Source organism: Musa acuminata, chromosome BXJ1-7, assembly GCF_036884655.1.
Source record: "Musa acuminata AAA Group cultivar baxijiao chromosome BXJ1-7, Cavendish_Baxijiao_AAA, whole genome shotgun sequence".
Lineage (NCBI taxonomy): Eukaryota > Viridiplantae > Streptophyta > Magnoliopsida > Zingiberales > Musaceae > Musa > Musa acuminata.
This window is the reverse complement of record NC_088333.1, coordinates 15498475-15570563: the sequence shown is the minus strand read 5'-3', so window position 1 is coordinate 15570563 and position 72089 is coordinate 15498475.

Here is a 72089-nt window from a genome sequence, read left to right as displayed (position 1 = left end):
GATCTTCCTAATTTCAATGGATTTTAAACTTTAGAACATTGTCGAAAATGATTTTCAAAAGTCTTCTCTTCTAATGAACGGTTGGAATGAGTTAGAAAAGAAGACTTTCATTTTAAATGCCAAGGCTATGAATATCTTATTTTATGCATTAGATAAAAACGAGTTTAATCGAGTGTCGATTTGTGAAATGACTTTTGATATTTGGCACATACTCGAAGTAACTCATGAAGGCACTAGTAGAGTGAATGAGTCAAAAATTAATTTTTTAGTGTACACTTATAAGTTGTTTCGGATGAAACTGAGTGAGACCATTGGAGACATGTACACCCAATTTACGGATGTCGTCAATGGTCTAAAAGGACTTGGTAAAAGTTTCTCGGATTTTGAACTTATTAATACAATTTTAAGATCCCTTCCAAAGAGTTGGGACCCTAAAGTAACGGCCATTCAAGAGGCCAAGAAGAGCTTGAGGACACCCTTCCAAAGAACAGGAAGGATGTGACACTAAGAACCCAAGAAGACCACTTAAAAGAAAACTTAAGTGATAAGGACCTTGATGTAGATTTGACTCATAACAAGAAAATTCAAAAAATTCATAAAAAGGAATAAATTTAAAAATGACACTAAAAATAAATTTGAACCCAAGAAAGATCAAATAATATGCTACGAATGCAAGAAGCTGGGATATTACAAGAGCGAATGTCCCTTAGCCAAGAAGAGGCAACCAAAAAAGAAGGCTCTCATAGCAACATGGGACAACTTAAGTGCATCCGCAGAAGAGGAGCCAACCAACACCGAGCAAGTTGCTCACTATGCGCTAATGGCTATCGAAGATGAGGTAAGTAATTCAATTAATGCAAATTTATCTTTTGATGAATTATTAAGTGCTTTTCATGATTTGTTTGATGAATGTAAATTAATTAGTAAAAAATATAAATTGTTAAAAAAGGAACATGCTTCTCTTGTTAGTAATTTGGATAGATTAAAGGTTGAGCATAATAGTAGTTTAACTCCTTGTACGAAATGTGATGAACTAGAAATACTTAAAAAGGAAAACTTGCTACTCAAAGAAACCTTAGAAAAATTTGAGGTTGGTAGCAAGTCTTTGAACATGATCCTTGCCAATAAGGGTCACGTTTATAGGAGAAGTGGAATCAGATTTGTGAGTAGCTCTCACCAAAATCCAACCACCTTTGTTAAAGGCCCGACCCTGTATGTTTCACCTCACACCAAATGCAATTTTTGTTGCAAACTCGGACATATTACCTATAAATATCCACTAAAAGATGTATTCCATATAGATTGATTTGGGTTCCTAAAAGAACATCAAATGACTCAATACAACATAATAAGATATGTAGATCGATTTTTGAGGCACCCAAGGTCAAATGGGTACATAAAAATCATCATTTTTTATAGAAAAATATACCATCACAAGCTACAAGCAAGAGATGGTACCTTGATAGTGGATGCTCAAGACATATAACTAGAGATCCATCTCAATTCACTAAGCTCACTAGCCTAGACGAAGGATATGTCATCTTTGGAGATAGCAACAAGGGTAAAATCATTGGCAAATGAACCATAGGTAATAAATCCAACCTTTTTATTAAAAATGTGTTATTAGTTGATGGCTTAAAGCATAATATCTTGAGCATTAGTCAATTGTGTGATAAAAGATATATTGTTAAATTTGAATCTAATGCCTGCATTATTGAAAAACCATACAAAAATACATCTATGATTGCACTAAAACAAAATAACATATCCACTATTGACATTAATGATCTTTGTAATGAAATGTATTTTTCGATTTTGAATGATGATGCTTGGCTTTAGCATTGGAGATTAGGTCATACTAGCATGAAACTAATATCTCAAATCTTATCTAAAGAACTTATGAGAGGAATTCCTCATATTAAGTTCATTAAAGACAATGTGTGTGATGCATGTTAACTAGGAAAACAAATAAAAGGTAGTTTCAAACCAAAGAATCAAATAAGTACCTCTAAACCATTGCAATTGATCCATATGGACTTGTTTAAACCAATTACTACATCAAGCATAGGAGATAGCAAATATGCCTTTGTTATTGTTGGCGATTATAGTAGATATACTTGGATTTACTTCTTAGCATAAAAAAATGATTGCTTTAGGTATTTCTCTAAATTTTATAAAATTATTCAAAATAAAAAAGGTTTTATGATTTCGTCAATTCGAAGTGATCACGGTGGTGAGTTTCAAAATCATGATTTTCAAGAATTTTGTGAATCTAATGGATACAATCACAACTTCTCTACTCCAAGAAATCCTCAACAAAATGGAGTAGCAGAAAGAAAGAATAGAAACTTACAAGAAATGGCTAGAACCATGTTAAACGAACATAGCCTACCCAAATATTTTTGGGCTGAAGCCATAAATACGATATTGTATATTATGAATAGAGTTCTAGTAAGACCATTACTTTCCAAAACTCCTTATGAGTTGTGGAGCAACAAAAAGCCCAATGTTTCATACTTTAAAGTTTTTGGGTGTAAATGTTTTATTTTGAATAAAAAATATATCTTAGGAAAGTTTGATGTAAAATCCGATGAGAAAATTTTTCTTGGTTATTCTTCTATTTCAAAGGCTTTTCAAATCTTTAATAAAAGAACTTTAGTTATAAAAGAATCTATTCATATTGTTTTTAATGAAAATTTTGAAGTTAAGAAAAATAATTTTGATGATGATATTAAATTTGATACTTTGAATTTAAATAAATCCCTTTCTCCATCTAGTAACTTGGATGCATCTTCTTCCAAACCTTCTTTACCGAAGGAATGAAAGTATGTAGATGCTCATCCTAAGGAGTTAATTATAGGAGACACATCGAAAGGGTTTCAAACTCATTCTTCTCTTAAAAATTTTTGTGCCAACGTTATTTTTCTCTTCTAAATTGAACCTAAATGTATTGATGAAGCCATAAAAGATGATTCATGAGTCATCGTAATGCAAGAAGAATTGAATCAATTTGAGAGAAATGAAGTGTGGAAGCTTATTCCTAGACCAAATGACCATTTAGTTATTGGTACTAAATGGGTCTTTAGAAACAAGCAAGATGAATTTGGTATCGTGGTTCGAAAAAAGACTAGATTAGTAGCCAAAGGTTATAACCAAGAAGAAGGTATCGATTATGAAGAAACCTTCACTCCTGTGGCACGATTAGAAGCCATAAGGATGCTCCTTGCATATGCTAGTAGTAATAATTTTAAGTTGTTTCAAATGGATGTTAAAAGTGATTTTCTTAATGGCTTTATCTCTGAAGAAGTTTATGTTGAACAGTATCCCGAATTTGAGAATGATAATTTTCCTAATCATGTGTTTGAATTGACTAAAGCTCTCTATGGATTGAAACAAGCCCCAACAGCTTGGTATGAGAGACTTAGCTCATTTTTAATTCATAATAATTTCTTTAAAGGCAAGGTCGATACTACATTGTTTATTAAAAATTTTAAAAATAATTTTCTTATTATTCAAATTTATATTGATGACATTATTTTTGGTTCTACAAATGAATCATTATGTGAATAATTTGCTAAAAACATGAGTCTAGAATTTGAAATGAGCTTAATGGGGGAACTAACCTTCTTTTTAGGCTTATAAATTAAACTACTTAGTAATAATATTTTTTTAGTCAAACAAAATATGCTTTAGACTAGCTAAAAAGATTTAACATGGATAGTTCAAAAGCTATCAATACTCCTATGAGTACCTCCACTAAGTTAGATATTGACAAAAGTGGAGAAAGCTTTAATAAAAAAACTTATAGGGTTATGATAGGTAGTTTGCTTTACCTTATTGCAATTAGACCGGACATCATGTTTAGCGTAGGACTTTGTGCTAAATTTTCATCTAACCCTAAACAATCTCATTTAAAAGCTATTAAAAGGATATTTAGATACCTAAAAGGAACTCCTAAACTAGGATTATGGTATCCTAAATCTAAGAACTTTGAATTGCTTGGTTATGCTGATGCGAATTTTGCTGGATGTAGTTTAGATAAAAAAAGCACATCCTGAATGTGTCAATTTTGAGGACACGCACTTGTTTCTTGATCCTCCAAGAAACAAAACTCGGTTGCATTATCTATAACCGAAGCTGAGTACATAGCTGCAGGTGCATGCTGTGCTCAAGTTATATAGAAGAAAAACACTTTAAAGGATTATGGAATTGACCTGAAAAATATATCTATAAAGTGTGATAACACTAGTGCAATATACTTAGCAAAAAATCCTATTCAACACTCTAGAACTAAACACATTGACATTAGGTATCACTTCATACGAGATCTTATTAATAATTATGATATAATATTAGAGTTTATTGATCCAAAATATCAATTAGCTAATATCTTTACAAAACCCTTAAATGAAGAACAATTTGATTTCATTAGAAGGGAATTAGGGATGTTAAACTGTTCGAATGCATGAATTTGTTAAATTTTCAATTTCGAACTTTCTTGATCACTCACCTGAATCACGATCTTATAGTATGCGCAATGAGCCATATGCATTTTTCCTTACAAGTTTTTATGATGTTTACGTACAAATGATGTATCATGAACTTATGGTATGCATTTTACAATACAAGTTCAATATAATGTTTGAGTATGGTATGCATTTTATATAATGAATCATGAACGTACAATCTTCAATACAAATTTTCTTTTCTTATGATGTGAATTTTACATGATAAGGTTGTGTGGTTTATAACAATAAAAATCTTGCATGATAAGGTTGTGTGGTTACATGCAAATTGGTATTATCCCCCTCCCCTCGACACAACTATGTGAGTAGTGCTCAGTGCCTACTGGTGGTAGCACCGCCCAGATGGCGGTAGCACCGCCCAGCTAGCGGTGCCATTGCTCGCAACTTGCCCCCTTATAAACTCAAGTTAGGGCTGGTGGTAGAACCGACCCCAACACATTCTGCACTCCTCCAAACAGCTCCAAACCTATTGATCTCCCTCTAGCAACTCAAAAATCCCCACTTCCCACTAGATCAAGGATTAATCTCCGACATTCCTTTAAAGATCACTAGAAATGAGAACTACCAAGGTAATCTGTACACCAAACTGATTCTCCTTTGTATTACCTGTTCTTGCTCCTTATTTGCCTTCATTATTGTAGTCTCAGTGGGTTCTAGAAGATCCTTTAGGGATAAAGGGAAGAGAAGATTAGATGAAAATTATGACTCTCTACTTTTCGATTCTAATCAACATACCTTCAAATTTTCAACCATAGAGTCTAGACATGTTCATAAGGGTAAATATGTTGATTTAGATGAATTAAGTGATTTAGAACCTATTCAATAGTTTGCTATTCTAGACATTCTCCCAATTCTTCAAATGAGTGAACCTATCTACCCTCGACTTATTAGGCTATTTTATAACAATTTACATGTAGATGAAGAAGAAAGGGTATCTACCTATCTATTAGGACATCATATATCCATTACGAATAGATCAATTTGCAATATCATAGGAATTCCAGTAAAAGAAAGAGGATGTTATTTTAGAGGACAATGGGATAAAGAAATAGTTGGGACTACTTACGTTGATGCCTTAGGAACAAGTTTTGGTAATCCTAACTTAACTATTCTTCCAAAAAGCTACGAACATTTACTACCCTTAAGCACCCAAATACTTCATCACATCCTGATAAGTATTATTTGTTAGAAATCATTGAAGCCAACTTGTGTTTCTAAATCATTATAATGGAAACACAATAAAACTAACGCGGAAACAAAATAGCGTACCTACAGCTATTGTTGTCAAGAATTTCTGCAGAGGTTTCTTCTTGAACTTTGACACTTCTCAGCTTAGAACTCTCACTTTAGATGGTGTAAGAAAGCCTTTTTGCTTTAAAGAGATGATTGAGCCTAAGGACCAAAATCCTCATATATATAGATGTTCTCCCATCAAGAACATTTATCATCACCAACTCATAACGTTCAAGAATTAATTCAAATTTATAACGTTTAGACCATAATGAAGAACTTTAATGAAATTAAATATTTAATTTAATAATAATAGTTTCATGTATAATGAGTAAAAAACTAAAATAATTTAAACCATAATAAATGAAGAAATTTATGATAATGAATTATGAATCTTAATGAGAACGGTTACATTATTATTAAATATAATATTTAATAATAACAGTTATATTCTCCCACTTGGTCTATACGTTTAGCTTAATAATTTGAATTAATCTTTCTTGAACAACTTTCTTAAGAAATAAATACATGAATCATAGCGATAAGTCCTCTAAGAGCGAGTATTATCATCCATGTATCACGATATATTTAGTTTCTTAATCTTAATGTGGTAATATTACTTAATGAATAAACCTTATGTTTATTCTTGGTCTAGTAACAATATATTTTCTCAAAATAATGTGCACATGAATGAGAAAATATCACAATATATAAGAGTTTTAATATCATTATAAAATGGAACCAAGTCCCATTTTCTCTACATGATCCTTGAATTTCAGAGGTGGCATGCCTTTAGTCAAAGGATCAACAATCATTAATTCAGTGCTAATATGCTCAATGACCACTTTCTTTTCTTTTACACATTCTATTATGGCTAAATACTTAATGTCTATGTGTTTACTTCGACTTCGACTTTTATTATTTTTAGCCATAAAGATAGTAGCTGAATTATCACAGAAAATTCTTAATGGTCTAGAAATAAAATACATGATTTTAAGCCCAAAAATGAAACTCTTAAAAAATACACCATGTAAAGTAGCCTCAAAACAGAAGACAAACTTAACTTCTATGGTAGAAGTAGCAGTCAAGGTCTGCTTGGTGCTTCTCCAAGAAATAGCTCCACCGGTCATCATAAAAATATATTCTGATGTTGATTTATGAGAATCAACACAACTAGCGAAGTCTGAATCCGAAAAACTAATCACATCCAGATTGTCTGTATGTCTATACATAAGCATGTAATATTTGGTTCCTTGTATATACCTCATCACTTTCTTTGTAGCTCTCCAGTGGTCTATACCTGGATTACTCTGATATCGACCTAACATCCCCACAATAAATGCAATATCAGGTCTAGTACATACCTGAGTATATATAAGGCTTCCTACGGTAGAAGCATATGTGATGTTTTTCATTGATTCCCTTTCAAAGTTATTTTTTGGGCATTGGTTCAAATTGAACCTATCACCTTTCATAATGGGAGCAACACTTGGTGAACAATCCTTCATCCAAAATCTTTCTAAAAGTTTATCGATATAGGTTTCTTGTGATAGACCTAAAATGCCTTGAGGTCTATATCTATGGATCTTAATGCCAATGACATAAGCTGTGTTAGGATCAAGAGCACTAAGAGGGGGGGGGTGAATTAGTGCAGCGGAAAACTTTCAACGATTAAAACTGCGTTCGTACGATAAGAGCGATTTCAGTAGAAAAATCGATTCGTAAATCACTTTAACTTATGATCAAGCAAGATGCAGTTAATGCAAGTCTATGAAGGTAGTTTGCAGTTATGATGGAAATTTGAATGTAAGCGTAAACTGAAATATGATGTTCGTACGATAAAACTGATTTACGTCTAAACGCCGATTCGGAAAATACTGAACTTTGAAACACGATCGTAAATGTGCAAAAGGCAGTAAGCTATTGAGGAGGTTTGCAGTAAAGATAATATGCTCAAAGTAAATGCAAATCGAGATTTAGAGTGGTTCGGTCAATCTTGACCTACATCCACTTTTGGCTTCCTCCACCGACGAGGTCACCGACGTCCACTATAGGCCTTCCTTCAATAGGCGAAGGCCAACCACCTTTTTAGAGTTTCATTCCTTTTGATTGGCTTAGGAGACAACCCTTACAGAATTTTCTTTCCTCTCTTGATATATCAGAACTTGGAAGAAAGGAGGAAGGAGAACTTTTAACTCATAGAACACTTTTGAGCTCTAAAAATCACAGAGTAAGATCAGAATTTCGGTGGTTTTTGGTTGCCATTTCATTGCTGAAAGGGTGGGGTATTTATAGGCCCCAACCCAGTTTGAATTCCGAGCTCAAAACTGTTAATTCTTGGAATTTCGGGGTCTGGCGGTTGCATCGCCTAGCAGAGCTCGAAGACTGAGCCTCTAGGCAGTGTCACCTCTTGTCAAGGGCAGTTGCATCGCCTGCCAGAGCTCGGAGACCGAGCTCAAGCGGTGCCACCGCCTGACTGGGGCGGTTGCACCGCCCAGCTAGAGCTCTGAGATCGAGCTCAGGCGGTTGCACCGCCCAACTAGAGCTCGGAGATCGAGCTCAAGCGGTTGCACCTCTGTCAGAGGCGATTGCACCACCCAGCCAGAGCTAGGAGACTGAGCCCTGGGCGATGCCATTGCCGACCCAAGCGGTGCCACCTCTGGCCAAGTAATCTGGGTCCGAATGGACTGATCCATTTGGCCCAATTTGGGTCTGTCAATGGCCCAATTGTCCCAAGATTAAGTTAATGGGATCACCTCCCATTTTTAACTTAATCATCGTGCTAACTATGAATTTCTTAAGACATTTACTGCAACTTGCTCCAGTGCATTAATCGCTTCTTCCGGCGAGCTTCCAGCGAGCTTCCATTGATCATCCAATGAACCCTCGGTGATGCTCCTGCGGACTTGCAGCAAACTCCTGGACTTGCGACGATCCACTTGGCAAGTTCCGACGAGCTTCTATGGCAAGCTCCTAGACTACTCGGATTTGTTTCCGCAGAACCTCCGATGACCATCCGGACTTCCGTCGAACTCTCGAACTCCCAACGTGATCATAGTCTTGACTCCGATGCAACTTCTGCTGCATGTCTTACATCCATCGTAGTTAATCCTGCACATGTAAAATAAAACTTCGATCGAGATAATTATTCCTAAGCAATTAACCAGGTTGTCCGGCATGTCATTGGTCCCTCGATGCTTCGTTCGATTCTTCGGCGCATCGTCCTCTCTTGCGGCCTATTGCCCAATTGGCCAGTTGACTCTGCAACTCCGATATCCTTGGCGTAATACTCGCTCTTCTTGGCCCAATGCCCGAGTCCACGACCCGAAGCCTTCTGTCGATACGTCGACTAATCCACTGGCCCGACGTCGAATCTTTTGACATGTTCCTCCGGCACAACATGATTTTTCCTGCTTTAATTGTTTCATCCTGATCGAAGCATCTTGCATCACTCAAAACACAGATTAAAACATAAACACAATTATCAATTGGTTTTATCATCAAAATACAAGATTCAACAATCTCCCCCTTTTTGATGATGACAACCAATTGATGACGGAGTTGAACTTAACTCTCGGAGTTTAAACAAACTCCCCCTATCAATATGCCATATTGATAGAACCTTGAATTCAAACTGAATTCAAGTTATTGTAATATTCATCATGAATACTTGCAACACATCATCATAAACTTATGCATAGACTTATGCATTAACATGTCATGTCATCAACATACTTCTCCCCCTTTGTCATCAACAAAAAGAAGAAGTACAACTATTCTTTGTGTTTGTAATATAAGTTCAACTCATTGTATGAAAAACATAATATTAAATTTTTATCATCATGCAATCTAGCAATTTTACAACATTTTAGAACTTGCAAGCTAGCAATTTAGAGATGTTCAAGAAAGCAACTCTTGCTTCTTGAAATATGCAAGTTTTACAAGCTAGCAAATTCAAAGATATGCAAGTTGACATATTTGCTTTTCTTGAGATAGGCACAATAGCACTTTTTTGCATTTTCTTGATGTTTCAAGCTAGCAATTCTCGATGATGTTCAAGATAGCAATTTCTTCTCTTTTGAGAAGTGCAATTTTTGTTTTCTTCTTGAATTGTGCACGCTAGTTATCTCCCCCTTGGTCATTGTCAAAAAGAAGGGAAGACCCTTTCTAAAGAAGGAAAGACCCTTTATGTCAATATCTAAATCATGACAAAGGTGAGTAATCATTCTTATTTCAAAATTCCATAATTGAGATAAACCTTGAATTCAAATTAAGGCAATTTTAATCATGATTCATATCATATGCAATACATCACATAAAAAAGTATAAGTATTGCATGAATCATTTTAGCAACAAATCGTAGCATTTCATCACATGGCAAGATATCATCAAGTAAAATTACGATGCAAGTTCTTGATATCTTAACATGATGCAAACATGGTATATGGCAATCATAGCATTTCGATTATCAATTTACCATATATTTCGATACAAGCTTCTTTTGATATCTTAACATAATTCAAATTCAAATATGACACTTATAGTATTAATTTATATATTTCTCATTCAAATATGGCACTCATAGTATCAATTCATATATTTCTCCCCCTTTGTCATCAACAAAAGGAGAAGTAGCTCTAGCTATTTTAAAAGATATGCAAGTTTTTGTAACATGAAGTTAGATTTTCATCACAACATATAAGCACAAAAGCATAGCAAGATTCTTAAGTTCAATCATGACAATTCAACACTTGCTTCTTGTGCAAGATTGCACTTTGCTTTTCTTTGCATGTTCTAACTAGCAAAAGCTTTCTCCCCTTTGTTTTTGTCGAAAAGAAGGGAAGAGTACAAGCTAGCCAGCATTTGCCTTGAGTTAACAATCTTTCTCCCCCTATGTCATTACCGAAAAGAAGGGAGAAATCAATGGCAAAAAAAATTTAATCATTATACAGGCCATATTACAAAATCATGTCATGATATCAAGAAAATTCAAGAAGGACATGATTTATTCAACAAATTCTTTTAATAGAGCAAAAGAATTATACAACCAAGGATCATGATTAAAATATTTCAATATCATAGATCAAGTCATGATTCGTGATTCATCATAAAGCAAGTTAATTTTCAGTTATCACATAAGGCATTTAAAGAATTTTTGAAACATAGGAGAATGATTAATTTAAGCATGCAATGTTTCAATCAAATTCAAGTCATGAATATCAAAAGATATTATTTGTGATTCCAATTTTGCAAGATCAAGATTATGATTTAGATAAAACTCATTCAAATCAAATTGTTAACTTGAAACTCATAATCAAGTCATCAAAATCAATTTCGAGATTCACAAAATATCATGAAATTATTAATCTCGATCAGATGGGAAAAGCATTTTTTAAGTGATTCTTTTTCATCTAAGCATGCTTTAGTCTTTATATGCCAAATCAAGGTAACCATGAAAGTTCAAGACGTAAAGGCAAAATATTATAAAACAACTCATCAAGCAAGATTTTAAACATCCATTTTCAAGCCATATAAAGAGTAAGTCAATGATTCAATTATCTCATGTCATGAATTCCAAGAAATCAATATCATGATTTTGATAAAACTCATTTCAAATTCAAATAATCAAAATCACTTTTATGGTTCACAAAATTCATAACACAGGTAGATTCATGATTTCATTGATAATATATTTTCCTCCCTTTTTTTTTAAGTATTTTATTTTAAGTAATTGATTTCATGTTAGTATGCCTTTTCATTTATATTAAATAAAAACATGCATCAACGTTTAGGATCGAAAAATGAATTTCGTCATAAAACCATCAAGATCAATAGATTCTCAAAAATGAATTGTTATGATCAAGAAAATTCGTAAATGAAATTTAACACTTTCATGTATTCGGACAAGGTTTTGCTATAGATTTTCAAGTTCAATCATGAAGATAAAACATACTCATGATCATGGAAATTTTTGTATCCAAAACACATAATTTCTAACATGTTATTAAGGCATGTAATAGTGTAAAATGATTTAATCATTGAATCAAGAAAGTCCGAAAAATAATCTTAACAAGTTCATGCATTCGGGTATATTTTTGCCATAGTTTTTCAAATACACTCATGAAAATAACACATGCTTATCATCGTGTATTAGCTTAAAATCTCATGCATAAAATTATCAATCAAAATATTTAATATTACATAATTATGCATTTCTTCAAATCAAACATGATTTTATTAAAAATCGAGAAATAATAATGGAAATCAACATAATAAGCATTATTACTTCTTAACCATGATTTTATATTTTCAATCAAAATCATTTTGTTTGTTTATCATAAAATATGTAATATTATCATTTTCAAAATTACTAGCATGATCATGATTTTTATATTTTTATTTTTAAACATGTAATTTTTAAGAAAATTAATTCTAAACTAAACAAGAAAATACATCATGAAAGCATCAAGTAATTTCAAAATAAATTAGGGGGATTTCGATTACCTCATCATTGAAAGCGGTTAAGGCGTACTTTGCCACATCGCCTTTCTTAATTTTCTCCTCGTCTTCGGAGGAGCTCGATTCATCCCACTTTATGTTCTTCTTCTTTGGCCTCTTCCTTCGTTCGAGTTCATTGTTTATTTTAGATTTTTGTTTAATAAACTTATTAAGATTTAGTGTTCGAAGTTCAAGTTCATCATTGTTCTCATCACTTGAGTCATCTCTCAAGTGGTATTCATTTGTCCAGAGTTCCAAATCCTTCCTGTTCTTTGGAAGGTTGTTTTGTTCATCATGTTCATCATGTGTATTGTGCACCATTTCATATGTCATCAATGAACCAATTAGTTCTTCAAGTGGAAAAATATTTAAATCTTTTGTTTCTTGTATTGCGGTTATTTTAGGATCCCACCTTTTTGGAAGGGATCTTAAGATCTTGCTTACGAGATCAAAATTTGAAAAAGATTTACCAAGAACTCTTAGATTATTGACGACATCCGTGAAATGGGTGTACATGTCGCCTATAGTCTCGCTTGGTTGTATTCGAAAAAGCTCAAAATCATGCAATAAAATATTAACTTTCGAGTCTTTGACTCTACTAGTTCCCTCGTGCGTGATTTCAAGTGTTCATCAAATATCAAAAGACGTTTTAAACATCGAAACACGATTAAATTCATTTTTGTCAAGTGCACAAAACAAGGCATTCATAGCCTTTGTGTTTAAAGAATAATACTTCTTCTCCAAATCCGACCATTCATTCATCGGTTTAGAGGGAAGTTGAAAACCGTTTTCAACAATATTCCATAAATCCAAATTCATAGAAATCAAGAAAACTCTCATTCGAGTTTTCCAATAAGTGTAGTCCAATCCGTTAAACAACGGTGGACGAATAACCAAAAAACCCTCTTTAAAGCCATGAAGAGTCATTTCTCTCGGGTGTAAATCCGAAATGAGAAATACTGGGCTCTGATACCAATTGTTGTTGAATCTCGTATTTTGATGATGAAACCACTTGATATGTGTTTATAATTTAAACTACATTTTGAGTGATGCAGGTCTACTCGATCAGGATTAGACAGTTAACGCAGGAGGAATTGACGTTGCGCCGAAAGAGATCACGTCAGGATATTGGATGGCTGAACGCTTCGAAAGTTGGGCATCGGGCCAAGGAGAGCAGAATTGCACCAAGGATATCGGGGTTGCGGAGGTCAACCACCGATTGGGCAACAAGCCGTAAGAGAGGACGATGCGCTGAAGAATCGAATGAAGCGCCAACCAATGACGTGCCGGGCAACAGAATGTCAATTCGCGTTGTAATAATTGTCTAGATCGGAGTAGAGTTTTTGCTTGTGTGTGCAGGATTAATTATGATAACGATGAAGACATAAAGCAAAACAAAGTGTCGGAGTCAAGCACGAAGGATTCGTTGTGAGTTCGAGAGTTCGACGGAAGTCCGAAGGTTCGTCGGGAATGCTACCGGAACTAGCCAAGAATGAGTATGGAGCTTGCCGAAGGGTTTTTCGGAAGCTCACCAGAAGGTTCGTTGGAAGTTCATGGAGTTCACCGAGAAAGATCGGAGCTTACTAAAGAAGCTCATTGGAACTTGCCAAGATCAAATCGTGAAGTCTAGGAGCTTGCCGGGAGTCCGCAGAATGGTTTCCGAGAGTTTATCGGAAGATCGTCGGAAGTTCGCCGGAAGCTCGCCGGAAGAAGTCTTGACTTACGGACTTTGTAATAGCTTAGAAAATATCTTTAAATTCGTAGTTAGCATGTTAATTAGGGTTAGGATTAGGTATTAATCCTATAACCCAAGTAGGGGCCAATTGGGCCCGAGTTCGGACTGGTTTGGGCCATGTTTGGAGCCCAACCAATGAGCTAAATTGGCCTAGGCGGTGGCACCACCTAGGCTGGGCGGTTGCACCGCCCAGCACCCGAGAGCTGGGCGGTGACACCTCCTAGGTTGGGCGGTTGCACCGCCCAGCACCCGAGCGCTAGGCGGTGGCACCGCCAGCATCGGGAACATAAGAGAATTCAAATTTTTGGAGCCCAAATTTGAATCTTCTTGAGGCCTATAAATACCCCTCAAGTCTCAGCTGAGAATACAACTTTTTGTGCAGTAAGTGATTGAGAGAAAAGTCTTAGAAGAGTCTTTGCCTTTCTTGTTTTCAATTTGCTAGTGTTCACCTCCTTCTTTCTTGCTGAAAATCTGTAAGAGAGTGAACCGCTTGTAAAAGTTGTAAGAGGGGTATTTACCCTTCCCTTTCAAGAGATTTGCTAGTGGAAGGTGGGAGCCTCATCGAAGAGGGGCCTCGCATGTGGATGTAGGTCATTTGACCGAACCACTATAAAATCAGCGTAATCTCTGGTTTGCATTTACTTATTGTCATTTATATTACTGCAAACCATTTGCACTTTAATGATATACTACTTTGTCTCCGTCTTACTTATCTCTTCAAGTTAAAACGCAATCGAAATGGTTTCAAACGAAAACATTACTTTTATCGTACGAAGTTTCCGAAAGTGTTTAAATCGTCAAAAGTTTATCACACTTTACCGCTGTACTAATTCACCGCCCCCTCTTAGTGCCACTCTGATCCTAACAATTGGTATCAGAGCCACATTTTTCTACTTTGGTTTAACGCCCAAATAGAAATGGTTCTTTACGGCTTTCAAGAGGGTCACTCTCTCATTTGTCCTCCCTTTTTCAATGGGACGGACTACACTTATTGGAAAACTCGAATGAGAGTTTTCTTTCTTTCTTTGGATTTAAATTTATGGCACATAGACGAAAATGGATTTGAAATGTCTTCTCTTCCAATGAACCATTAGAATGATTTGGAGAAGATGTTTTCTTTAAACGCAAAGGCTATGAATGCCTTATTTTACTCTTTGGACAAAAATGAGTTCAATCGAGTTTCTTTGTGCGAAACGGCTTTCGACATATGGCACATTCTTGAAATCACACACGAAGGCACTTCTAGATTCGAAAATCAACATTTTAATGCATGATTTCGAGTTTTTTCGAATGAAGCCGAGCGAAACCATTGTTGACATGTACACCCATTTTATGGATGTCATCAATGGTTTACAAGCTCTTGGCAAATATTTCTCGAATTTTGAACTTATTAGTAAAGTTTTACGATTACTTTCTAAAGCTTGGGAATCAAAAGTAATGGTAATACAAGAAACAAAAGATTTAAATATTTTTCCACTTAAAGAACTTATCGGCTCATTGATGACATATGAAATGGTGCGCAATGCACATGATGAACACAATGAACACTTGAACCACCTTCCAAAGAATAGGAAGGATTTGGAACTCTGGACAAATGAATACCACTTGAGTGATGACTCAAGTGATGAGGACAATGATGAACTTGAACTTCGAACACCAACTCTTAATAAGTTCATTAAACAAAAATCTAAAATAAACAATGAACTTGAACGGAGGAAGAGGCCAATTTGCATATATTTGAATTTGCTAGCTTATAAAACTTGTATATTGAACATCACCGAGAATTGCTAGCTTGAAACATCAAGAAAATGCAAAAATGTGCTATCGTGCCTATCTCAAGAAAAGCAAATATGCCAATTTGCATATATTTGAATTTGCTAGCTTATAAAACTTGTATATTTCAAGAAGCAAGAGTTGCTTTCTTGAACATCTCTAAATTGCTAGCTTGTAAGTTCTAAAACATTGTAAAATTGCTAGATTGCATGATAATAAAAATTTAATATTATATTTTTCATGCAATGAGTTGAACCCATATAACAAACACTTAATTGTGGTACTTCTCCTTTTTGTTGATGACAAAGGGGGAGAAGTATGTTGATGATATGACATGTGATGCATAAGTTTATATATATGTTCATGATGATGTGTTGCAAGTATTCATGATGAATATTGCAATGAATTGAATTCTGTTTGAATTCAAGGTTCTATCAATATGGCATATTGATAGGGGGAGTTTGTTTAAACTCCGGGAGTTAAGGTTAACTCCGTCATCAAGTGGTTGTCATCATCAAAAAGGGGGAGATTATTGAATCTCGTATTTTGATGATAAAACCACTTGATATGTGTTTATAATTTAAACTACATTTTGAGTGATGCAGGTCTACTCGATCAAGATTAGACAATTAACGCAGGAGGAATTGACGTTGTGCCGGAAGAGATCACGTCAAGATATTGGATGGCTGAACGCTTCGGAAGTCGGGCATCGGGCCAAGGAGAGCGGAATTGCGCCAAGGATATCGAGGTTGCGGAGGTCAACCGCCGATTGGGCAACAAGCCGTAAGAGAGGACGATGCGCTGAAGAATCGAACGAAGCGCCAACCAATGACGTGCCGGGCAACAGAATGTCAATTCGCGTTGTAATAATTGTCTAGATCGGAGTAGAGTTTTTGCTTGTGTGTGTAGGATTAACTATGATAACGACGAAGACATAAAGCAAAACAAAGTGTCAGAGTTAAGCACGAAGGATTCGTTGTGAGTTCGAGAGTTCGACGGAAGTCCAAAGGTTCGTCGGGAATGCTGTCGGAACTAGCCAAGAATGAGTATGGAGCTTGCCGAAGGGTTTTTCGGAAGCTCGCCGGAAGGTTCGCTGGAAGTTCGCGGAGCTCACTGAGAAAGATCGGAGCTTACCGAAGAAGCTCGTTGGAACTCGCCAAGATCAAATTGTGAAGTCTAGGAGCTTGCCGGGAGTCCGCAGAATGGTTTTCAAGAGTTTATCGGAAGACCGTTGGAAGTTCGTCGGAAGCTCGCCGGAAGAAGTCTTGACTTATGGACTTTGTAATAGCTTAGAAAATGTCTTTAAATTCATAGTTAGCACGTTAATTAGGGTTAGGATTAGGTGTTAACCCTATAACCCAAGTAGGGGCCAATTGGGCCCGAGTTCGGACTGGTTTGGGCCAAGTTTGGAGCCCAACCGCCCAGCACCCGAGAGCTAGGTGGTGACACCTCCTGGGCTGGGCGGTTGCACCGCCCAGCACCTGAGCGCTGGGCGGTGGCACCGCCAGCATCGGGAACATAAGAGAATTCAAATTTTTGGAGCCCAAATTTGAATCCTCTTGAGGCCTATAAATACCCCTCAAGTCTCAGCTGAGAATACAACTTTTTGTGCAGCAAGTGATTGAGAGAAAAGTCTTAGAAGAGTCTTTGCCTTTCTTGTTTTCAATTTGCTAGTGTTCACCTCCTTCTTTCTTGCTGAAAATCTGTAAGAGAGTGAACCGCTTGTAAAAGTTGTAAGAGGGGTATTTACCCTTCCCTTTCAAGAGATTTGCTAGTGGAAGGTAGGAGCCTCATCGAAGAGGGGTCTCGCAAGTGGATGTAGGTCATTTGATCGAACCACTGTAAAATCGGCATAATCTCTGGTTTGTATTTACTTATTGTCATTTATATTACTGCAAACCATTTGCACTTTAATGCTATACTGCTTTGTCTCCGTCTTACTTATCTCTTGAAGTTAAAATGCAATCGCAATGGTTTCTAACGAAAACGTTATTTTTATCGTACGAAGTTTCTAGAAGTGTTTAAATCGTCAAAAGTTTATCACACTTTACCGCTGCACTAATTCACCCCTCCCCCCCTCTTAGTGCCACTCCGATCCTAACAATTGTTAGGATCAAGAGCACTAGGGGGGGGGGGGGGTGAATTAGTGCAGCGGAAAACTTTTGACGATTAAAACTACGTTTAAGAGCGATTTCGGTAGAAAAGCCGATTCGTAAATCACTTTAACTTGTGATCAAGCAAGATGTAGTTAAAGCAAGTCTATGAAGGCAATTTGCAGTTATGATGAAAATTAGAATGTAAGCGTAAACTGAAATATGATGTTCGTACGATAAAACTGATTTACGTCTAAACGTCGATTCAGAAAATACTGAACTTTGAAATATGATCGTAAATGCGCAGAAGGAAGTAAGCTATTGAGGAGGTTTGCAGTGAAGATAATATGCTCAAAGTAAATGCAAACTGAGATTTAGAGTGGTTCGGTCAATCTTGACCTACATCCACTTTTGGCTTCCTCCACCAACGAGGTCACTGACGTCTACTAGAGGCCTTCCTTCAATAAGCGAAGGCCAACCATCTTTTTACAGTTTCACTCTTTTTGACGGGCTTAGGAGACAACCCTTACAGATTTTTTTTTCCTCTCTTGACAGATCAGAACTTGGAAGAGAGGAGGAAGGAGAACTTTTAACTCATACAACACTTTTGAGCTCTAAAAATCACAGAGTAAGATCAGGATTTCGATGGTTTTTGGTTGCTATTTCATTGCCGAAAGGGTGGGGTATTTATAGGTCCCAACCCAGTTTGAATTCCGAGCTCAAAACTATCAATTCCCGGAATTCTGAGCCTCTGGGCGGTGTCACCTCTTATCAAGGGCAGTTGCACCGCCTGACTAGGGTGGTTGCACATCTGTCAGAGGCAGTTGCACTGCCTAGCCAAAGCTCGGAGATTGAGCCTTAGGTGGTGCCACCGCCGACCCAAGCGGTGCCACCACTGGCCAAGTAATCTAGTTCCGAATGGGCTAATCCATTCGGCCCAATTTGGGTCTGTCAAGGGCCCAATTGCCCCAAGATTAAGTTAATGGGATCACCTCCCATTTCTAACTTAATTATCATGCTAACTACGAATTTCTTAAGACATTGACTGCAACTTGCTTTGGTGCGTCAATCGCCTCTTCCGGCGAGCTTCCGACAAGCTTCTGTCGATCATCCGATGAACCCTTGGTGATGCTCCTACGGACTTTCGGCAAACTCTTGGACTTGCGATGATCCACTTGGCAAGTTCCGACGAGCTTCTTTGGCAAGCTCCTAGACTTCTCAGATTTGTTCCCATAGAACCTCCGACGATCGTCCGGACTTCCGTCGAACTCTCGAACTCCCAACGTGATCATAGTCTTGACTCCGACGCAACTCGTACTGCATGTCTTACATCTATCATAGTTAATCCTGCACATGTAAAATAAAACTTCAATCGAGACAATTATTCCTAAGCAATTAACCAGGTTGTTCGGCATGTCATTGGTCCCTCGACGCTTCGTCCGATTCTTCGGCGCATCGTCCTCTCTTATGGCCTATTGCCCAATCGGCTAGTTGACTTCGCAACTTCGATATCCTTGGCCCAATACCCGCTCTTCTTGGCCCGATGCCTGAGTCCACGACCCGAAGCCTTTTGTCGATACGTCGACCGATCCATCGGCCCGACGTCCAATCTTCTGACATGTTCCTCCGGCACAACATGATTTTTCCTGCTTTAATTGTCTCATCCTGATCGAAGCATCCTACGTAACTCAAAACACAGATTAAAACATAAACACAATTATCAATTGGTTTTATCATCAAAATACAAGATTCAACAATATGCTTCACCCATATCCTTCATGTCAAAATTTTTAGAAAGGAATTATTTCACCTCATGCAGCAAACCCTTATCGTTAGTTGCAAGCAAAATATCATCTACGTATAAAACAAGGAAACATATTTTACTCCCACTAACCTTCTAGTATATGCATTGATCTATGGGGTTTTCAACAAATCCAAATGAAGAAATCACTTTATAGAATTTAAAATACCATTGATAAGAGGCTTTTTTAAAACCATATATAGACTTCTTAAGCTTGAAAACCAAGTGTTCACCAACACTAGAGGAGAAACCTTCAGGTTGTTTTATATAAACCTCTTCCTCTAGATCTCCATTAAGAAATACCATTTTCATATCCATTTGTTGCAACTCAAGGTCAAAATAAGCAACTAATGCCAAAATAATACGTAGAGAATCTTTCTTACATACAGGAGAAAATCTTTGCAAGAAATGAGCAACCTCTTCCATTTCTTGCTTTGTATCTCTCAATGTTGCCTAATAAATCTTTCTTAGTTTTAAAGACTCATTTGCAACCAATAGCCTTTGCTTCATTAGGCAACTCTACAAGATCCTAGACTCTATTGGTCATCATAGAATTCATCTCTTCTTTTATAGCATCATGCCACAAATTTGATTCTTTGCAACTCATGGCTTGTGAAAATGTTTTAGGATCACTTTTGGCTCTAATATTATAGTCAGATTCTTGTAGGTATACAACATAATCACTAGGGATTGCTGATCTTTTATTTCTAGTAGATCTTCTTAATGATGTACTAATAGTTCATTGAGGAACTTGCGGTTCAACTAGTTGTTCAGGAGCTTGTTGTAATTCCTAAACTGCGTGATCTATTAGAATACTATCAACAACTTATGGAATTTTAATGATTGGTTGTTTAGCACTAGTTTGTACTTGAGGAGTGCTATGAACTATAACCAATCTATCATTTGATATGGAAAGTTGAGATTCTGTATGATCATGTGCGGAAACTATGTTCCTGAAATGATCGCTCCCACTAATCACATCATCCTCAAGAAATTTAGCGTTTCTTGATTCCACAATCCTAGTTGTTTGAGATGGACAATAGAACCTATAACCTTTGAACTTTTCGACATATGCAATGAAATAACCACTAATAGTCCTCGGGTCCAGTTTCTTCTCTTGTGGATTATATATCCTGACTTCAGATGGACATCCCCAAATGCGCATATATCGCAAACTCAGTTTTCAACCTTTTCATAATTCAAATGGTGTCTTTTGAATAGCCTTGGTTGGAACTCGGTTTAATATATACACAGCCGTCTTTAGTGCTTCAGTCCACAAGAACTTAGAAAGATTAGAGTTGCTAAGCATACTTCATACCATGTCTAATAATGTTTGGTTTCTTCTTTCTGCAACATCATTCTGGTCTAGAGAACCAGGCATAATGTATTGGGCAACTATCCCATGTTCTTAAAGAAACTTAGCAAAAGGACCAGGTGCTTGTCCATTTTCAGTATATCTACCATAATATTCTCCACCCCTATCTGATCTCATAATTTTAATTTCTTACCACATTGGTTCTCAACTTCAGCCTTAAAGACTTTGAAGGCATCCAATACTTCATTTTTGTGATGAAGCAAATATATATACAAATATCGTGAGTAATCATCTATAAAGGAGATGAAGTATTTCTGACCATGTATGTCCATGTCTGGACAATATATATTAGTATGAATTATTTCTAATAAGTCTGAACTCCTATTAGCACCCTTTTTGGACTTATTGGTCTGCTTTCCCTTGATACAGTCCACACAAGTCTTAAAATTAGTAAAATCAAGAGTACTAAGTACCCCATCTTTAACTAATCTTTTAATTCTCTCTATGGAGATATGTCCTAATCTCCGATGCCACAATATAGAGGAGTCCTCATTAATATTACACCTCTTAATGCCAGTGTGAACATGCATTGAACTTTGAGTATTATCATTTTATAATAAAATATGGTAAAGACCATCAGACAAAATACCATTCCCAACACAATCAGAATTATATAATAAACGAAATGATGTATCTTTAAAATTAAAGGAATACCCAAATGGTACGAGTTTGGAAATAGAAATTAAGTTTTGTGAGAAACTTGGTATATAAAAGGTCCTTTCCAATTTTAAAACAAAACCACTACTTAAAGTTAAAATGCATGTTTCAATTGCCTCCACATGTGAGCCCATCTTATTTCCTGATAAGATGCTTTGCGACCTTCCCACTGGCTTCCTTAGGTTTTGCATACCCTGTAAAGAGTTTGCAATATAGATTGTTGATCCAGAGTCAATCCACTAGGTGTTAATATTAACATTGACTATATTAGATTCATAACACATAAACTAGGTTAGTTTAACTTTCTTTTCAAGCCATTGTTGGAATTTTATACATTCCTTCTTCATGTGTCCCTTTCTTTTACAAAAAAACACCTTGCTTCTTTCCTGATATCAGCTTGGGGTAGTATTTTACTTTTTCCCTACTGATGAGCTTTCTGATTAGCTTGATGTTTGTCAGTTTTGTTCTTCCCGCGAGTGGTTACTACCAATGCACTCTCACCCAATTCCATCACTAGCCTCTCTTTTTCTTGAACACACATGGTCATTAATTCATTGATTGACCATTTATCCTTATGTGTATTGTATGAAATTTTAAAAGGGCCATATTAAGATAGAAGGGTGTTCATAATATAGTGCACCAGGAAGGATTCTAACATATTAACCTCGAGTTTCTTAAGTTGAGCCGCAATATCTCGCATTTGCATTATATGCTCACGCACACCCTTTATGTTGGTGAGTCTAAGGGATGAAAATTTCATTATAAGGGTACTTGCTAGTGCCTTATCCGAAGTGACGAATTGTTCATCAATAGCTTTTAGCAAGTCTTGGACATTTTCATGCTGGTCAACAGAACCACGTATGCTAGCAGTTATCTTAGTTTTGATAAACATCACGCTGAGCCGATTGGATCGCTCCCATCGCTTATATAACGTGATCTCAGTTGGAGTGTTGGTATTAGTGACTATTGGTGGTTCATCTTTCCTAATAGTATAATCAATATCCATCCACCCTAAATGGAGGAAAACCCTCTCCTTCCATATCTTATAGTTATCACCATTAAGTTCGGGAATATCACATCGAATATCAAAGAAATTAACAGTTTGAGAAACTACATAAAATCAAATATGCTTATGTCAAAATTTGAAACTTAATAATCGTAATTACATGTTTTACCAATATAAATCTCTTGACATAAAAATTGCCTATGGGCTAAATTCTTAATTCAAATAGATTCAAATGGTCTTTATGATAAAACTATCAAATTATATTCCAATTCATAATCCTTGTGGGTAAATTATGAAAATAATCAGATATTTTATCCTGATTAATTATATTAAATATAATAAAAGATCCTATAGGATAACAATTATTATATGAAATATAATCAGTCACAATATGATGTCTAATTACTTATGTGATCCTTATTTTAACTTTATATATAATTTTAATTAATTAAGGATGTTGTGGCTAATTCTTAATTAATTAAAATTATATGGATCACTAGACATTTTAAATATAAAAAATTGACTCATAAGCATAATTTTATATGACTAAATATGCATACGTAATATGAGCATTTTACCTAGTAAAATGTTGAAAATGATATTTCCTCATGATTTTCAACAAAATATATTAAGAAGTTTCCAAGAAGAAACCAAAATCAAATCATTTTCATGACATAAAAATGAAAACTATTTTGGATCAAGGCAGAGGTCAAAAGGCTCTAACACCAAATGTTAGAAATCATTGAAGCCAACTTGTGTTTCTAAATCATTATAATGGAAATACAATAAAACTGACATGGAAACAAAATAGCGTACCTCCAGCCATTGTTATCAAGAATTTCTATGGAGGTTTCTTCTTGAACTTTGACACTTCTAAGCTTAGAACTCTCAATTTAGATGGTGTAGGAAAGTCTTTTTGCTTCAAAGAGATGATTGAGCCTAGGGACCAAAATCCTCATATATATATAGATTTTCTCCCATCAAGAACATTTATCATCACCAACTCATAATGTTCAAGAATTAATTCAAATTTGTAACATTTAGACCATAATGAAGAACTTTAATGATATTAAATATTTAATTTAATAATAACTATTATATATATAATGAATAAAAAATTGAAATAATTTAAACCATAATAAATGAAGAAATTCATGATAATGAATTATGAATCTTAATGAGAACGGTTATATTATTATTAAATATAATATTTAATAATAACGGTTACATCATTCTCCCAAAATAATATCATCGTGATGAAGTAAGCAAAATGAAATTAGGTACCATGTATTGGATTATGAAGGGACATAAGAATTATTTTGGTTACCTAATCCAATAAAACATGATTGAATTATATAAAACGGGACATGATGCTTCTATATGGTGGTTTAATCATAAGACTACTCCATACATATGATATTGCTATTCCACCTGAAGAAGAAGTTATAAAACTAGATATATTTAGTATCATAAATAGAAATTTACTTCGACGAATGAGATGTACATTCAGAAATGGTATATGGACTAGATTGCCTAGAAAGACTGATCCCCTCCAACCTAAACTAGAACTTGAAACACCAATATTTAGGGGTAATCAATCTCCTCCAACTAATCCCTTTGAGGAATCACCTCCAGTAGAGCAAACACCTCCCTAATCTATCGACGACATAGGGACTCGGATGGATCGATTTGAATAACGTCAATATTGACTTGAATAACGCCAAGATCAAATTTTGACTGAGTTGCAACAGATTCATCAACAACTCAATACCCTATTTAGACATTTTGACTAGCAACCACTTGAATAATTAATTATGATTTTTTGCTAATGACAAAGGGGGAGAAATAAATGAAATCCCCTTCTTTTATTCTACTTACTTTGATGTTATAATCCTATGTTGTTTACCTTGATGTTGTGAACATAAAATGCTACTTACTTTGATGATTGCAATTCTGTGCTTTAATTTCCATGTTATCTCTTCAGATGATGAGTATGATGATGTAATATCATGCTTATTTTGATGTTGAAAATTTCTATGATTTTGACTCGAAAATTGATGTCATGCCTTGACATCATTTCTATTGATGAATACATGGTATCATCTTTAGATTTGTCAAAATCATGATGTGCATGATGATAATAAGTCTAAATTATCAATTTGATGCTTGAATTCAAAGGCTTTGAATTCAAGAGTGTCTTTTCTCAATTATGGCATATAGATAGGGGGATTTAAGATTAACCCCATTACCAATTGGTTGTTATCATCAAAGGGGGAGATTATTGAATCTCAGATTTTGATGATAAAATTAATTGGTAAATTATTTGATCTAATCCATGTGTTGAGATAAGTGTGTAGGATTAACTACGATAGCAGTAAGGCGTAAAGTGATGGGCCGGAGTCGAAGTCTCGAACGATATACCGGGAGCTCGCTGAGAGTTCATCGTGAGATCACCGGAAGCATGCTGGAAGACTCATTGAAAGCTCATCGGGCGATCGCCGGAAGCATGCCAGAAGACTACCGAGAGTTGGTCGGGAGTTCGTAGGAAGCTCGCCGGAAGACTTCCCGAGAAAATGGCCGGAGGATCGCCAAGTGAAAAAATTGACATACCGGACCATGCTTGTCTTAATCATAGTTAGAACGATAATTAGAGTTGATTTGAGAGGTAATCCCATCAACACTATTAGGGGCCAATTGGGCTCGGAGCTAGGATGGTTTGGGCCGAATACAAAGCCCAATTAGGTTGCTGGACTCTGACCAGCGGTGGCATCGCTCGGGCCGATGGTGGCACCGCTTGGAAGACCCAGTCTCCTAAGTGGTCTAGGTAGTGGTACTGCCTAGACTAGGTGGTGGTACCGCCCAGACTGGGTGGTGGTATCGCTAGCAGTTAATGCTGCTAGCGGTGTTGAATCTCGAATTTTGATGATAAAATCAATTGATGGGTTAATTGATCTAATCCATATTATTGAGTTAAGTGTGCAGGATTAACTACGATAACCAGAAAACACAAAGCAAGAATACCGGAGTCAAGTTCGATGGACGTTTAAGAGTCAGAAGAATCGTCGGAGATGCTACCGGAACCATCCGAGAAGAAATCGGGAACCTGTCGGAATTCTCGGAAGTTCGCCGAAGAGATCGTCGGAGGTTCATGGATATCACCGAGAAGGCTCAACTACTCGTTAAAGTCATCACAAGATCGGGAGCTTGTTGGGAGTCCGTCGGAAGAAGTTTGTCGGAAAGCTCGCCGGAACAAGACTCGACGTTCGCGATTGAAAACTTGCTTAGGATGTTTTTCTGTTATGTAGTTCACTTGTAATTAGGATTAGGATTAAGAGATAATCTTATATCCTGGTTAGGGGCCAACTGGGCCCAAAATTAGACTTGGTTTGGGCTAAATTTGAAGCCCAACCAGTGAACCGAAGGGTTTGGCGGTGGCACCGCCAGACTGGGCGGTTGCACCACCCAGCACCCGAGAGCCAGGCGGTGGCACCACCTGGGCTTGGCGGTGGTACCGCTTGGCTGGGCGGTGGCACCGCCCGTCTACTATCAGTGTCTAACACTGACAAGCGGTGGCACCGCCAGCATCGGGAACTCAAAGAGAATTCAAATTTTGGAGCCCAAATTTGAATCCTCTTGAGGCCTATAAATACCCCTCAAATCTCAGCTGAGATAACTTTTTGAGCAGCAAGTGTTTGAGAGAAAGGCCTTAGAAAAGTCTTAGCTAGTCTTGTTTTCAATTTGCTAGTGTTCACCTCCTTCTTTCTTGCTGAAAATCTATAAGAGAGTGAACCACTTGTAAAAAGTTGTAAGAGGGGTATTCACCCTTCCATTTCAAGAGATTTGCTAGTGGAAGGTGGGAGCCTTATCGAAGAGGGGCCTCGCAAGTGGATGTAGGTCATTTGACCGAACCACTGTAAAATCGGTGTGATCTCTGGTTTGCATTTACTTATTGTCATTTACATTATTACAAACTATTTGCACTTTAATGCTATACTGCTTTGTCTCCGTCTTACTTATCCCTTCAAATTAAAATGCAATCGAAACGATTTTAAACAAAAACGTTGCTTTTATCGTAGAAGTTTCCGAAAAGTGTTTAAATCATGAAAAGTTTATCGCACTTTACCGCTACACTAATTCACCCCCCCCTCTTAGTGCCGCTCCGATCCTAACAATTGGTATCAGAGCAAATCTCACTCTCATATTTGGTTTAATACCCAAGAGAGATGGCTTACTCCGGCATGCATGAGGGATACTCTATCACACATCCACCTATGTTTAATGGGTCGGATTACACGTATTGGAAGACTCATATGAGGATCTTCCTCATTTCCATGGATTTCGAGCTTTGGACTATTGTCAAAAACGGATTTCAAAAATCTTCTCTTCCGATGAGCGAATGGAATGAATCGGAGAAGAAGGTTTTTACTTTAAACGCAAAGGCTATGAATGCCTTGTTTTGTGCACTAGATAAAAATGAGTTTAATCGTGTTTCAATTTGTGATTCGGCTTTTGATATTTGGAGAACTCTTGAGGTCACTCAAGAAGGCACTAGCCGAGTGAAAGAGTCCAAAATCAACATCCTTGTGCACTCTTATGAACTTTTCCGAATGAAACCAAGTGAGTCCATCGGAGACATGTACACCCGTTTCACGGATGTCATCAATGGACTCAAAGCTCTTGGTAAAGATTTTTCTAACTTTGAACTAGTAAACAAAATCTTAAGATCTCTTCCTAAAAGTTGGGATCCAAAAGTTATGGCCATTTAAGAGGCCAAGGACCTCAAAACATTCCCTCTTGAAGAACTTATTGGGTCTCTAATGACCTACGAAATGACATATCAAGCTCATGACGAGCTCGAGAACCCCCTTCCAAAGAACAGGAAGGATATGGCACTTACATCACAAGAAGACCACTTGAAAGGAGCATCAAGTGATGAGGACAGTGACAATGACATTGCACTTTTGACGAAAAATTTAAAAAATATTTAAGAAAGAACAAATTTAAAAATAATACAAAAAATAAAGTTGAACAAAAGAAAGACCAAGTGATTTGCTATGAGTGTAAGAAACCGGAACACTACAAGAACGATTGTCCTCAAGCCAAAAAGAGAACATCAAAGAAGAAGGCACTCAAGGCAACGTGGGATAATTCAAGCGCGTCCGAAGAAGAGGAGTCCAACACCGAGCAAGTTGCTCATTACGCGCTAATGGCTTTAGGAGAAGAGGTATGTGATTTATTTAATGAAGATTTATCTTTTGAAGAACTCTCTATCGCTTTTCATGAATTATTTGATGAATGTAGAACTATTAGCATGAAGTTAAGTATCTTAAAGAAAGAGCATACTTTGCTACAAGATAAGTTTGATAGTCTTTAAACTCCTCCATGCTCTAAGTGTGAGCATTTAGAAGCAATAAAAAATGAAAATTTGTTTCTTAATGAAACCTTAAACAAGTTTAAGGTTTGTAGTAAAGGATTAGATATGATCCTTGCACACAAGGGTCACGTCGCAAACAGAAATGGAATTGGATTTGTAAAAGGATTACATCAAAATCCTACGACTTTCATAAATGGACCTATATTACATGTTTCCTCTTATATGAAATGCAACTTCTGTTGCAAATCCGGACATATTGCCTACAAATGCCCATTTAGGAAAATTAGTTCACAAAAATTAATATGGGTTCCTAAAGGAACTATAAAGGATTCAATAATAAATAACAAAGTTAGTGGATCAATTTTTGAGGCACCCAAAATCAAATGGGTACCTAAAAGTCATCCTCTTTTGTAGACAAACCCACAAGCTAGGAGCAAGAGATGGTATCTCGATAGTGGATGCTCAAGACATATGATTGGAGATCCATCTCATTTCTCTATGCTCACTAGCAAAGAAGAATGGTACGTCACCTTTGGAGACAACAACAAAGGCAAAATCATTGGCAAGGAAACTATTGGTAACAAATTTAGTTTTTCCATTGATAATGTTTTACTAGTTGATGGATTGAAACATAATCTCTTGAGTATTAGTCAACTATGCGATAAAGGTTATATCGTTAGATTCGAATCAAATATGTGTATTATCGAAAAACCAAACAATAACTTGACTATGATTGCATTAAAACAAAATAATGTCTACACCATCAACCTTGATGAACTAAGTAATGAAATGTGCTTCTCCGCTCTAAATGATGATGCTTGGCTTTGGCATAGGAGACTAGGCCATGCAAGCATGAAACTAATATCTAAGATCTCATCTAGAGACTTAGTGCGAGGAATTCCAAATATAAAGTTTATTAAGGACAAAGTATGCGATGCATATCAACTAGGTAAACAAATAAAAACTAGTTTCAAACCAAAAACTCAAATTAGCACCACTAGACCATTACAATTGATTCATTTGGACTTATTTGGACCTTTTGACACGACAAGTCTAGGGGGAAGTAAATATACGTTTATAATTGTAGATGACTATACTAGATACACTTGGACCTATTTCTTAGCTCACAAAAGTGATTGCTTCAAGTGTTTCTCTAAATTTTGTAAACTCACTCAAAATGAAAAAGGTTTCATGATTTTATCAATTCGGAGTGATCACGATGGCGAATTTCAAAACCGTGACTTTCAAAATTTTTGTGAGGTTAATGGATACAATCACAACTTCTCCACTCCGAGGAATCCCCAACAAAATGGAGTAGTTGAAAGAAAAAATAGAAATATACAAGAAATGACAAGAACTATGTTAAATGAACATAGTTTACCTAAGTATTTTTGGGCCGAAGCCGTAAATACAGCTTGCTACATCATGAATAGAGTCCTAATAAGACCATCCTTATCAAAAACTCCCTATGAATTATGGAATAACAAAAAACCAAATATTTCCTATTTTAAAGTTTTCGGTTGTAAATGCTTTATTTTGAATGAAAGGGATGCCTTAGGAAAATTTGATGCTAAATCCGATGAAGGCATCTTTCTTGGTTACTCTTCCGTTTCTAAGGCTTTTTGGGTTTTTAACAAAAGAACCTTAGTAATAGAAGAGTCTATTCATGTAGTTTTTAATGAAATTTCTAATTTAAAGAAAAATGATTTTGATGATGATCTTGGTTTTGATAATTTGAATTTAAATGAACCCCCTCCTCAAAATAGCAACTTGGATGTACCTTCTTCCGAAATTTTCTTACCCAAGGAATGGAAGTATCTAGATGCTCATCCAAAGGAGCTAATTATAGGAGATACATCAAAAGGGGTTCAAACTCATTCCTCTTTCAAGAATTTTTGTGCTAACGCCGCCTTCCTTTCTCAAATCGAACCTAAATGCATTGACGAGGCCATAAAAGATGATTTTTGGGTTATCGCAATGCAAGAGGAATTGAATCAATTTGAGAGGAATAAGGTATGAAAGCTTGTTCCTAGACCTAGTGACCATTTAGTCATTGGTACTAAATGGGTCTTTAGAAACAAGCAAGACGAAAATGGTATCATGGTTAGAAACAATGCTAGATTAGTGGCCAAAGGTTTCAACCAAGAAGAAGGTATCGATTACGAAGAAACCTTCGCTCCCGTGGCTCGATTAGAAGCCATAAGGATGCTCCTTGCCTATGCTAGTAGTAATAATTTTAAACTATTTCAAATGGATATCAAAAGTGCTTTCTTGAATGGTTTTATTTCCGAAGAAGTATATGTCGAACAACCTCCCGGATTTGAAAATTCTCTTCTTCTTAATCATGTATTCAAATTGATTAAGGCTCTCTATGGCTTGAAACAAGCTCCTAGAGCTTGGTATGAAAGACTTAGTTCCTTTCTTATTTTAAATAATTTTACCAAAGGCAAGGTTGATACTACATTGTTTATTAAATATTTTGAAAATATTTTTTTTATTGAGCAAATTTATGTTGACGATATTATTTTTGGCTCTTCGGATGAATCACTATGTGAATCATTTGCCAAATGTATGAGTCATGAATTTGAAATGAGTTTAATGGGTGAATTAACTTTCTTTTTGGGATTACAAATCAAACAACTTAGTGATGGTATATTTCTTAATCAATCTAAATATACATTAGAATTGTTAAAATGATTTAACATGGATAATTCAAAAGCAATAAACACCCATATGAGTACTTCGACTAAGTTAGATATGGATGAAAATAGTGAAAATTTCGATCAAGAAACATATAGGGGAATGATAGGTAGTCTACTCTACCTCACCGCGACTAGACCAGATATTATATTTAGTGTATGACTTTGCGCTAGGTTTCAATCAAATCCTAAATTATCTCATCTTAAAAGTGTTAAAAGAATATTTAGGTATCTTAAAGGAACTCCAAATTTAGGATTGTGGTATCCAAAATCTGAAAAATTTGATTTAATAGCTTATGCAGATGCCGATTTTGGCGGATACAAGATAGATAGAAAAAGTACATCCGGAACATGCCAATTTTTAGGACATGCACTTGTTTCTTGGACTTCCAAGAAACAAAATTCAGTTGCACTATCTACGGCGGAAGCCGAATACATTGCTACAAGTGCATGCTGTGCACAAGTTGTTTGGATGAAAAATACATTAGAAAACTATGGAATTCACTTCAAAAATGTTCCCATAAAATGTGATAATACTAGTGCCATATGTCTCACCAAAAATCCAATTCAGCACTCTAGAGCTAAGCATATCGATATTAGGCATCATTTCATACGCGATCATGTCCTTAACAAAAATGTTGTTTTGGAATTTATTGACATAAAGCATCAATTGGTAGATATTTTTACAAAAGCCTTAAATGAAGACCAATTTGAATTTATTAGAAGGGAACTAGGCATGTTAAATTGTCCCTGAAAATAAGCTTGTTTGAATATATTTTTCGAAAAATGTCTCATCCTTTTCCGTTCTTCTATGAATTTGACTTCATCACTCTCCTTCGATTCAAGATGATATACTAAAGTACAACTCATTATCTTAACCTATCTTGAGTCAAACACCTTAAAAAAAAAAAAAAAAAAATCAACGCGGCACGCCAGCGGTGGCATCGCTAGAACCGACGGTAGCACCGCTTGAGCGCTCGGGCGCTAGGCGGTGGCACTGCTCGGTTTGGCGGTGGCACCGCCCGAGACACCCTATAAATCCCAAATGGTTAGGGCCGGCGGTGACACCGCCCCCAACCCGTGGAACCCATGCTCCAACTCTCCCAAACTCTCTCAATCCCTCGTTCTAACTTCTACAAACCTTGGAGAAGGATTCTTGTTAGTCCAAACTCTCCATCTTCACTTCCTTTTCTTCTTGTTTTACCTACTCATTACAATTTCATATTTTTCTTATCATCTTGTCTAGACAATGGCTCCTAAGAGATCAAAAGGGAAAAGGATTGAATGAGATTCATATGACCACAATCTTTTTAGATCCAAAGAAGACGCCCTTAGGTTTCCAAATTTTGAAACACGATATATCCATAAGGGTAAACACGTTGATCTCGATGAACTAGGAGACTTAGAACCCATTAGGTGGTTTGCTCATCTAGAGGCCCTACCTCTCTTACAAATAGATGAACTAATTTATCCTAGATTTGTTAGGCTCTTTTATGCAAACCTATGGGTAGATAATGATAGCCTAAGTACTTACATTTTAGGAACACAAATTAGGATTTCTGATAATTCTATTTGTGAACTAATTGGAATCACTGAAAAAGATAGGGGCTGCTATTTTAGAGGAAAATGGGATGTTAATATAATAGGAGCAACTTACACCGAAGCTGTCGAAACTATTTTTGCAAACTCGAACCTCGGAATAATACCCAAGAGTTGCGAACACTTACTACCTTTTAACTCTAAGATTCTTCATCATATCATGACAAGCATACTATTCCCTAAGCAATATCATCTTGATGAAATTAGTCTAATAGAGATAAGCACTATGTATTAGATTATGACCGGTCAACATAACTATTTTGGATACTCAATACGGCAACACATGCAGGACATCACAGCTAAAGATATTATGTTGCCATATGGGGGGTTAATCACTAGATTTCTTCGTGCCTATGACATTTGCATCCCACCCGATGAAGAAAGAATTCAAAGTGATAGATATAACATCATCAATAAAAATCTACTAAAGAGACTTAGGTGCACGTTTAACAATGGAATATGGGTAAGGCAACCTAGAAGGACTGATCCTATTCCTCCACCAGTAGAACAACCAGAAACACCAATTTTTAGGGGAAATGAATCTCCTCCTCCTAGTCCCTTTGGTGCAGCACCTTCAGCTCCTGTTTCATCCTCTGAAGGACTCATTATGGCAGAACTATCTCAGATCAAATTTCAACAAGACCAACTCAAATCGCAGAAAGAACAAATTCAACTCCAGCAAATTGAAATTTTGAAGGAACTACGACAACTAAATCAAAAAATAGATGTTATGTATCAGCACTATGGATTACCTCATAAGGATTGATGTATCTTTTTATTCTGTTTTGTTACTCTTAATCTCAAGTTCCAAGCTGGTCATCTTTTGAAAAAAAACTGAACCTTCTTTTTAAATGTATTTTTAAAATTCTGGATATATGCTTCTGGATGAATGCTCATTTTTCCTTTTAAGATGAATTCTAGATAAGTATTTTTGGCAAATTTGAATGATTAATCTTAATGCTGTATTCTTTCTCTAATGTTTTTATGATATTTTGTGCATCTCGAAATTAATTTTGATGGCTTGATTATGAGTTTCAAGTTGACGAATTGAATTTGAATGGATTTGTATTCAAATTATGATCTTGACTTATTGGAGTTACTACGTGAATTTTTTTTTTTTTTTCACTATCTCTTCCTTGTACATCTACAATTTTTGTTATTTATAGAAAGAAGAGATTTGATAAAATGAATGAATGCTGAATTTTCCTTTAAGATGAATTTAGCATACTTCATTTTGACTGATAAATTTTTCTGATCAATGCTGAATTCCTGATGTTATAATCACAAATTATGTGCTTCAAGTCTCATTCCCTTTTTGTTGATGACAAAGGGGGAGAAAAGTGATGACTTGTATCATTTTAATAGCATGACTTATATGAATTGCAAAAGCTGGTGTGATATGAATGTCTTATATGCCTTGTAAAATCTTTGAGAATATCGCAAGATCAATTGATAATATTGAAAGCATGTCTAACATGTATATCATGAAATTCATGTTGAAAATCTTTATCTCCTGTCATAGTAAAAATTATCTCTTATCATTCGACTTGAAAATGATTTTCATCGAAGTTTCGCATTTACTTATGCTCAATGAGAATAACGATAAGTTCTACAGTTAGAACTTATCGGTTTATGCTTGAATTCAATGGGATAGAATTCAAGTGTTTTTACCTTCTCATAATATGGCATATAGATAGGGGGAGTTATGTTTAACTCCGTCATCAATTGATTGTCATCATCAAAAAGGGGGAGATTGTTGAATCTCAGATTTTGATGATAAAATCAATTGATGGGTTAATTGATTTAATCCATATTATTGAGTTAAGTGTGCAGGATTAACTATGATAACCAGAATACACAAAGCAAGAATACCGGAGTCAAGTTCGATGGACTTTTAAGAGTCCGAAGAATTGTCGGAGATACTGCCGGAACCATCCGAGAAGAAATCGGGAACCTGTCGGAATTCTCGGAAGTTCACCGAAGAGATCGTCGGAGGTTCACGGAGATCACCGAGAAGGCTCGGCTACTTGTTAAAGTCATCACAAGATCGGGAGCTTGTTGGGAGTCCATCGGAAGAAGTTCGTCGGAAAGCTCGTCGGAACAAGACTCTGCTAGTCATAGGTGCCTAGCAAGCCAATCACGTGAGTGATGACACGTGTGACTTGATACAGAATCTTTTTGCTTATTATATTTTGGCGTATATCACTTTATAACTATTGCATAAATTCATATATATATTGTGATGTCCTTGGATTTGTGCAATGGGAATCAGATCGTGATGAGATCACGATAATGAGATCGATTCACCTTTAAACACATATCCTAAATAATCCCGGTCATAGGTTACTCGAGAGGGATATCGTGATAACCGGATAGACTAGTGTGCTGTATACCCGTCCATATGATGGATGCAGCTGGTCTCATAGCTGCTCGTGTAGGGACACTAGGGATACAATACAGGTGCTCATTGGAGAATGAGTTCACTGATTGATCCACTTACGGAATGCTGGATGGTTGATGATGCCTTATTGTCAGACAACGATTCCGTAGTCCTAGTGGTGTATCTGGTCCTTAGACTTGAGACACCAAGGATATCTTGTATGAGTGCTCCACTCTTTGATACCAGACTTATAGGTTTGGCTGTCCCAGATCTAGTACAACTGGTCATTGGGAGTGGTAGTCGATCTTACGAGGGCTATTGAGTGTCGACAGAGGATCATCCACTCTCGGCGTCATGAGAGGAATATCCCATGTGTTCTTGCTCAGACAAATCCCTGGCCAGAGTCATTCGGGTTGAGAGAGAAAGAGTTCTCCGGGAGAATCCGATTAGAGCGAGACTTGAGTAGAAACCGTATGGGTCTGACAGCACCATGCTCGATATACGGTCTCTGGGATATTAGATGATGAGAGACTATAGGTACATGGTAACTGAGGACAGACAGGTCCAATGGATTGGATTCCCCTGTATCGTCTGGGGACTATGGCATAGTGGCCTAGTACGTCCGTAGTCGATGAGTCGAGTGAATTATTACAGAGATAATAATTCACTGAGTTAGAAGGAGTTCTGACAGGTATGACTCACGGCCAGCTCGATATTGGGCCTAGAGGGTCACACACATATGGTAGGCATTGCGATGAGTAGAGGTTTGGATATGAGATATCCGACGGAGCCCTTGTCTTATTGGATGCAGATCCAATACCCACTAGGGAAGGACCCATTAGGGTTTGACACGGGATCTCTATAAATAGGCGGGATTCACAGCCTCATAAGCTATAGTCTTTGCTTGCCTTTCCTATTCTCCTCTCCCTCTCCACCTCAGAGTAGGCCTGGAGTTTTGAGGAGCGTCGTCGTAACCCTACTGTGTGGATCACTGCTAGAGAGGAGGACGCTTGACCTCCTTCACCCTCTCCTAAGGATCTGCAAGAAAACAGGGATATACGATCTCCCTAGGTAACACAATCTCTATACGTAGTTTTGTGTTTTGCGGAATTTTTGCACACCAATCTTCGCACGACGACGAACATCTTTTTGGGAATCGGGGATTTTTGTTTTTCATGTTCTTCCGCTGCGCATATGATGTCGCCCCCCATGATTTCCCAACAAACTCGACGTTCGCGGTTGAAAACTTGCTTAGGATATTTTTTTGTTATGTAGTTCACTTGTAATTAGGATTAGGATTAAGAGATAATCCTATATCCTGGTTAGGGGCCAACTGGGCCCAAAATTAGACTTGGTTTGGGCTAAATTTGAAGCCCAACCAATGAACCGAAGGGTCTGGCGGTGGCATCGCCAGACTGGGCGATTGCACTGCCAGACTGGGCGGTTGCACCGTCCAGCACCCGGGAGCCAGGCGGTGGCACCACTTGGCTAGGCGGTGGCACCGCCCGTCCACTATCAGTGTCTGACACTGACAGGCGGTGGCACCGCCACTGACAGGTGGTGGCACGACCAACATCGGGAACTCAAAGAGAATTCAAATTTTGGAGCCCAAATTTGAATCCTCTTGAGGCTTATAAATACCCCTCAAATCTCAATTGAGATAACAACTTTTTGAGCACAAGTGTTTGAGAGAAAGGCCTTAGAAAAGTGTTAGCTAGTCTTGTTTTCAATTTGCTAGTGTTCACCTCCTTCTTTCTTGTTGAAAATTTGTAAGAGAGTGAACCGCTTGTAAAAAGTTGTAAGAGGGGTATTCACCCTTCCCTTTCAAGAGATTTGCTAGTGGAAGGTGTGAGCCTCATCGAAGAGGGGCCTCGCAAGTGGATGTAGGTCATTTGACCGAACCACTATAAAATCGGTGTGATCTCTGGTTTGCATTTACTTATTGTCATTTACATTACTGCAAACCATTTGCACTTTAATGCTATACTGCTTTGTCTCCGTCTTACTTATCCCTTCAAGTTAAAACGCAATCGAAACCATTTTAAACAAAAACGTTGCTTTTATCGTACGAAGTTTCTAAAAAGTGTTTAAATCGTGAAAAGTTTATCGCACTTTACCGCTGCACTAATTCACCCCCCCCTCTTAGTGCCGCTCCGATCCTAACAAGCGGTGGTACCGCCCTTGTTAAGCATTGGTACTGCCAAAGCTTGGTCTCCGAGCTCATTCAAGCGGTGGTACTACCCAGACTAAGTTGTAGTACCGCCTAGTGTCAGACTGTAGGCGGTAGTATCGCCCAGTAATGGCGATGGTACCGTCAGTACCTCGAAAAATCGGGATAAGACAGTTTTGGGCTCCATTTTTGAAGCCATTGGAGGCTATAAATACCCCACCCTTTTCTACATGAAAAGACACTAAAGTGTGATTATAACCTTGAGTTATTAGGGTGTAAAAGTGTTGTAAACAAGTGCTAGAGTTCTCCTCCCTTTCTAAGTTTTGAGATCATTCAAGAGAGGTGTGAGACTTGTAAGGGTTCTCTCCTAAACCCGACAAAAGGAGAAAAAGCTATAAAAGGTGATTGGTCTTCATCTATTGAAGTAAGGCCTTTAGTGGACACTGGTGATCTCGACAAAGGAGGAATACGAAAGTGGATGTAGGTCACATTGACCGAACCACTCTAAATTATGGTTTACATTTCATTTTGAGCAATTTACTTTCACTACAAATCATTTCATAGCAAACTTCTTCTCCTTCTTGCTTTCACTATGCTTATGCTCTCTTACGTCTCAAGTTGCTATCTTTCCGAATCGATTTCCATCGAACGTTCGAAATATTTTATGAAATTGAAGAATTTTCTATTGCACTAATTCACCCCCCCCCCCCACCTCTTAGTGCCGCTCTTGATCCTAAGACTTGATTCATCCCATGTTGTCTTGAATAGTTTCTTCTTCTTTTGTAACTTCTTCATTTGTGGATATTCATTTTTGAAGTGTCCTAGTCGATTGCATCCATAACAAGTTATTATGTTCTTTTTAAGTTTGTTTTTATTTTTTGATTCTTACTTTTTGAACTTTTTAAATTTTATTATTAGGAGTTCAAGGTCATCATCATCAGCATTGTTAGGATCAACGACACTAAGAGGGGGGATTGAATTAGTGTAGCAAATAAATCATTGATTTCGAAAAATATTCGTTTCGATTAAATCCGTTTCGGAAAGATATTGAAGTTGAAAGCTTTCGTAAGAGTGCTAAGAGAAGGTTAAGGAAGTTTGCAATAATGTAAATTAAACAAATAGAAAAGCAAACTAGAATTTAGAGTGGTTCGATCGTAATGACCTACATCCACTTTTGATTCCTCCTCCGTCGAGGTCACCAGCATCCACTAACGGTCTTCTTTCAAAAGTCGAAGACCTACCACCACTTTATAGCACTCTCCTTTTCACGGGTTTAGGAGAGAACCCTTACAAGACTCACTCCTCTTTTTTGGATGTTTACAAAGCTAAGAGAGGGAGGGGAGGACTCTTTCTCACTTTTTACAACACTTTAATACCCAAAAAAATTCAAGAATAATATCATACTTTAAATGCACTTTTATGAAGAAAAGGGTGGGGTATTTATAGACCCCAATGGCTTCAAAATTGGAGCAAAAAAATATCATATCCCCGATTTTTGGGGTACTGACGGTACCACTGTCATTATTGGGTAGTACCACTGCCTAGTCTGGGCAATATGATTGCTTGACAGAGTTCGGAGACCGAGCTTTGGTGGTACTATTGCCTGACAGGAGTGGTACAAATGTTGGCAGCATTAATTGCAGCGGTACCACCACCCATACCACTTGGGAGACTAGGTCTTCCAATCGGTGCCAAAGCTGGCCATGATTTCAAGTGCTGAATGGGTTATTCAATCCGGTCCAATTCAGCCCTATTAAGGGTCCAATTGGCCCCTAATTAAGTTATTGTGATTACCTCCCAATCCTAATTCAATTTTTGGTATAATTATAATAACTAAGACATAATTAAAGCACACTTGTTCCGGTACGTCAATTGCTCTTTTAGTGAGCTTCCGGCGAACATCCGACGAACTCTTGGTAATGTTTTAGTGGACTCCCAGACTTTACAATGATTTCCTTAGTGAGTTTCGACGAGCTTCTTTGGCAAGCTCCTAGACTTCTTGGTTGGTTCTGACAGAACTTCCGACGAACATTCGGACTGTTGAATCTCAGATTTTGATGATGAAGTTAATTGTCATTTGTTGATCTAATCTATATGTTGAGAAAAGTGTGCATGATTAACTATGATAGCAGTAAGATAGGCAGCAGGTGTTGTGTCGGAGTCAAGATTAAGATCACGTTGGGAGTACTAGAGTTCGTCGGAAGTCCAAACGTTTGTCGGAAGTTCTACGGGAACCACCCGAGAAGTCCAGGAGCTTGCCATAAAAGCTAATCGGAACTCGCCAAGAAGATCATCGCGAAGTCCAGGACCTTGTCGGGAGTCCATTGGAGCATCTCCGAGGGTTCGTCGGATGTTCGCCGGAAGCGTCAGAAGAGCGATTGACGCATCGGAACACTAATTACAGTAATTATGTCTTAATTATCATAGTTAGAGTTTAGATTAAGTTAGGATTGGAAGGTAATCCCACTAACTTAATCAGGGGCCAATTGGGCCCTTAACAGACATAAATTGGGCCGAATGGAACAGCCCATTCATCCCTTGAATTCCTGGCTGGTGGTGGCACCGCCCAGGAGACTCGGTCTCCCAAGAATTCTAGGCGATGTTATCTCCCCTATCAGGTGGTGGTACCACCTGAGCTCGATCTTCGAGCACTGTCAGGCTGTAGTACCGCCTAGATTGAGTGGTAGTACCATCCAATGTCAGATGGTAGGCGATAGTATCGCCCAGTAATGGCGGTGGTACCGCTAGGACCCCGAAAATATAGGAATATACACTTTTAGGCTCTATTTTCAAACTCATTAGGGCCTATAAAAATCCTACCCTTTCCTACATGAAATGACATGAAAATTTGCTTTAATCTTGAGTCTTTGAGGCCTTAAAGTGTTGTAAAAGCTAGAGTTCTCCTCCTTCTTTCTAAGTGTTGATCATTCAAGAGAAGAGTGAAACTTATAAGGGTTGTCTCCTAAGCCTGTCAATTGGAGAAAAGCTGTAAAAGGGTGGTTGGCCTTCGCCTATTGAAGGAAGGCCTCTAGTGGATGTCGGTGACCTCGTTAGAGGAGGAAGCCGATAGTGGATGTAGGTCACGTTGACTGAACCACTCTAAAATATTGGTTTACATTTACTTTGAGCATCTTTCCTTTATAGCAAACTACCTCTCCTCCTTACTATGCTTTAAATACGTCTACATTCGCTTTGATGTAAAACATCTTCCTAGATTGGCTTTCTACGAAGACTTTACAAAATCTATATTTTTTATTTATGTGATTTACATTGCTGCAAATCACCTTTGTCTTCTCTTGCATTTTCACTTAAGACTTCAAGCTCAAATTCCTTCAGAAATGAATTGAGTTGAAATCATTCTCGTTGATTCAACTTTAATCAAAACAAGGTTTTTGATATGGTGAAAGTTTTTTGCTGCACTAATTCACTAATTCACCTCCCCCCCCTCTTAGTATGCTCTTGATCCTAATAATTGGTATCAGAGCAAGGTTCACTCTCAGTTGGTTTAAAACCCAAGAGAGATGGTTTTTGCCGGCAACCAAGAGGGTCACTTAATTACACATCCGCTAATGTTCAATGGGACGGATTACACCTATTGGAAGACTAGAATAATCTTCCTTATTTTTATGGAATTTGAGCTTTGCAACATTATTGAAAATGGTTTTCAAAAGTCTTCTCTTCCAATGAATGATTAGAATGAGTTGGAGAAGAAGACTTTCACTTTAAATGCCAAGGCTATAAATGCCTTATTTTGTTCACTAGATAAAAACGAGTTCAATCGAGTTTCGATTTGTGAGACAACTTTTGATATTTGGCACACACTCGAAGTGACCCACGAAGGCACTAGTAGAGTGAAAGAGTCAAAAATCAATCTCTTAATACATTCTTATGAACTATTTCGAATGAAATTGAGTAAGACCATTGGAGACATGTATACCCATTTGACGAATGTCGTTAATGGTCTAAAAGGACTCGGTAAAGGTTTTTCAGATTTTGAGCTTGTTAATAAAGTTATGAGATCCCTTCCAAAGAGTTGGGACTCTAAAGTCACGGCTATTCAAGAGGCCAAAGAGTTAAATAACTTTCCTCTTGAAAAATTAATTGGGTCACTAATGACCTATGAAATGACTTACAAAACTCATGAAGAGCTTGAGAGCACCCTTCCAAAGAACATGAACGATATGACACTAAGAACACAAGAAGACAACTTGAGAGAAAACTCAAGTGATGAGGACCTTGACAATGACTTGACACTTTTAACAAGGAAATTAAAAAAATTATTAAAAGAAACAAATTTAAAAATGATACTAAAAATAAATTTTAACCCAAAGATGATCAAATAATTTGTTACGAATGCAAGAAGCTAGGACACTACAAAAGTAAATGTCCCTAAGCCAAGAAGAGAACACGAAAGAAAAAGATGCCCAAATGCAACATGAGATGACTCAAGCACATCCGAAGAAGAGGAGCTCAACACTGAGCAAGTTGCTCACTATGCACTAATGGCCATCGGAGAGGAGGTATCAAGTTTAATTGATGCAAATTTATCATTTGATGAATTATTAAATGCTTTTCATATTTTATTTGATGAATACAAAATAATTAGTAAAAAATATAAATTATTAAAAAAAGGAGCATGATACACTTGTTAGTAATTTTGATAAATAAAAAATTAAGCATAATGATAGTTTAGCTCCATATACGAAATGCCATGATTTAGATATACTTCAAAAAGAGAACTTACTACTCAAGGATACCTTGAAGAAATTTGAGGTTGGTAGCAAGTCTTTGAACATGATCCTTACTAATAAGGGTCACGTTCATAAAAGAAGTGGAAACAGATTTGTGAAAAGCTCTCACCAAAATCCAACCACCTTCGTTAAAGGCCCTATCTTGCATATTTCGTCCTAAAACAAATGTAACTTTTGTTGCAAATGTGGACATAAAGCTTATCATTGTTCATTAAAAAGGTATAGTCCAAATAAATTGATTTGAGTTCCTAAATGAACCGTAAAGAACTCCATGCAACATGATAAGCAATATAGATTGGTTTTTAAGGCACCCAAGGTCAAATAGGTAACAAATCCAACTTCTTTATTAAAGATATTTTGTTAGTTAATGGTTTAAAACATAACCTCTTGAGTATTAGTCAATTGTGTGATAAAGGATATATTATTAAATTCGAATCTAATTCTTGTATTATTAAAAAACCATACAAAAACACATCTATGATTGCATCAAAACAAAATAACGTATACACCATTGACATCAATAATCTTTGCAATGAAATTTGTTTTTCGATTTTGAATGACGATGCTTGATTTTAGCATAGGAGATTAGGTCATACTAGCATGAAACTAATCACCCAAATTTTATCCAAAGAACTTGTAAGAGGAATTCCTCATATCAAGTTCGTTAAAGATAATATGTATGATGCTTGTCAATTAAGAAAACAAATAAAAATTAGCTTCAAATCTAAGAATCAAATAAGCACCTCTAGACCTTTGTAATTGATCCATATGGACTTATTTGGACCAATTTATACATCAAGCCTAGGAGGTAGCAAATAAGCTTTTGTCATTGTAGATGATTATAGTAGATACACATGGACTTATTTCTGTTAGGATCGAGAGCACTAAGAGGGGGGGGTGAATTAGTGCAGCGGAAATCTTACAGCGATTAAAAACCAAATGCTGCGTTCGTTCAAAAACTATTATGATGCAAAAGCAAATTCTCAGTTTGTATCTAAGTGCAGTTTGCGTCTAAGCGCAGATTGCGTCTAAGCGCAGTTTTGCGTCTAAGCGCAGTTTACGTCTAAACTCAGATTTACGTCTAAACGCAGTTTTACGTCTAAACGCAGATTTACGTCTAAACGCAGATTTACGTCTAAACGCAGATTTACGTCTAAACTCAGATTTACGTCTAAACTCAGATTTACGTCTAAACGTAGATTTACGTCTAAACGCAGTTTTACGTCTAAGCGCAGATTTACGTCTAAACGCAGTTTTACGTCTAGACGCAGATTTACGTCTAAACTTTGAAACTCGTTTGTATACTCGCAGAAAGCAGTATGCAGTTGAAATCAAGACGTAAACGTAAACTGAGATCTGATGATTGTGCGAGGAAAGCCGATTCACGTCTGAATGCAGTTTTACGTCTAAATGTTGAAACTCGTTCGTAAAATTGTAGAGGACAGTTTGCAGTTATCAATAGGATCAAAATGTAAGGGTAAACTGCAAAGAAGCTCGTTCGTAAAAGCACGGAAGACAGTTCTGCAGAATCAAACGTAAACGTAAACTGTAATGTATGAAAATGCGAATTTACGTCTGAATGCAGATTCGGAAGAACAGCACTTAGAACTTGTTCGTGAAAGCGCAGAGAGCAGTAGTAATGAAGGAGGTTTGCAGTAATGATAAAGTGCTCGAGAATAAACGCAAACCAGAGATTTAGAGTGGTTCGGTCAGCCTTGACCTACTCCACTTTTGGCTTCCTCCACCGACGAGGTTGCCGACGTCAACTAGGTGCCTTCCTTCAATGGGCGAAGGCTAACTGCCCTTTTACAGTTTCTCTCCTTTTGACAGGCTCAGGAGACAATCTTTACAGACCTTTCTCTCCTCACTTTACAACTGAAAACTTGAAGAACAGAAGGAGGAAACTTAAAGGCTTTACAACACTTTTGAGCTCTTAGAATCACAGAAAAGATCAAGATTTCGGTGTAGGTCTGTGTCTTTTCAGTGCTGAATGGGTGGGGTATTTATAGGCCCCAACCCAATTCAAAATTCGAGCTCAAAACGATCAAATCGATCAAATCCCAGAATTCTGGGATCAGGCGGTTGCACCTCTTGACTGGAGAGGTGGCACCGCCTGGCAGAGCTCGAAGACTGAGCTCAGGCGATTGCTCCTCTCTGCCAGAGCTCGAAGACTGAGCTCGATGGTTGCATCACCTGGCAGAGCTCGAAGACTGAGCTTGGTGGTTGCACCACCTAGCAGAGCTCGAAGTCTGAGCTCGGTGGTTGCATCACCTGGCAGAGCTCGAAACTGAGCTCAGGCTGATGCACCTCTCTGCCAGAGCTCGAAGACTGAGCTCGGTGGTTGCATCACCTGCCAGAGCTCGAGACTGAGCTCAGGCTGATGCACCTCTCTGCCAGAGCTCGAAGACTGAGCTCGGTGGTTGCATCGCCTGGCAGAGCTCGAAACTTGAGCTCTGGCGGTGCTACCTCTTGACAGAGGAGGTTGCACCGCCCAGTCTAGCTTGAAGACTGAGCTCTGGGCGGTTGCACCTCTTGGCTGGGGCGGTTGCACCTCCCAGCCTCGCAGCCCTGGCGGTTGCACCTCCTGGCTGGGGCGGTTGCACCTCCCAACCTCACAGCCCTGGCGGTTGCACCTCCTGGCTGGGGCGGTTGCACCTCCTGGTGCAATCAGGGTCCGAATGGTACGCTCCATTCGGCCCAATTTGAATCTTTTCAGGGGCCCAATTGCCCCAAGATTAAGCTAATGGGATCACCTCCCATTTTCATGCTTAATCATCATGCTAACTACGATTAACTCTAAGACAACTTCTGCAGCTTTGCTCCGATGCGTCAATCGCTTCTTCCGGCGAGTTTCCGGCCAACTTCCGTCGATCATCCGATAAACCCTCGGTGATCCTTCTGCGGACATCCGGCATACTCCTGGACTTTGCGACAATCCACTTGGCGAGTTCCGACGAGCTTCGCTTGGCAAGCTTCTGGACTTCTCGGATCTGTTCTCGCTGAACCTCCGACGACCGTCCGAACTTCCGTCGAACTCTCGAACTCCCAACGTGATCATGATCTTGACTCCGGCGCAACACCTGCTGCTTGTCTTACTCTCATCGTAGTTAATCCTGCACACTTATCTCAACACATAGATTAGATAACAAATGACAATTGACTTCATCATCAAAATCCGAGATTCAACAATCTCCCCCTTTTTGATGATGACAATCAATTGATAAAGGAGTTGTCCTTAACTCCCCCTATCTATATGCCATAGTTGAGATAAGTCAACCTTGAATTCAAGACCTAAGAATTCAAGTGACGTATTGATAAGTTAGATCAGTTAAACTTATCAATGCTCTCATCATGATACCCATCATGATGTATCTCTTCAAGAATGATGTCAAGGCATGACATACATCATCAGGTTTGTATGATAGTGTTTGTAACTATTCATCATGTAATAATATAAAGCTACGAAGGACTTTTTACATGATGCACACATTTGAGATTTTCTAGCAAGTTTGCATTTTCTTCACAATATAGAATATTAAATCAAGATATGATGCAAACTATAGCACATGTTCACATATCTCTTGGTGATGCAAGGATGGCATAACATTGTTTATAGCATCACTCAAGTATTTGCAACTATGACATAGACATGATTATGGCAGTTCAGCTATGACATAGTGTTTATCAATTCATATGTTTCTCCCCCTTTGTCATCAACAAAAAGCATGATAGCATTATCAAGCATATAAAGGAAGTCATGACACATATATCTCTTTATTGTTTGTTGCTTGACGGAGGAAAGTCATTTTTCAAAGAGTTTTCATAAGAGTGTACAGGAACATCCCATACAAACCGAAAAATGAACTTCTTACATGCATTTGGTTAAAAATATTTGTCACATAATTTGCAACATGTTATTTGATCAAGCGTTGTCAAGGCATGTAATAGTAATAACATCCGAAAAATAATTTTAACTAGTTTAAGTATTCGGACACATCAACATTCCTAATTCTCTTCTTATGTAATCAAATTGTTCTTCACATAGGGGTTTTGTGAAGATATCAGCCAGTTGATGTTTGGTATCAATAAACTCTATGGTTATATCATGATTAGAGACATGATCTCGTATAAAGTGATGTCTAATATCAATGTGTTTGATTCTTGAGTGTTAAGCTTTTGATGTAGTAACACAATTATTTCAAGTGCAGGATTCTATCATATTGCATAGCAAGATTTTTATTTTAGCAAGTGTAGCATTGCATCACATGGTAAGATATCAGCTCGTACGATGCAAATTTTTGTTTGATATCTTGATACATGGCATGATAGCAATCATATTAGTAATAGCAACCATATCAATGTCATACTGCTGACTTATCAACTACATTGGTATGTTGCTTCATATTTTTCAAGGCATAGGCTTTTAAACCTTTTTAGTTTCAGTGCAAAAACCGAGATAAACAACAAGAGATGTTTGCAAATATGCTTACACAAACAAAGATAACCATATCAGGGTAACATATGTACAGCATATCAGGTAACCATAAAGACAAAGTCCTTCATGAATAACATAAGGAGTTTACAACATGTCATATCAAAAACAGCAGACGTTCATACAAGCTTATTCATGAGGTGGAAGATTAAAGTGCCTAAGTAAAGAGTCAAATTATCGATGGATTTGCTGCAGCTCGGTTAGGATTTGATCTTGTCGAAGTTCAAGCCGTTCTTGTCTTTGTTCAAATCGGTCCATCCGAATCCCGATATCTTCGATGGATGATGTGTGAGTTTGCTCAACCGGATGTGTTTCCTCAAAGGGACAGATCGGAGGAGAGTGGGTACTCCTAAAGACTGGGGTTTCCGGCTCTGGTTCAGGTTCAGGTTCAGGCTGAGGGGGATCAGTTCTTCTAGGCATTCTAACCCAGTTACCGTTTCTATAGTGACATCTTAGTCGGTGAAGTAAATTTTTGTTTATTATGCTGAATCTATCTGTTTTCATTACTTCTTCTTCTAGTGGTATTTGAATGTCGTAAGCTTTCATTATTCTAGTAATTATTCCACCATATGGGAGCATCATATCTTTCGTAGATAATTCTAACATGTTTTGTTGGATCAGATAGCCAAGACAAATGTCACGTCCTTTCATGATTAGGTACATAATTCCTAATTCCAATTGACTCACTTCATCATGATGGTATTGTTTAGGAAGAATTATACTAGTCATGATATGATGAAGTATCTTAGTGTTAAAGGGCAATAGATGTTCACAACTTTTAGGAACAGATTCTATGTTAGGATTGGCAAGGATTGTTCCTAAGGCTTCAACGTAGGATGTTTCAATGGTTTTTTCATCCCATGATCCTTTGTGAAATCTTCTAAGAGAAGGAAGGATTCTTGATGTTTTGCTCCGAAATGGGAGGTATTTGGAAGGCTTATAGGAGTGAAATGGGAATGGAGGAGACTTGGAAGAGTAGAGGAGGAAATGGGGGTGAGTTGGGGTCGGTTCCTTAGCCGGCCCTAATGTGGGTTTAAAGGGCAGAGCTGCTGGCGGTTGCACCTCTGGCTGGAGCGGTGCAACCTCTGGCAACCCGTGATAGCTGGAGGTGCCACCGCCAGCTGGAGAGGTGCCACCGCCTGCAGCCAGTGACCACCTAAGATGATTTGATTAGGGAGCCTTTGCCTTGAGGAGAGTTTCAGAGCAATTAATGTTTGTTACATGATTTCGTATGAGTTTTTTTGGTATCCCTTTTAAGATCATGACATATTTAGTTTCTGCAAGAATTAATTCGTAGATGAACGGGTTTTGAAGATCAGGGGGGTATGTGAATTTGGATATCATATGTTTCTAATAAGGTCGTATCATATTTGTGATTTCACAACTTCCACTTGTTACTTAAGCGTTGCGAGTTCCTTTTTGATTCTTGGTTTATGACCATTGAGAGTCAAGGAGCAGAATATTATTTCTTGCTCCGGCCTAGACTTTTAATGTTTTTATAGGAAGGGATGATTTTTAGGAACCCATTTGCTTTTGGGTGTCTCATAAATAGATCTACATTTTCTATCATGTTGCATAGAGTTTATCATGGTTCCTTTAGGAACCCAAATTAATTTGTTTGGACTTATTTTCTTGAATGGACAATAATGTGTCTTGTGTCCAGATTTGCAACAAAAGTTGCACTTGGTTTGGTGTTGAACATGTAAGATGGGGCCTTTTACAAAGGTAGTTGGATTTCGGTGAGGACTCCTCACAAATCCAATCCCACTTCTTTTGGGAATGTGACCCTTGTTTGCAAGGATTATGTTTAATGACTTGCTACCAACCTCGAATTTCTTCAAGGTGTCCTTGAGTAGCAGGTTTTCTTTTTGCATGGTTTCTAGATCATGACATTTGATACATGAATTTAAACTATCATGATGTTCGACTTTTAACTTATCAAACTCACAAGTAAGACTATCATGCATCTTTTCAGCAATTTATATTTTCTACTTATACTCTTGCATTCGTCAAATAAGTCATTGAAGGCATTTAATAATTCATCGAAAGATAAATCAGCATCTAATAAATCCGTTACCTCTTCTCCGATGGCCATTAAGGCGTAGTGAGCAACTTGCTCGGTGTTGGACTCCTCTTCCTCAGATGCGCTCGAATCATCCCATGTTGCTTGGAGCGCCTTCTTCTTTGTTGTTCTTTTCTTGACTTGGGGACAATCACTCTTGTAGTGTCCCGGCTTTTTACATTCGTAGCAGATCACTTGGTCCTTCTTGGGTTCAAGTTTATTTTTCACATCGTTTTTAAACTTGTTTCTTTTGAAGAATTTCTTAAACTTTCTTGTCAAAAGTGCCAAGTCATCATCACAGTCCTCATCACTTGAGTTTTCTCTCAAGTGGCATTCAGAAGTTTTAAGTGCCATATCCTTCCTGTTCTTTGGAAGGATGTCTTCTTGCTCTTCATGAGCTTTGCAAGTCATTTCGTAGGTCATTAATGACCCGATTAGTTCTTCAAGAGGGAAATTTCGCAGATCTTTTGCCTCTTGAATAGCGGTGACTTTAGGATCCCAACTCTTAGGAAGGGATCTTAGTATCTTATTAACAAGCTCAAAATCCGAAAAGCTCTTTCCGAGTCCTTTTAGACCGTTGACGACATCCGTGAAACGGGTAAACATGTCGCCAATGGTTTCACTCGGTTTCATCCGAAAGAGTTCAAAAGAATGCAGCAACAGATTGATTTTTGACTCTTTCACTCTACTTGTGCCCTCGTGGGTCACTTCAAGTGTGTGCCAAATATCAAAAGCAGTTTCGCAAGTTGAAACACGATTAAACTCGTTTTTATCAAGTGCGCAAAATAAGGCATTCATAGCCTTTGCATTAAGAGCGAAAGCCTTCTTTTCCAACTCATTCCAATCGATCATTGGAAGAGAAGACTTTGAAAATCCATTTTCAACAAGGTTCCACAGTTCAAAATCCATAGAAATAAGAAAGATCCTCATTCGGGTCTTCCAGTAAGTGTAGTCCGTTCCACTAAACATGGGTGGACGTGTAATCGAATGCCCCTCTTGGTTTCCGGCGTATGCCAACTCTCTTGGGTTTTAATCATTTAGAGAGTTAACCTTGCTCTGATACCAATTGTTAGGATCGAGAGCACTAAGAGGGGGGGGTGAATTAGTGCAGCGGAAATCTTACAGCGATTAAAAACCAAATGCTGCGTTCGTTCAAAAACTATTATGATGCAAAAGCAAATTCTCAGTTTGTATCTAAGTGCAGTTTGCGTCTAAGCGCAGATTGCGTCTAAGCGCAGTTTTGCGTCTAAGCGTAGTTTACGTCTAAACTCAGATTTACGTCTAAACGCAGTTTTACGTCTAAACGCAGATTTACGTCTAAACGCAGATTTACGTCTAAACGCAGATTTACGTCTAAACTCAGATTTACGTCTAAACTCAGATTTACGTCTAAACGTAGATTTACGTCTAAACGCAGTTTTACGTCTAAGCGCAGATTTACGTCTAAACGCAGTTTTACGTCTAGACGCAGATTTACGTCTAAACTTTGAAACTCGTTTGTATACTCGCAGAAAGCAGTATGCAGTTGAAATCAAGACGTAAACGTAAACTGAGATCTGATGATTGTGCGAGGAAAGCCGATTTACGTCTGAATGCAGTTTTACGTCTAAATGTTGAAACTCGTTCGTAAAATTGTAGAGGACAGTTTGCAGTTATCAATAGGATCAAAATGTAAGGGTAAACTGCAAAGAAGCTCGTTCGTAAAAGCACGGAAGACAGTTCTGCAGAATCAAACGTAAACGTAAACTGTAATGTATAAAAATGCGAATTTACGTCTGAATGCAGATTCGGAAGAACAGCACTTAGAACTTGTTCGTGAAAGCGCAGAGAGCAGTAGTAATGAAGGAGGTTTGCAGTAATGATAAAGTGCTCGAGAATAAACGCAAACCAGAGATTTAGAGTGGTTCGGTCAGCCTTGACCTACTCCACTTTTGGCTTCCTCCACCGACGAGGTTGCCGACGTCAACTAGGTGCCTTCCTTCAATGGGCGAAGGCTAACTGCCCTTTTACAGTTTCTCTCCTTTTGACAGGCTCAGGAGACAACCTTTACAGACCTTTCTCTCCTCACTTTACAACTGAAAACTTGAAGAACAGAAGGAGGAAACTTAAAGGCTTTACAACACTTTTGAGCTCTTAGAATCACAGAAAAGATCAAGATTTCGGTGTAGGTCTGTGTCTTTTCAGTGCTGAATGGGTGGGGTATTTATAGGCCCCAACCCAATTCAAAATTCGAGCTCAAAACGATCAAATCGATCAAATCCCAGAATTCTGGGATCTGGCGGTTGCACCTCTTGACTAGAGAGGTGGCACCGCCTGGCAGAGCTCGAAGACTGAGCTTAGGCGATTGCTCCTCTCTGCCAGAGCTCGAAGACTGAGCTCGATGGTTGCATCACCTGGCAGAGCTCGAAGACTGAGCTTGGTGGTTGCACCACCTGGCAGAGCTCGAAGTCTGAGCTCGGTGGTTGCATCACCTGGCAGAGCTCGAAACTGAGCTCAGGCTGATGCACCTCTCTGCCAGAGCTCGAAGACTGAGCTCGGTGGTTGCATCACCTGCCAGAGCTCGAGACTGAGCTCAGGCTGATGCACCTCTCTGCCAGAGCTCGAAGACTGAGCTCGGTGGTTGCATCGCCTGGCAGAGCTCGAAACTTGAGCTCTGGCGGTGCTACCTCTTGACAGAGGAGGTTGCACCGCCCAGTCTAGCTCGAAGACTGAGCTCTGGGCGGTTGCACCTCTTGGCTGGGGCGGTTGCACCTCCCAGCCTCGCAGCCCTGGCGGTTGCACCTCCTGGCTGGGGCGGTTGCACCTCCCAACCTCACAGCCCTGGCGGTTGCACCTCCTGGCTGGGGCGGTTGCACCTCCTGGTGCAATCAGGGTCCGAATGGTACGCTCCATTCGGCCCAATTTGAATCTTTTCAGGGGCCCAATTGCCCCAAGATTAAGCTAATGGGATCACCTCCCATTTTCATGCTTAATCATCATGCTAACTACGATTAACTCTAAGACAACTTCTGCAGCTTTGCTCCGATGCGTCAATCGCTTCTTCCGGCGAGTTTCCGGCCAACTTCCGTCGATCATCCGATAAACCCTCGGTGATCCTTCTGCGGACATCCGGCATACTCCTGGACTTTGCGACAATCCACTTGGCGAGTTCCGACGAGCTTCGCTTGGCAAGCTTCTGGACTTCTCGGATCTGTTCTCGCTGAACCTCCGACGACCGTCCGAACTTCCGTCGAACTCTCGAACTCCCAACGTGATCATGATCTTGACTCCGGCGCAACACCTGCTGCTTGTCTTACTCTCATCGTAGTTAATCCTGCACACTTATCTCAACACATAGATTAGATAACAAATGACAATTGACTTCATCATCAAAATCCGAGATTCAACAATTTCTTGACACACAAAAGTGAATACTTTAGATATTTCACCAAGTTTTGTAAACTTGTTCAAAATGAAAAGGGTTCTATGATTTCGTCAATTCGAAGTGATCATGGTGGTGAATTGTAAAACCATAATTTTCAAAAATTTTGTGAATCTAATGGATACAACCACAAATTCTTTACTCCATGATACCCTAAACAAAATGGAGTAGTAGAAAGAAAGAATAAAAATTTACAAGAAATGATAAGAACCATGTTGAATGAACATAACCTACCCAAATAATTTTGGACCGAAGTAGTAAACACGACATACTGTTGGGAAATCATGGGGGGCGACATCATATGCGCAGCGAAAGAATATGAAAAACAAAAATCCCCGATTCCCAAAAAGATGTTCGTCGTCGTGCGAAGATTGGTGCGCAAAAATCCGCAAAACATAAAACTACGTATAGAGATTGTGTTACCTAGGGAGATCGTATATCCCTGTTTCCTTGCATATCCTTAGGAGAGGGTGAAGGAGGTCAAGCATCCTCCTCTCTAGCGGTGATCCACACAGCAGGGTTGCGACGACGCTCCTCAAAACTCCAGACCTACTCTGAGGTGGAGAGGAAGAGGAGAATAGAAAAGGCAAGCAAAGACTCTAGCCTATGAGGCTGTGAATCCCTCCTATTTATAGAGATCCTATGTCAAACCCTAATGGGTCCTTCCCTAGTGGGTATTGGATTTGCATCCAATAAGACAAGGGCTCTGTTGGATATCTCATATCCGAACCTCTACTCATCGCAATGCATACCATATGTGTGTGACCCTCTAGGCCCAATATCGAGCTGGCCGTGAGTCATACCTGTCAGAACTCCTTCTAACTCAGTGAATTATTATCTCTATAATAATTCACTCGACTCATCGACTACGGACGTACTTGGCCACTACGTCGTAGTCCCCAAACGATACAGGGGAATCCAATCCATTGGACCTGTTTGTCCTTAGTTACCATGTACCTATAGTCCCTCATCCATCTAATATCCCAGAGACCGTATATCGAGCATGGTGCTGTCAGACCCATACGGTTTCTACTCGAGTCTCGCTCTAATCGGATTCTCCTGGAGAACTCTTTCTCTCTCAACCCTTATGATCCTGGCCAGGGATTTGTCTAAGCAAGAATATATGGGATATTCCTCTCATGACGCCGAGAGTGAATGATCCTCTATCGATACTCAATAGCCCTCGTAAGGTCGACTACCACTCCCAATGACCAGCTGTACTAGATCTGGGACAGCCAAACCTATAAGTCTGGTATCAAAGAGTGGAGCACTCATACAGGACATCCTTGGTGTCTCAAGTCTAAGGACCAGATACACCACTAGGACTACGGAATCGCTGTCTGACAATAAGGCATCATCAACCATCCAGCATTCCGTAAGCGGATCAATCAGTGAACTCATTCTTCAATAAGCACCTGTACTGTATCCCTAGTGTCCCTAGACGAGCAGCTATGAGACCAGCTGCATCCATCATATGGACGGGTATACAGCACACTAGTCTATCCGGTTATCACGATGTCCCTTTCGAGTAACCTATGACCGGGATTATTTAGGATATGTGTTTAAAGGTGAATCGATCTCATTATCGTGATCTCATCACGATCCGATTCCCAATGCACAAATCCAAGGACATCACAATATATATGCATTTATGCAATAGTTATAAAGTGATATACGCCAAAATATAATAAGCAAAAAGATTCTGTATCAAGTCACACGTGCCATCACTCATGTGATTGGCTTGCTGGGCACCTATGACTAGCAATCTCCCACTTGACCTAAAGCCAATCATCTATGTGTCTGATCCCCATTAGACTCCTGTGACGCTCAAAGACAATCTGAGACAACGGCTTTGTCAGTGGATCTGCAATGTTTTCTTCGGAAGGAACTCTTTCCACTGTTACATCTCCTCGGGTCACGATCTCTCTGATAAGCTGGAACCTCCTCAGAACACTTCTGATGAGACCCGGGTCCCCTTATTTGAGTAATCACCCCATAGTTGTCGCAATATAAGGAAGTCGACTTGTCGCTATCTGTATCGACTCCCAAATCTGTGATGAACTTCTTCATCCAGACTCCCTCCTTTGCTGCATCCGATGCAGCAATGTACTCTGCCTCTGTGGTCGAGTCAGCAGTGGTATCTTGCTTGGAACTCTTCGAGCACACTGCTCCTCCATTCAAGGTGTACACATACCTTGAATTCGACTTGTTATCATCGATATCAGACTGAAAACTTGAGTCAGTGTAGCCTTCAACCTTAAGGCTATTACCTCCATATACTAGGAAAAGATCCTTAGTCCTTCTCAAGTACTTAAGGATACACTTTACTGCTTTCCAGTGCTCCAAGCCTGGATCCGCCTGATACCTGCTCGTGACACTCAGAGCATGCGCTATATCAGGCCTAGTACATAGCATGGCATACATGATAGACCCTATTGCTGAGGCATAAGGTATCATATTCATGTTTGCCCTTTGGAATTTTCCATGCCAAACCTTTTGACAATGGTTTCTATGTACCTGGATTGGGACAAGCCAAGCATCCTCTTGGATCTATCTCTATAGATTCTGATCCCCAAGATATAGGATGCTTCCCCTAAGTCCTTTATGGAGAAGTGTCTAGATAACCAAGTCTTTACTGTGGATAGCATTCCTACGTCATTCCCAATGATGAGGATGTCATCCACATATAACACCAAAAAGGTGATAGCGCTCCCACTTACCTTTCTGTATACACAAGGCTCATCTTCGTTCTTAACGAAGTCATAAGATCTGATTGCCTCATCAAATCTTATGTTCCAACTTTGGGAAGCTTGCTTTAGTCCATAAATGGATCTAAGTAACCTACACACCTTATCTGGGCAGTTCTTGGACACGAATCCCTCAGGTTGCATCATATACACCCCCTCCTCGAGGTTCCCGTTGAGGAATGTGGTTTTCACATCCATCTGCCAGATCTCATAATCATAGTGTGCTGCAATAGCCAATATAATTCTGATGGATTTTAGCATTGCTACGGGTGAGAAAGTTTCGTCGTAGTCAACACCTTGCCTTTGACGATACCCCTTAGCCACTAGCCTTGCTTTATAGGTCTCTACCTTTCCATCTACTCCGATCTTTTTCTTAAAGATCCACTTGCAACCGATGGGTACAATACCTTCGGGCGCATCAACTAGGTTCCAAACCTTATTGGAGTACATAGAATCCATCTCAGAATTCATGGCTTATTTCCACTTCCCGGAGTCTATACTCATAATAGCCTCCTCATAGGTCTGAGGATCAACATCCTCTGCTCTAATATGTCCCACATATCTCTCAGGAGGATGGGATACTCTATCAGACCTGCGTAAAGTTGAAACTTGTGTATTAGGTACCTGAACAGACTCGGGCTATAGAGTGGTGCTTGAGCTTGGTTCTATAACTTCGCTCAACTCTATCATTCTCCCACTATCTCCGCCAAGAATGTGTTCCTTCTCAAGGAACACTGCTCTCTTAGCTACAAAGACCTTTTGGTCCTCGAGATGATAGAAGTAATACCCACAAGTTTCCTTGGGGTATCCCACAAATATGCATCGCTCTGTCCTTGATTCTAACTTATCGGGGTTGTGTCTTTTAACGTGGGCTGGGCAGCCCCAAATCTTAACAACCTTAAGATCAGGCTTCTTCCCTTTCCATATCTCATATGGTGTAGACACTATCGACTTAGTTGGAACTCTATTCAGAAGGTAAGCTGTGGTTTCTAGGGCATATCTCCAGAATGAGATGGGTAGGTCAGCGAAACTCATCATGGACCGTACCATATCTAATAAAGTATGATTTCTCCTTTCAGAGACACCATTGAGCTGAGGTGTGTAAGGAGGTGTCCATTGGGATAATATCCCATGGTCCTTGAGGAACTGAGTAAACTCTGTACTTAAGTACTCACCTCCTCGATCTGATCGAAGAGTTTTGATACTCTTTCCAGTCTAGTTCTCCACCTCATTCTTATACTCTCTGAATTTCTCAAAGGCCTCGGACTTGTACTTCATTAAGTACACATATCCATACCTTGAGAAATCATTAGTAAATGTAATGAAGTAGGAGTAACCTCCAATGGCATGAGTTGACATAGGTCCACATACATCACTATGTATGAGTTCCAACAACTCAGTGGCTCTCTCTCCAGTTCCACTAAATGGAGAGTTGGTCAATTTTCCACGAATGCAAGGTTCACAAGTTGTATATGACACGTAGTCGAATGGATCTAGATATCCATCATTTAGCAACTTTTGAATCCTTCTTTCATGGATATGACCTAGCCTACAATGCCATAGGTATGCATTATTCACCTCATCTCGTTTCCTCTTAGACACTTACATTCATGATATGTAGAGTAGTGTCTTGCATAAACAAACCTTTATGCAATATTCCTCTCGTCAATCTCCCCTTAGCTTTGCTAGAATTTACAATAAATTGTAGATGTGATAAGCAATATTGGTATCCAATACCAATGCACTATCACAAAAATCTAACAATTGGAGATTGATCATGAATGTACTTGAAGCTTCACCAAGCTTATTGTTTCGCCCTTTCTGCAAGGTACTCTTTGTAGTTCTTCTTCCAGTTCCCATCTTTACCACAGTGGAAGCACTGGCCTTTGTCCTTTGCTGGGTCTTTCTTAGCAACCTTTGCTTTACCTTGTTTGCCCTTGCCCTTTCCCTTCTTAAGGGACCTTTCTACTTTCCTTTTCTTTCTGGTCTCACCAGTGTAGAGAACTGGCTTCTCTTTCTTAATAGTACTCTCTACCTCCCTCAACATATTAAGGAGCTTTGGGAGAGTCACCTCAAGCTTGTTCATATTAAAATTCATTATGAACTGTGAAAAGGAATCTGGTAGGGACTGAAGCACAATGTCCACACACAAGTTATCCTCTAGGACCATTCCTAGACCTGTGAGTTTCTCTATCCACTCAATCATTTTTAGGACATGGTTCTGAACCGGTGTCCCCTCAGTCATCCTAGCGCGGAAAAAGGCTCTTGGATATCTCATATCGTTGAGTCCTTCCCTGTTCCTCATACAATTTGCGGACATGTAGGAGAATGGATCTGGCATCCATCTTTTCATGTTGTCTCTGTAACTCTAGAGTCATAGAGCCTAATATATAGCACTGAGCAAGAGTGGAGTCATCAATGTACTTCACGTAGCGAGCGATCTCATCCTCGCTTGCCCCTTCTTCGAGCGTAGGCATCACTGTATCAAGGACGTATACGATTTTCTCCGCTGTGAGAACAATTCTCAAGTTACGGAGCCAATCCGTATAATTTGGACTAGTGAGGCGGTTGACATCAAGTATGCCATGTAAGGGATTTGAAAGCGACATTTTCTGAAAATAAAGATGTAGTAGAAATGAATAACATGCAGATTTTGCAAGAAATAAACTATCAAGATATGGACTTCTATCTTAATATGCTCCCACTATTTTACTATCGAGTCACGCGACACCTTCAGCACGTGAAACGGAAGTCTCCGGCAGACTTCTAGTGAGGATCAGGATCCAATCAGCGTCTTAGTGTAACCTCGAGGGACTCGATCAATCACACTAAGCCTAAAAGGTAGGCAACTCTTGCCGATCACAACTCCTTGTGATTCCCGTCCTGTTCGGCCTCCGAATCACCATGGCCTCGAGGGACTTGACCAACCATGATGCTCGGTTAAGTCAACACCTTCGTTACAAGATGAGTCTGATTTGATGATATACCCTCGAGGGACTCGACCAAGTATACCATGCCCTCAGGTCACCGGTGACATCTCTATGTCGTAAGCAAGATAGCGAATCACGATATAGGTGAGTCTCGAGGGACTCGACCAACTCAAACTACACCGGGAATCGGTTCCTACTCATAATGATGGAAGGCCACGTGGGTCAATCTAATTGTCTCATGTTTACCGACTTAATATTATCGAGAGATGTTTCTATAATTTGGTCTCCTAATATGACATGTCACACATATACATATTTAATATATATCTACATCGCATGCAAATATATATACATATCTAGTATGTGTATAAGCAATCACACTAGATGATCATGGACCACAACCTAATATGATTAGGCCCGAGCCAGTAGGCCTAATCACTCACATCAAAATCTATGTGTGCAACGGTGCATCTCCATGCCCTGTGATCGTCCATCTAGTCCTCGTCGATTCCGTCGACATCTTGATGCATCTCCATGCATCACGATCGTCCGTCTCGTGGGTCCCTCTATCGCATCCACGCTCCCTGCCTCCTCATGTGATTACAACTTAATCATAGGCACGCAGACCCGACAATAAACGAGAAATATAATGAAGGCTCGCAGAACTCAATAATAATAATCACAAGTACACACATCACACGGTCCATGATCATCCGTCCACACATCATACATCATATGTATAAATAATCATCATAATGTAGGACTACTAGATAATAATAAAAAATAATAATCAACTAAACCTTTGAATTAATTAATATTTTCTGAAATCAGGGACATGTAAGGAATTTCTGAATTTATAGGGGTATTTTCATAATTTGGACAAAAGACAGAAACTGGAATTTCTTAAATTCACAGGGGCAAAACTGTCTTTTTGCCCAAAACCCTAATTCCCTCTTTCTACTGCCGCTGCCGCCGCCGTCGCCACCCTGCTGGCGGCGGCCTGTGCGACAGGGCGAGGGCACTGCCCTCGCATGCAGGCGGCACGCCCGCTGGCGGCGCTGCCGCTGCAGGTGGGCTCCCCCGCGGGCGCCGCTGCCTCCGCAGGCGGTGCTGTCCCGCCGGGCGGCCGCCCTTGTGGGGGTGGTGGGGGGGGGGGGGGGGGGTTCGCCCGCGGGAGCAACGGTGGCAAGCGTCGCTGCCCTGCGGCGGCAGGCGCCGCTGCCCTGCGGCGCCTCTGCCCGTGGGCTGCTGCAAGCAGGCCGCCGACCGCCTACTGCAGACGCAGTCCCTATGCTGCCCGCCTTCGGCTACGCTTCACGCACGCATATCGAGGGCAGCAACTGTTGCTGCCCTTTCTCGCTTTTGCGTTAACGATTTTGACGTCAAAATTCTTCCTAAACACAATACACGCAGTTCAAAACCAATCATTCGCACGAACAACCTGGCTCTGATACCACTGTTGGGAAATCATGGGGGGCGACATCATATGCGCAGCGGAAGAACATGAAAAACAAAAATCCCCGATTCCCAAAAAGATGTTCGTCGTCGTGCGAAGATTGGTGCGCAAAAATCCGCAAAACACAAAACTGCGTATAGAGATTGTGTTACCTAGGGAGATCGTATATCCCTGTTTCCTTGCAGATCCTTAGGAGAGGGTGAAGGAGGTCAAGCGTCCTCCTCTTTAGCGGTGATCCACACAACAGGGTTGCGACGACGCTCCTCAAAACTCCAGGCCTACTCTGAGGTGGAGAGGAAGAGGAGAATAGGAAAGGCAAGCAAAGACTCTAGCATATGAGGCTGTGAATCCCTCCTATTTATAGAGATCCTATGTCAAACCCTAATGGGTCCTTCCCTAGTGGGTATTGGATATGCATCCAATAAGACAAGGGCTCCGTCGGATATCTCATATCCGAACCTCTACTCATCGCAATACCTACCATATGTGTGTGACCCTCTAGGCCCAATATCGAGCTGGCCGTGAGTCATACCTGTTAGAACTCTTTCTAACTCAGTGAATTATTATCTCTATAATAATTCACTCGACTCATCGACTACGGACGTACTAGGCCACTACGCCGTAGTCCCCAGACGATACAGGGGAATCCAATCCATTAGACCTGTTTGTCCTTAGTTACCATGTACCTATAGTCCCTCATCCATCTAATATCCCAGAGATCGTATATCGAGCATGGTGCTGTCAGACCCATCCGGTTTCTACTCGAGTCTCGCTCTAATCGGATTCTCCCGGAGAACTCTTTCTCTCTCAACCCGAATGACCCTAGCCAGGGATTTGTTTGAGTAAGTACATATGGGATATTCCTCTCATGACGCCGAGAGTGGATGATCCTCTATCGACACTCAATAGCCCTCGTAAGGTCGACTACCACTCCCAATGACCAGCTGTACTAGATCTGGGACAGCCAAACCTATAAGTCTGGTATCAAAGAGTGGAGCACTCATACAGGACATCCTTGGTGTCTCAAGTCTAAGGACCAGATACACCACTAGGACTACGGAATCGCTGTCTGACAATAAGGCATCATCAACCATCCAGCATTCCGTAAGCGGATCAATTAGTGAACTCATTCTCCAATGAGCACCTGTACTATATCCCTAGTGTCCCTACATGAGCAGCTATGAGACCAGCTGCATCCATCATATGGACGGGTATACAGCACACCAGTCTATTCGGTTATCACGATGTCCCTTTCGAGTAACCTATGACCGGGATTATTTAGGATATGTTTTTAAAGGTGAATCGATCTCGTTATCGTGATCTCATCACGATCCGATTCCCAATGCACAAATCCAAGGACATCACAATATATATGCATTTATGCAATAGTTATAAAGTGATATACGCCAAAATATAATAAGCAAAAAGATTCTGTATCAAGTCACATGTGCCATCACTCACGTGATTGGCTTGCTGGGCACCTATGACTAGCACATACTATGTCATGAATAAAGTTATAGTAAGACCCTTACTCATCAAAACTCCTTATGAGTTTTGGAACAATAAAAAACTGAATGTTTCATATTTTAAAGTTTTTGGGTGTAAGTGTTTTATCTTGAATGAAAAAGATGCCTTAGGAAAATTTGATGCTAAATCCGATGAAGGAATTTTTCTTGGCGATTCTTCGATTTTTAAAGCATTTTGTATCTTCAATAAAAGAACTTTAGTTTTGAAGAATCCATTCATGTTATTTTTAATGAGATTTTCGAAATTAAGAAAAATAATTTTGATGATGATAATGTTAATTTTGATACTTTGAATTTAAATGAAACCTCTTCTCCAACTAGCAACTTGGATGCATCTACTTCCGAAATATCCTTACCCAAGGATTGGAAGTATGTAGATACTCATCCTAAGAAGCTAATCATAGGAGACACATCTAAAGGGATTTAAATACGTTATTCTCTTAAAATTTTTTATGCCAATTCCACTTTTCTCTCCCAAATTGAACCTAAATGTATTGATGAAGCCATGAAAGATGATTCATGGATTATCGCAATGCAAGATGAGTTAATTAATTTGAGAGAAATGAGGTGTGGAAGCTTGTTCCTACGCTAAATGATCATTTAGTTATTGGTCCTAAGTGGGTCTTTAGAAACAAGCAAGATGAATCTAGTATCGTGGTTAGAAACAAGGCTAGATTAGTGGCCAAAGGTTTCAACCAAGAAGAAGGTATCGATTATGAAGAAATCTTCACTCTTGTGGTTCAATTAGAAGCCATAAGGATCCTCCTTGTCTATGCTAGTAGTAATAATTTTAAGTTATTTTAAATGGATGTTAAAAGTGCTTTTCTTAATGGCTTTATTTTCAAAGAACTTTATGTTGAACAACCACCTAGATTTGAGAACAATAGTCTCCTTAATCATGTGTTTAAATTAACTAAAGCTTTCTATGGTTTAAAACAAGTCCCAAGGGCTTGGTTTGAGAGACTTAGTTTATTTCTTATTGAAAATAATTTCTCTAAAGGCAAGGTCAAAACTACATTGTTTATCAAAAATTTTGAAAATAATTTTCTTATTGTTCAAATTTATGTTGATATTATTTTCAGTTCCACAAATGAATCTCTTTGTGAATTATTTGCTAAGAGTATGAGTCATGAATTTGAAATGAGTTTGATGAGAGAATTAACATTCTTTTTTAGTTTACAAATCAAATAACTTAGTAATGACATTCTTCTTAGTCAAACATGTTAGGATCGAGAGCACTAAGAGGGGGGGGGGTGAATTAGTGCAGCGGAAATCTTACAGCAATTTAAAAACGAAAGCTGCGTTCATCCGATAAAAAATGATTTCGATATAAAAGCAGAATCACAGTGCAGTTTGCGTCTAAGCGCAGTTTGCGTCTAAACGCAGTTTTACGTCTAAACGCAGTTTTGCATCTAAATGCAGTTTTACGTCTAAACGCAGTTTTACGTCTAAACGTAGTTTTACGTCTAAATGCAGTTTTACATCTAAACGCAGTTTTGCGTCTAAACGCAGTTTTACGTCTAAACGTAATTTTACGTCTAAATGTAGTTTTGCGTCTAAAAGCAGTTTTGAACCTTGAAAAGCGTTTTTCGTAGAAGGCAATTTGCAGTTATAAATGGAATCCGAATGTAAGCGTAAACTGCAGTGTGAAGATCGTACGAAAACACGATTTACGTTTGAATGCAGATTCTGAAAGATCAGAGCTTAGAAACTTGTTCGTAAAAGCGCAGAGGGCAGTAGCAATGTAGGAGGTTTGCAGTAATGATAAAGTGCTCAAAGTAAAAGCAAACCAGAGATTTAGAGTGGTTCGGTCAGTCTTGACCTACTCCACTTTTGGCTTCCTCCTCCGACGAGGTCACCGACGTCAACTAGCTACCTTCCTTCAATGGGCGAAGGCTAACTGCCCTTTTACAGTTTCTCTCCTTTTGACAGGCTCAGGAGACAACCTTTACAGATCCTTTCTCTCCTCGCTTTACAACTCAAGACTTGAAGAACAGAAGGAGGAGAACTTTAGGACTTTACACAAATTTGAGCTCTTAGAATCACTGAAAAGATCAAGAATTCGGTGTGGATCTGTATCTTTTCAGTGCTGAATGGGTGGGGTATTTATAGGCCCCAACCCAGTTCAAATTTGGAGCTCAAAACGATCAAATCGATCAAATCCCAGAATTCTGGGATCAGGCGGTTGCACCTCTTGACTGGAGAGGTGGCACCGCCTGGCAGAGCTCGACGATTGAGCTCAGGCGATTGCTCCTCTCTGCCAGAGCTCGAAGAATGAGCTCGATGGTTGCATCACCTGGCAGAGCTCGAAGACTGAGCTCGGTGTTTGCACCGCCTGGCAGAGCTCGAAGTCTGAGCTCGGTGGTTGCATCACCAGGCAGAGCTCGAAACTGAGCTCAGGCTGATGCACCTCTCTGCCAGATCTCGAAGATTGAGCTCGGTGGTTGCATCACCTAGCAGAGCTCGAAACTGAGCTCAGGCTGATGCACCTCTCTGCCAGAGCTCGAAGACTGAGCTCGGTGGTTGCACCGCCTGGCAGAGCTCGAAACTTGAGCTCTGGCGGTGCTACCTCTTGACAGAGGAGGTTGCACCGCCCAGTCTAGCTCGAAGACTGAGCTCTAGGCGGTTGCACCTCCTGGCTGGGGCGGTTGCACCGCCCAGTCTAGTTGGGAGACGCAGCCCTGGCGGTTGCACCTCCTGGCTGGGGCGGTTGCACCGCCCAGTCTAGCTGGGAGACGCAGCCCTGGCGGTTGCACCTCCTGGCCTGGGCGGTTGCACCGCCTGGTGCAATCAGGGTCCGAATGGTTCGCTCCATTCGGCCCAATTCGGATCTTTTCAGGGGCCCAATTGCCCCAAGATTAATCTAATGGGATCACCTCCCATTTTCAAGCTTAATCATCGTGCTAACTACGATTAACTCTATGACAACTTCTGCAGCTTTGCTCCGATGCGTCAATCGCTTCTTCCGGCGAGTTTCCGACGAACTTCCGTCGATCATCCGATAAACCCTCGGTGATCCTTCTGCGGACATCCGGCATACTCCTGGACTTTGCGACGATCCACTTGGCGAGTTCCGACGAGCTTCGCTTGGCAAGCTTCTGGACTTCTCGGATCTGTTCTCGCTGAACCTCCGACGACCGTCCGAACTTCCGTCGAACTCTCGAACTCCCAACGTGATCATGATCTTGACTCCGGCGCAACACCTGCTGCTTGTCTTACTCTCATCGTAGTTAATCCTGTACACTTATCTCAACACATAGATTAGATAACAAATGACAATTGACTTCATCATCAAAATCCGAGATTCAACAATCTCCCCCTTTTTGATGATGACAATCAATTGTTAATGGAGTTATCCTTAACTCCCCCTATCTATATGCCATTGTTGAGATAAGTCAACCTTGAATTCAAGACCTAAGAATTCAAGTGATGTATTGATAAGTTAGATCAGTTAAACTTATCAATGCTCCCATCATGATACCCATCATGATGTATCTCTTCAAGAATGATGTCAAGGCATGACATACATCATCAAGTTTGTATGATAGTGTTTGTAACTATTCATCATGTAATCATATAAAGCTACGAAGAATTATTACATGATGCACACATTTGAGATTTTCTAGCAAGTTTGCATTTACTTCACAAGATAGAATATCAAATCAAGACATGATGCAAACTATAGCACATGTTCACATATCTCTTGGTGATGCAAGGATGGCATAACTATAACATTGTTTATAGCATCACTCAAGTATTTGCAACTATGATATAGACATGATTATGGCAATTCAGCTATGACATAGTGTTTATCAATTCATATGTTTCTCCCCCTTTGTCATCAACAAAAAGCACGATAGCATTATCAAGCACATAAAGGAAGTCATGACACATATAATACTTTGAATATCTCTTTATTGTTTGTTGCTTGAAGGAGGAAAGTCATTTTTCAAAAAGTTTTCATAGCATTCAAACCGAAAAATGAACTTCTTACATGCATTTGGTTAAAAATATTCGTCACATAATTTGTAACATGTTATTTGATCAAGCGATGTCAAGGCATGTAATAGTAATACCATCCGAAAAATAATTTTAACTATTCATCATGTATTCGGACACATCAACATTCCTAATTCTCTTCTTATGTAATCAAATTGTTCTTCACATAGGGGTTTTGTAAAGATATCAGCTAGTTGATGTTTGGTATCAATAAACTCTATGGTTACATCATGATTAGTGACATGATCTCGTATAAAGTGATGTCTAATATCAATGTGTTTTATTCTTGAGTGTTGTATAGGATTTTTAGTTAAGCATATTGCACTCGTGTTATCACATTTAATGGGAATATCTTTAAGATTCACTTTGTAATCTTCTAAAGTGTTTTTCATCCATACAACTTGTGCACAACATGCACTTGCTGCAATGTATTCAGCTTCGGTTGTTGATAGAGCAACCGAGTTTTGTTTCTTAGATGACCAGGATACAAGGGCATGTCCTAAAAATTGACATGATCCTGATGTGCTTTTTCTATCTAGTCTACAGCCAGCGAAGTCCGCATCAGCATACGCTGTTAATTCAAAATTTTCTGATTTTAGGTACCATAATCCTAGATTGGTAGTTCCATTAAGATATCTGAGTATTCTTTTGACTGCTTTAAGATGAGATATCTTAGGGTCTGATTGAAATCTAGCACAAAGTCCTACACTGAACATGATGTCTGGTCTGGTGGCAGTGAGGTAAAGTAAACTTCCTATCATACCCTTATAGGATTTTTGATCGAAGCTTTCTCCATTCTAATCAATTTCTAACTTAGTGGAGGTGCTCATAGGAGTGTCAATGGCTTTTGAATTATTCATTTTGAACTTCTTTAGCAAACTCACAGCATATTTGGTTTGACTAATAAAGATGCCATTGCTTAGTTGTTTGATTTGTAGGCCTAAGAAGAATGTTAACTCTCCCATTAGACTCATTTTGAATTCACGACTCATAGTTTTCGCAAAGGATTCACAAAGAGATTCATTTGTAGAACCAAAGATAATATCATCAACATAAATTTGAACAATGAGAAAATTGTTTTCAAGGTTCTTGATGAATAATGTAGTATCAACCTTGCCTTTTATGAAATTATTTTCAATAAGAAAAGAACTAAGTCTCTCATACCAAGCCCTAGGAGCTTGTTTTAAACCATAGAGAGCTTTAGTTAATCTAAACACATGATTAGGGAGACTATTATTTTCAAATCCAGGAGGTTGTTCAACATAAACTTCTTCGGAAATAAAGCCATTAAGAAAGGCGCTTTTAACATCCATTTGAAACAACTTAAAATTTTTACTGCTAGCGTAGGCAAGGAGCATCCTTATGGCTTCCAATCGTGCCACAGGAGCGAAGGTTTCTTCGTAATCGATACCTTCTTCTTGGTTGAAACCTTTGGCCACTAATCTAGCCTTGTTTCTAACCACGATACCATTTTCATTTTGCTTGTTTCTGAAGACCCATTTAGTACCAATAACTAGATGGTCATTTGGCCTAGGAACAAGCTTCCACACTTCATTTCTCTCAAATTGATTTAATTCATCTTGCATTGCGATAATCCATGAATCATCTTTCATGGCTTCATCAACGCATTTGGGTTTAATTTGGGAGAGAAAGGCGGTATTTGCACAAAAGGTTTTAAGAGAAGATCGTGTTTGAACTCCCTTTGATGTGTCTCCTAAGATTAGCTCCTTAGGATGAGCATCTACATACTTCCAATCCTTGGGTAAGGAAATCTGAGAAGTGGATGCATCCAAGTTGCTAGTTGGAGATGGGGTTTCGTTTAAATTTAAAGAATCAAAATTAACATCATCGTCAAGATCATTTTTCGTGATTTCAGAAGTCTCATTGAAAACAACATGAATGGATTCTTCAATAATTAGAGTTCTTTTATTAAAGATATGAAAGGCTTTAGAAACTGTAGAATAACCAAGAAAGATTCCTTCATCGGATTTAGCATCAAATTTTCCTAAGTTGTCTTTTTCATTCAAGATAAAACATTTACACCCAAAGACTTTGAAATATGAAACGTTGGGTTTTTTATTATTCCATAACTCATAGGGAGTTTTGGTTAGTAGAAGTCTCACTAGAACTCTATTTAAGATATAGCATGCAGTATTTACGGCTTCGGCCCAAAAATATTTGGGTAGGTTATGTTCATTCAACATGGTTCTTGCCATTTCTTGTAAATTTCGATTTTTTCTTTCTACAACTCCATTTTGTTGAGGGTTTCTAGGAGTAGAGAAATTATGGTTGTATCCATTGAGTTCACAAAATTCTTGAAAATCATGGTTTTGAAATTCACCACCATGATCACTCCTAATTGACGAAATCATAGAACCTTTCTCATTCTGAACGAGTTTGCAAAACTTGGTAAAAGATCTAAGGCATTCATTTTTCTGTTTTAAAAAGTAAGTCCATGTGTATCTGCTATAGTCATCTATGATGACGAAAGCGTATTTGCTACCTCCTAGGCTTGATGTGGAGATGGGTCCGAATAAGTCCATATGGATCAATTGTAAGGGCCTAGAGGTGCTTACTTGATTTTTAGATTTGAAGCTACTCTTAATTTGTTTACCTAATTGGCAGGCATCACATACATTATCTTTGATGAACTTGATATGAGGAATTCCTCTTACAAGTTCTTTGGATGATATTTGAGTGATTAGCTTCATGCTAGCATGACCTAATCTTCTGTGCCATATCCAAGCATTCTCATTTAAAGCAGAAAAACATGTTTCATTACATAAATCATTGATGTCAATAGTGTATACGTTATTTTGTTTTAATGCAATCATAGATATGTTTTTGTGAGGTTTTTCAATGACGCAAGCATTAGATTCAAATATGATAATATATCCTTTATCACACAATTGACTAATGCTCAGGAGGTTATGTTTTAGACCATCAACTAGCAAAACATCTTCAATACAAAAGTTGGATTTGTTACCTATGGTTCCTTTGCCAATGATTTTACCCTTGTTGTTGTCTCTGAAGGTGACATATCCTTCGTTTATGCTAGTGAGCTTAGAGAATTGGGATGAATCTCCGGTCATATGCCTTGAGCATCCACTGTCAAGGTACCATCTCTTGCTCCTAGCTTGCGATGGTTTAGTTTTCTACAAGAAAGGATGATGTTTAGGTACCCATTTGCTTTTGGGTTCCTCACAAATAGATCTACATTTTTTATCATGTTGCATAGAATTTGTCATGGTTCCTTTAGGAACCCAAATCAATTTGTTTGGACTCAATTTCCTGAATGGACAATAATGTGCCCTGTGTCCAAACTTGCAACAAAAGTTGCATTTGCTTCTAACATGTAAGATGGGGCCTTTTACAAAGGTAGTTGGATTTTGGTGAGGACTCCTCACAAATCCAATCCTACTTCTTTTGGGAGCATGACCCTTGTTTGTAAGGATCATGTTTAATGACTTGCTACCAACCTCGAATTTCTTCAAGGTGTCCTTAAGTAGCAAGTTTTCTTTTTGACAGGTTTCTAGATCATGACATTTTATACATGAATTTAAACTATCATGATATTCGATTTTTAACTTATTGAAATCACAAGTAAGACTATCATGTACCTTTTTTAGCAATTTGTATTTTCTATTTATAACTTTGCATTCATCAAATAAATCATGGAAGGCATTTAATAATTCATCGAAAGATAAATCAGCATCTAATAAATCCGTTACCTCCTCCCCGATGGCCATTAAGGCGTAATGAGCAACTTGCTCGGTGTTGGACTCTTCTTCTTCCGATGCGCTCGCGTCATCCCATGTTGCTTGAAGAGCCTTCTTCTTTGATGTTCTTCTTTTGACTTGGGGACAATCATTCTTGTAGTGTCCCGGCTTTTTACATTCGTAGCAGATCACTTGGTCCTTCTTGGGTTCAAGTTTATTTTTCACATCGTTTTTAAACTTGTTTCTTTTGAAGAATTTCTTAAACCTTTTTGTCAAAAGTGCTAAGTCATCATCACAATCCTCATCACTTGAGTTTTCTCTCAAGTGGCATTCAGAAGTTTTAAGTGCCATATCCTTCCGGTTCTTTGGAAGGATGTCTTCTTGCTCTTCATGAGCTTTGCAAGTCATTTCGTAGGTCATTAATGACCCGATTAGTTCTTCAAGAGGGAAGTTGCGCAGATCTTTTGCCTCTTGAATAGCAGTGACTTTAGGATCCCAACTTTTAGGAAGTGATCTTAGTATTTTATTTACGAGTTCAAAATCCGAAAAACTTTTTCCGAGTCCTTTTAGACCGTTGACGACATCCGTGAAACGGGTAAACATGTCGCCAATGGTTTCACTCGGTTTCATTCGGAAAAGTTCAAAAGAATGCAGCAGCAGATTGATTTGACTCTTTCACTCTACTTGTGCTCTCGTGGGTCACTTCAAGTGTGTGCCAAATATCAAATGCAGTTTCGCAAGTTGAAACACGATTAAACTCGTTTTTATCAAGTGTGCAAAATAAGGCATTCATAGCCTTTGCATTAAGAGCGAAAGCCTTCTTTTCCAACTCATTCCAATCGATCATTGGAAGAGAAGACTTTGAGAATCCGTTTTCAACAAGGTTCCACAGTTCAAAATCCATAGAAATAAGAAAGATCCTCATTCGGGTCTTCCAGTAGTTGTAGTCCGTTCCACTGAACATGGGTGGACGTGTAATAGAATGCCCCTCTTGGTTTCCGGCGTATGCCATCTCTCTTGGGTTTTAATCCTTTAGAGAGTTAACCTTGCTCTGATACCAATTGTTAGGATCGAGAGCACTAAGAGGGGGGGGGTGAATTAGTGCAGCGGAAATCTTACAGCAATTTAAAAACGAAAGCTGCGTTCATCAGATAAAAAACGATTTCGATATAAAAGCAGAATCACAGTGCAGTTTGCGTCTAAGCGCAGTTTGCGTCTAAACGCAGTTTTACGTCTAAACGCAGTTTTGCGTCTAAACGCAGTTTTACGTCTAAACGTAGTTTTACGTCTAAACGCAGTTTTACGTCTAAACGCAGTTTTACGTCTAAACGCAGTTTTGCGTCTAAACGCAGTTTTACGTCTAAACGTAATTTTACGTCTAAATGTAGTTTTGCGTCTAAAAGAAGTTTTGAACCTTGAAAAGCGTTTTTCGTAGAAGGCAATTCGCAGTTATAAATGGAATCCGAATGTAAGCGTAAACTGCAGTGTGAAGATCGTACGAAAACACGATTTACGTTTGAATGCAGATTCTGAAAGATCAGAGCTTAGAAACTTGTTCGTAAAAGCGCAGAGGGCAGTAGCAATGTAGGAGGTTTGCAGTAATGATAAAGTGCTCAAAGTAAAAGCAAACCAGAGATTTAGAGTGGTTCGGTCAGTCTTGACCTACTCCACTTTTGGCTTCCTCCTCCGACGAGGTCACTGACGTCAACTAGCTGCCTTCCTTCAATGGGCGAAGGCTAACTGCCCTTTTACAGTTTCTCTCCTTTTGACAGGCTCAGGAGACAACCTTTACAGATCCTTTCTCTCCTCTCTTTACAACTCAAGACTTGAAGAACAGAAGGAGGAGAACTTTAGGACTTTACACAAATTTGAGCTCTTAGAATCACTGAAAAGATCAAGAATTCGGTGTGGATCTGTATCTTTTCAGTGCTGAATGGGTGGGGTATTTATAGGCCCCAACCCAGTTCAAATTTGGAGCTCAAAACGATCAAATCGATCAAATCCCAGAATTCTGGGATCAGGCGGTTGCACCTCTTGACTGGAGAGGTGGCACCGCCTGGCAGAGCTCGACGATTGAGCTCAGGTGATTGCTCCTCTCTGCCAGAGCTCGAAGACTGAGCTTGATGGTTGCATCACTTGGCAGAGCTCGAAGACTGAGCTCAGTGTTTGCACCGCCTGGCAGAGCTCGAAGTCTGAGCTCGCTGGTTGCATCACCTGGCAGAGCTCGAAACTGAGCTCAGGCTGATGCACCTCTCTGCCAGAGCTCGAAGACTGAGCTCGGTGGTTGCATCACCTGGTAGAGCTCGAAACTGAGCTCAGGCTGATGCACCTCTCTGCCAGAGCTCGAAGACTGAGCTCGGTGGTTGCACCGCCTGGCAGAGCTCAAAACTTGAGCTCTGGCGGTGCTACCTCTTGACAGAGGAGGTTGCACCGCCCAATCTAGCTCGAAGACTGAGCTCTGGGCGGTTGCACCTCCTGGCTGGGGCGGTTGCACCGCCCAGTCTAGCTGGGAGACGCAGCCCTGGCGGTTGCACCTCCTGGCTGGGGCGGTTGCACCGCCCAGTCTAGCTGGGAGACGCAGCCCTGGCGGTTGCACCTCCTGGCCTGGGCGGTTGCACCGCCTGGTGCAATCAGGGTCCGAATGGTTCGCTCCATTCGGCCCAATTCGAATCTTTTCAGGGGCCCAATTGCCCCAAGATTAAGCTAATGGGATCACCTCCCATTTTCAAGCTTAATCATCGTGCTAACTACGATTAACTCTAAGACAACTTCTGCAGCTTTGCTCCGATGCGTCAATCGCTTCTTCCGGCGAGTTTCCGGCGAACTTCCGTCGATCATCCGATAAACCCTCGGTGATCCTTCTGCGGACATCCGGCATACTCCTGGACTTTGCGACGATCCACTTGGCGAGTTCCGAGGAGCTTCGCTTGGCAAGCTTCTGGACTTCTCGGATCTGTTCTCCCTGAACCTCCGACGACCGTCCGAACTTCCGTCGAACTCTCGAACTCCCAACGTGATCATGATCTTGACTCCGGCGCAACACCTGCTGCTTGTCTTACTCTCATCGTAGTTAATCCTGCACACTTATCTCAACACATAGATTAGATAACAAATGACAATTGACTTCATCATCAAAATCCGAGATTCAACAAAACAAAATACGCTTTTGATTTACTAAAAAGATTTAATATGGATAGCTCAAAAGCTATCAACACTCCTATGAGCACCTCCACAAGTTAGAAATTGATGAAAGTAGTGAAAGCTTTAATAAAAAAACTAATAGGGGTATGATAGGAAGTTTACTTTACCTCACTATAACTAGACCGGATATCATGTTTAGTGTAAGACTTTGTGTAGGTTTCAATCTAATCCTAAGATATCTTATCTCAAAACAGTTAAAAGAATACTTAGATATCTTAAAGGAACCACAAATATGGGATTATGGTATCCAAAATCTGATAATTTTGAGTTAATTGCTTATGCTGGTGTGGATTTTGCTGGATGTAGACTAGATAGAAAAAACATATCAGGAACATGTCAATTTTTGGGACATGCCCTTGTTTCTTGGTCATCCAAGAAACAAAACTCAATTACACTATCAACAACAGAAGCTGAGTAAATTGCAGCTAGTGCATGTTGTGTACAAGTTGTATGGATAAAAGACACTTTAGAGGATTATAAGATTCATCTTAAAAATATCCCCATAAATTATGATAACACAAGTGCAATATATTTAACAAATAATCCCATTCAACACTCTAGAACAAAACATATTGACATTAGGCATCACTTTAAACAAGATCATGTCACTAATCATGATGTAATCCTAGAGTTTATTAATACAAAACATCAATTGGCAGATATTTTTACAAAACCTTTAAGTGAAGAACAATTTAATTTTATTAGAAGAGAATTAGGAATGTTGATCTGTCCGAATGCATAATTTTATTAAATTTCATTTTCGGACTTTCTTGATTCTTTGATTCGGTGCTAAAAATTTCATGATATGAATTTTACATGATGATAAGATTGTGTGCCTCAATAACATGTTTACTTTAATGTTGAAAATT